Source organism: Protomyctophum parallelum (assembly GCF_964188405.1).
Source record: "Protomyctophum parallelum genome assembly, chromosome: 6".
NCBI lineage: Eukaryota > Metazoa > Chordata > Actinopteri > Myctophiformes > Myctophidae > Protomyctophum > Protomyctophum parallelum.
Genome location: NC_139701.1, coordinates 14,471,123 through 14,543,211, shown reverse-complemented (window position 1 = coordinate 14,543,211; position 72,089 = coordinate 14,471,123). Strand labels below are relative to the sequence as shown.

At 41.7% G+C, this 72,089-nt stretch overlaps 3 protein-coding genes across 6 annotated transcripts in view; 1 reads left to right on the top strand and 2 right to left on the bottom strand.

Moving 5' to 3' along the window:
- Nucleotides 1-20,483, bottom strand: part of LOC310859860 (uncharacterized protein) — a 42,206-nt gene extending 21,723 nt beyond the window's left edge. The window contains 43 exon segments of the mRNA XM_083766627.1: nt 1,997-2,008; nt 2,099-2,230; nt 3,668-3,764; nt 3,766-3,785; nt 3,787-3,811; nt 3,813-3,964; nt 4,329-4,499; nt 4,615-4,740; nt 4,841-5,044; nt 5,156-5,464; nt 5,629-5,753; nt 6,014-6,179; nt 6,267-6,450; nt 7,303-7,499; nt 7,597-7,715; nt 7,841-7,967; nt 8,832-9,221; nt 9,414-9,504; nt 9,594-9,739; nt 9,875-10,051; nt 10,371-10,613; nt 11,026-11,281; nt 11,381-11,517; nt 11,758-11,881; nt 12,138-12,255; nt 12,539-12,626; nt 12,770-12,834; nt 13,305-13,608; nt 14,002-14,172; nt 14,260-14,409; nt 14,547-14,665; nt 15,291-15,429; nt 15,764-15,867; nt 15,962-16,060; nt 16,557-16,620; nt 16,729-16,821; nt 17,035-17,149; nt 17,245-17,272; nt 17,381-17,537; nt 17,899-18,042; nt 18,892-19,110; nt 19,217-19,273; nt 20,430-20,483. Of these exon segments, the coding sequence (XP_083622753.1) occupies nt 1,997-2,008; nt 2,099-2,230; nt 3,668-3,764; nt 3,766-3,785; nt 3,787-3,811; nt 3,813-3,964; nt 4,329-4,499; nt 4,615-4,740; nt 4,841-5,044; nt 5,156-5,464; nt 5,629-5,753; nt 6,014-6,179; nt 6,267-6,450; nt 7,303-7,499; nt 7,597-7,715; nt 7,841-7,967; nt 8,832-9,221; nt 9,414-9,504; nt 9,594-9,739; nt 9,875-10,051; nt 10,371-10,613; nt 11,026-11,281; nt 11,381-11,517; nt 11,758-11,881; nt 12,138-12,255; nt 12,539-12,626; nt 12,770-12,834; nt 13,305-13,608; nt 14,002-14,172; nt 14,260-14,409; nt 14,547-14,665; nt 15,291-15,429; nt 15,764-15,867; nt 15,962-16,060; nt 16,557-16,620; nt 16,729-16,821; nt 17,035-17,149; nt 17,245-17,272; nt 17,381-17,537; nt 17,899-18,042; nt 18,892-19,098 (5,895 nt within the window). The 5' untranslated portion in view covers nt 19,099-19,110; nt 19,217-19,273; nt 20,430-20,483.
- Nucleotides 20,484-29,172: 8,689 nt separating this feature from the next.
- Nucleotides 29,173-31,230, bottom strand: LOC310859687 (thimet oligopeptidase-like; the record flags this gene model as incomplete). The annotated part of the gene is made up of 1 exon (XM_083766373.1): nt 29,173-31,230. One exon carries the CDS (start codon nt 31,228-31,230, stop codon nt 29,173-29,175), a length of 2,058 nt encoding a protein of 685 aa, XP_083622499.1.
- Nucleotides 31,231-42,236: 11,006 nt separating this feature from the next.
- On the top strand, nt 42,237-67,125 carry tbxa2r (thromboxane A2 receptor). 4 transcript variants are annotated; one of them, XM_083767200.1, is made up of 5 exons: nt 42,237-42,694; nt 51,328-51,745; nt 52,696-52,962; nt 53,679-53,891; nt 66,730-67,125. In XM_083767200.1, exons 2-5 carry the CDS (start codon nt 51,422-51,424, stop codon nt 67,045-67,047), a joined length of 1,122 nt encoding a protein of 373 aa, XP_083623326.1. In that variant the 5' UTR covers nt 42,237-42,694; nt 51,328-51,421; the 3' UTR covers nt 67,048-67,125. The 4 variants fall into 4 exon arrangements, with proteins under 4 accessions (XP_083623326.1, XP_083623325.1, XP_083623328.1 ...); XM_083767199.1 differs by having other exon boundaries at nt 53,676-53,891; XM_083767202.1 differs by lacking the exon at nt 66,730-67,125 and adding an exon at nt 64,967-65,198.
- The last annotated feature ends 4,964 nt before the right edge of the window (nt 67,126-72,089 follow it).

The window sequence follows — 72,089 nt, the reverse complement described above, 5'->3', positions numbered from 1 at the left end:
CATTTTATAAGATGTTCTGATTTTGAAGGTAAAGCTCTCTCATGCTGAAAATGCCATCTTTTGAATTTAACTCTAATGCAAGGCCATTTCGCTCTATTGTCGGCGGTTTGAGTTATATTGAACATTTAAAGGCTTAATTATGTAGTGTAGCTTGTACAACGTGAACATTTGTTATTTTTAATTTTCCCAGACACTTCCCAAGAGCTGCAGCCATGCAGCTACATATGACATTTTCTGGTGCGTTCATTATACCGAAAGGCAAATCTGTGATTAAAGAATCTTTCTCTCAGTGTTTTATAAACCTTGTCTAATTGGTACTTTCCTTATATGTGCTCGTTGTCACATGCCTCCAGAGTTCATGCACCTAATTTGGACTGATTCCAAAAATACTTCTGTCACGTTCATGGTAGTCCCCATGGGTCGAAGAGAAATTGCTTTCGGCTGTGCGGTTTCTTTTTTAGAGGCCCCTCCATATATGATTCAAATTTGGGGTCATTATGGGTGCATGATTTGAGACATATTTGTTCTTATTTGGAAAATAGGCTAATCGGTATAGAATTACAAACAAAATCTGTATGATACATTGCGTGACACATGTTACCATCACCACTGTTGTGTTGTTGCCTTGATGGCAATTGACATTGTTCATTTCCATTATCTTTATATTTACTATTTAAGACAATTAAAATACAAAGATACATTTTACTCCCAAAAGATATCTCAAATACTAGACTGCCCTCCTCAGAGGATGGCCACTATTGTTTTTCATGACCCAATGGCACCATAGTATTTGCGATTTCACTTGCACATAACATTTCTCATGGATTGATTGGTTGAATACTTTATTAGTCAAATATGTAATCAGCACGGAAGTACAGTAACAGTTGGTAACACATAAAAGCCCCTGGGACTGTTTCCATTATGGTCATATTAGCAATATGATAATATAATGGCGGGCTCGCTGCCATTAAACTCATTAATTCTCACCAGAGGATATAGCCCCAAGTCCCCAACCAATTTTGGCGACACAATGGCATTTGCTCTACCGCCACGCTTAGGCCAAAATGTCCAACTGCAGGCTAAAAATAAAATGGATTGACATGAAACTTAATGGGCTCAGCCAGGGTGAACCCTGTTGATTTCGGCGGTACCATGGACTTTCCTCTTGTGCCACCCTGCGGCCAAACTTTACCCTTGCACATAAAGCTGAATGCTCGTGATAAAAGGGTTGTACAATAATATTAGGTCTGTGTCTCATAGAAGGGTTGTGGTCTGTGGACACTACAGAAATCTGCCTACTAGTCACAACATTGTTAGGCAGTTTATTCTGCAACATTTCTAGTTGGGTTTAAAGGCACAGCCTCAGTCTAGGGGCTGTTAGTTTGGCTTTTTGTTGTCTACAGTATGGTGCCTATTGTCCATAGATGCTACGTATACAATACAGATGTGTGTATGTTGGTGTATGTTGGTCCACAAATGCATGTAAAAGTATGTTATTAATATACTGTTTAACCAGATGCTAGATTTGATGTTTAGGTTGTATTTTGCAGTCCATTTACTGTACACGATCATTTACCCTGTCATGTTGTGACAGGATAATATAGTAGGTGTATTATTCCACTGTCCTTTTGTACAATGTCAAGTCAAGAAGGATGATATGATGGCAGAAGATAGATCACGCTCTACTTATGTATGATACAATCTACTATAAACTATAGTAATGATATGATATTTTAAACCAGGTCTTGGCACTTGAAACGGTTCTTGTGATTTGCATTGAGTAATAAATATGAAATTATTTTCTACATATAGGCCTAATGGACAAATGGACAAGGAAAATGGACAAGGAAAAGTAAAGAAAACGACAAACAATACCTATTTTGCAACCTTTATTGAATACAATGTGTCATATTTTATGACTTTGTGGTAACTTACTAGAATACACAATGTCATATTTTATGACCCTTCATGGTGACTTGAATTGGAGAACTTATTCAGCGTCTTTCCCCTGCAAAACATGAATATGCTTTTAGACTTCTATTCATATAGATAAATATGATAACAAAGTGCATTCATCATATTGCATTGTGTATTTTACCTTGCCAACATCACGACTCTTGGCTCTCAGCTTGTTGACCTGGGATTCAGCGATGTCGGCACGTTCCTCTGCCTCCTCCAGCTCATGCTGAACCTTCCTGAACTTGGTCAGGTGAGAGTTTGCTTGCTCCTCCTGGAATATGATAGAGACGGTTTAACGCCATTTAGAACTGAGACCGGATTCTACAAAATGGCTTCTGAAAAACCTCATGTTTCTATGTCAGTGGTTCTATTTCATGTCCAGGAACCCCCAAAATGATATGTATTTGGCCGCAGACCCCCATCTCAAAATATGTTGTTCTAGTAGGGACCACCAGAAGCAAAACTCAAGCATTTGAGTTAAAAGTGTTGAAAGAATATACATTCAAAGATTTGCGCCACATTTTCACGATTTTTCAAAAATAGCAGATCTACAAGCTTGTACGAGCTTGCTACTTTTCAATATCTAAAGTTTATAATATTGGTTAAAAAAAGTGGTGACACAGATGTGTTCCCATCCTAAATGCGTTAAAGCCTGAATTATTAGAAAAGAGGATGCTGAGGAATCTCTCAGCATGGCAATCTAAAAACCTCCATACGTGTGTCACTTGCAGAAAAGCAGCAACATGGACAGTGTCAGTGACAATACTGCTCATGGCTATATTTACATCATATCAGCATTACAATCACAAATTGTAAGGTTGCCTATCACAACCATCGCAGTCTCTGTTGACCATAGATATATTATAAGTTATAATAATAATATCTTTATAATAGTAATAATAATAATAATACAAATCACACTCGTGTGAAGTGAGGGGCTTAAAGGAGAATTCCATGCTAGAATACTTTTTTACCTTTCTTAACTTTCTTTGTAGTCGTTACATCCCCACCAAAGTGGTCCAGGTGTTTTTTTGTGCAAAAACTCCTTATTGGTTATTTCCCCTACCATAAGCCCTAAATGAATTGCATTGGATTGAATGGGAATTGAATGGGGCTATGGGGTGTTGTGCTAATTCGCTTATTTCCATCAAAATAAGTAGTAAAGTGTGCCGCTTGGGATATTATTTACATTATGAAGAGAGGATATATACAAAAATGTAATAATTTTGAGCAATGGAAATAAGCGAATTAGCACAACACCCCATAGCCCCATTCAATTCCCATTAAATGCAATGCAATTAATTTAGGGCTTATGGTAGGGGAAATAGCCAATAAGGAGCTTTTGCACAAAATAACACCTGGACCTCTTTGGTGGGGACGTAACAACTACAAAGAAAGGTAAGAAAGCCTTTTAGTATGGAATTCTCCTTTAAAGACAGACATTAAAGGTCCATAGACTTGGCTGCCACATGATGTCATTTCTGAAAGCCAGCCTGCCTCCTCCCAGCAGCTGCTTCCGTTTCCTCTTTACAGTTGCGCACATTTGACCTATAGATATTTTAAAATATTGTTCCCTGAACGGAAATGAAGAACAGATGACAGCTTCCGTTCTTGGCTTTCACGAGGTGTAGTTCCAGACTTTATAGTATATACTCATTCGGAGATTGTGGACTAGTCTGGCTATACATGAGACCATCATTTTACTTACCGCCTCCTCTGACTGCCTCTTGTAGGCCTTCACCTTCAGCTGCAGTTTGTCTACCAGATCCTGAAGCCTGGCCAGATTCTTCTTGTCCTCTTCAGTCTAAAGTGACAGTTAAATTATGCAATTAGATGTATGTTCATGCAATCATATTATATTACTTTTGTCATGGTATGAAATGAACATGATATACGGTACCTGGTACGTGAGCTCCTTCACTCTCCTCTCATATTTGCGGACACCTTTAATAGCATCTGCTCCACGTCTCATTTCAGCGTCGACCTCTCCCTCCAGCTCGCGTACCTTCAGAATTGAATTATGCCTCTGATTTAATTTGTCTATGATGACTGTATATTATATATACCCACAAGTTGGTATTAAAGGTTTTCTAGGCTCAAACAAGTGCTCTGAATTGCCTGTGGACTGTGATGGAAGTTAACAGTCCACAAATCACATATATGACATAACAATTTGCCAGCAGGTGTCACTGTTGAGGGATTTTGCCGGTTTTCATTGCAGCTCAAAAGGCTTCAGAACACACATACAGAGAACCACAGACCACAGAAAATCCACTGAATGTTCAAAGTTCAGATTGTGTGGGTGTAATTCAGGTCATAAAACCTCGTAAAATAAATGAATGTCATGAAACCTTTAAACTTGATCTTACCCTCTGCTCCAGTTTCTGGAGCTGTTTCTTGCCTCCCTTCAGGGCCAGGTTCTCGGCCTCGTCCAGACGGTGCTGCAGGTCCTTCACTGTGACCTCCAGGTTCTTCTTCATCCTCTCCAGGTGAGAGCTGGTGTCCTGCTCCTTCTTCAGCTCCTCCGCCATCATAGCAGCCTGGAATGTCATATATATTTGTTATTGTATTTTCATATCAAGCAAGTAAGTAAGAATATCTATTTGTCTGGATAAAGAAGGGGTAATAAAGGGGGGTTGGTGGGGTCTAACTTACATCAGTGATGGCTTTCTTGGCCTTTTCCTCAGCATTCCTTGCCTCTTGTATAATGTCTTCCATTTCACCTTGGAGCTGGACCAGGTCTGCCTCTATTTTCTTCTTGGTGTTCATAAGGCTTGTGTTCTAAAATAAAGATGCCGTTTTAACAATTAAGTATTATTATCATTCAGAATATTTTATTCTGAATGAGTTGTGGAGAGTATTTTATTTTATTGTCTCTTACCTGAGAGTGCAACAGTCCAGCACGCTCGCTAACATCGAGCAGTTCTTGCTCGGCCACTTTGCGGCCTCTCTCCGTCTGTTCCAGAGCCATCCTCAGCTCCTCGATCTCAGCCATCATGAGGCTGTTCCTACGCTCCACCATGGCAGCTTGCTCCTTCAGATCTTCTTGGGCTCTGAGAGCTTCGTCAAGGTGCAGTTGAGCATCCTGTAATGAATACATTTTGAGGAGGTGCTCAGAGAATCATCAGAATGTGTCCACTTCATTCTTCAGAGCAGTTCCACAGTTTATATATTGTCTAACTGCTAAGTTGTGTACCTTAAGCTGTCCCTGGATGTTCCTCAGTTGCTTCTGGGCCTCGGCAGCCTGGCGGTTGGCGTGGCTCAGCTGAACCTCCATCTCGTTCAAGTCTCCCTCCATTTTCTTCTTGATTCTCAGGGCATCATTTCTGCTCCTGATCTCAGAGTCCAGGGTGCTCTGCATGGAGTCAATCACCCTCTGGCTGTTCCTCTTGATCTGCTCCATCTCCTCGTCCTTCTCTGCCAGCTTCCTGTCGACCTCACCCTTGATCTGGTTGAGCTCCAGCGTGATACGAAGAATCTTGGACTCCTCGTGCTCCAGAGTACCCTAGAATGTAATGGGATCAAATAGAAGTATGGACTTACAGTATGAGTGCAATATGGGATCAAATGGTAGTATGGACCTATGAGAGTAATACAGCTCCACTGTTTGAACATAAAACAAAAATATATTGACAATTGCATTCTTCGTCTGGAACCTATAGCTTTTACCTCTGCTTCCTCGAGGGCCGTCTGAATCTCTGCTTTCTCTGTCTCTACTTGCTTCTTGTTCTTTTCCAGTTCATGGATGGTCTTTCCACTCTCACCAATCTGTTCAGACAGGTCTGAGATCTCCTCTGCAGTTGATTGAGCATAATCAATGAGGAAACATCAGCCCAATCTGTTGTATTTGCTTTTGAATAAAGTGGAAGTAGCCTACTTCAAAATCAATCTTAAAGTTTTACATTATCAAATGTCTATATTTACTTTGAATTTACTTTTGAAACTGATCAAAACGTTTATGACCATTAACCCATTATTGGCTCAAAAAAAGTACAGAGGAAAAAAACTGATGCAAAATGAACGTTATTGAAAGCATTGTGTATTGACAACTCACGTTGTAGGTTCTTGTTCTCACGCTTCATGGTCTCCAGCTGGTCCAGAGACTCCTCATAGGAATTCTTCATCTTAAACAGCTCAGTGCTGAGAGAACGAGACTCTTTCAGAGATCCCTCTAGTTCTGACTGTGCCTCTTCATATTTCTGCTTCCATTCTGCCAAGATCTGCACAGCATTTGTAATAAAATGTGTAAAATATACAGTACCCCACTATAATTATTATAGTTAAAAAAAAGGTGAATGTCAAAGCACCTTATCAAAGTTCCTCTGTTTCTTGTCGAGGTTGGCAGCTAAAGCGTTGCCCCTCTCCACGTCGATCATGAGGTCTTCCACTTCACCCTGGAGTCTCACTTTGGTCTTCTCCAGAGAAGCACACTTGGAATTCACAGCCTCAATTTGCTCCTCAGCATCCTGAAGGCGCTGTGCGAGCTTCTTCCTGTTGATCAGTTTAGAATTACCGGTAAATCAAATTATTGTGGTGTTAAGATGCGAAATCGACATAATTGCTTATTTTAACCCTTGCGCAGCCCTCTTGTCTTTGTCTGATTGTCAATTGTATTTAGTATTTCTTCATCCACATATATTTGGTAATCTCTTTATGTACTGTATCACCATTGGAATCTCTTGTGAGCCTGGTCTTGTGATTCTTAGGATTACAATTGACCAGCATAAAGATAACTCTGTTCTCAACCATTTCCAAGTCATCTCTTCTGTCTTCCTTCCAGCCGGGTTTTCGTTAGATGCTGCAGACTTTGAACCGCAAACCCGTCCAGATCCTAACAGTACAATCGGACCAGAACCCGCTGTGAAGCCCCCCAACTTGAGAAGACTCCCTCTCAGGATAACCCTGCTAAACCTGAAGATGTTGAAAAGCAACGGAACGCAGATTCTCCAGTTCGGAGAGCATCATAAATTGAATCGTCAACTTGAGAACATGATCTTCCGCCTTGGTGGTACTACGGCCAAAACCCGAACCCACAGACCATTTCACTCACTTTGAGTACTCTATTTCCCGCCTACAAAGGTCTATGGCCGACATCTGGCGAAAGCCTGGGAGCAATTTTGAAAGACCCCCCCCCCCCACCCTAGGGGGAACCTTCAGCTGACCCATCCCTTCTTTCTTCAGCTCCCCCATGTCTCTCTCCATCTGCCTCTTCCCATCCTCCTTCAGCTACCCCTTCTATAACTTGTCCATGCATATTAACCCCCAGCCTTATGATGGCACGTTGGGGAAGTTTTCTTATTTATGTATAGTGATTCCTGATAGTTTAAAACACTATTGACTTACTTGGACTCCTCCAGCTCCTCAGTGCGTTGGATGGCATCGGTCTCATACTTGCTCCTCCACTGAGCCACCTCAGCGTTGGCCTTGGACATTCCGCGCTGCAGCTCTGATTTCGCCTCCTGCTCTTCCTCATACTGTTCCCTCAGAAGGTCACAGTCATGGCGAGATGATTGCACAGAATGTGCAAGGGCATTCTTTGCCTGTAAAGAGAAAATTTACCCAAATAATGTCAACTGAATACAATAACACACAAAAGTATCTACAGTAGGCCTATTTGTGCAGATATCGACTCCTCACCTTAACCTCCTCTTCAACGATCCTCTTCAACTCCTCAAGCTGTTGGGTGAAGGCCTGCTTGCCTCTGGTGAGCTGTGAGAGAAGAGCGTCTTTCTCCTCAAGCTGACGAGACATCTCACCTAGTTAGAAGTTTAAATGTTATTTTTAAAGTGTTAAATCATCTTTGTTGAACACATATTCCGAAAAGGCATTATGGAATTTGGTCAAGTGGCATTAACTATCCATGCTTGCAAAGAACATTTACCGTTTTCTGTCAAAAGTCTTGCTCTCTGAGATCCAATGTCATTTATCTGGCGAACGTTCTCATCACTCTTGGACTTGGTTTCACTAAGCTGGTCCTCAAGGGTGCGGCACATCTTCTCAAGATTTCCCTGTTCATTAGCATTGGACAGATTCAATAATAAAATGTACCTGCATGTATTAACTTTATTCTGCAAAATTCTTTCAATGGTCAATGGAAAAAACTCTGATTGGAATATGTACATGATAGATCACAGAAGTCACAGACTTTTCAATTTAAAATTCATAATAACAGAAATCTGACATCACTGCTACAGGCCGCTATCCCCCTGGGTCATAGAGTTACACTTTTTTGCCACGATTGTTTCGGTCTGTGTCCATTCATGTGCCAGGGTATTTGAGCCTTATGAAAAAATACCCCGGGGGTCGGGGCTTGACTGGAAGTTAGCTCATGGATAATCAATCCTATCACGGGAGGGTGGCGGAGCACCCATTGTTTTGGATGGGGAAGGATCAACATATGGAATGTCAGAACAGGTCAGCTCCGTATATGGAGATCTAAGGGTTTGAGGTCAGATGTAGAGTTGCTGGCCAATATTGATGACATCAGGGATCTCCATGGGCATTCCCATATGGGCTTAATATTGATGATATCAGGGATCTCCAACCCTGATGATGTCACGTGATGTCACGAGGCATGACCTGGGGTGACAGACTAACAAACTGATGAGAAATGCATGTTTTCATAGTAAATGCAACCTGTGGTCACATGCCTGATAGAATCACAGTGGTGATAGTTTATTTTTGGAACAAAGTTCTTATATGACGCAATCTAAGATTTACCTATGGGATTTTCAATAGCAGAAATACTTCCCTGACCCATGGGTAGCGGGAGTGACGTCAGGACTTCGGTACTCTAGCATTTGTTTAGAATTGTACCTTGTTGCATTGTGTCAACTTATAGAAAGCAACTACCAGGGGGCATTATGTCATACCTTTGCCTTAGCCACAGCTTCCATGTTGCTGGACAGGTCGTCGATCTCCATCTTATACTCGCTCTTCTCCTTCTCCAGTTTCTGCTTGACGCGCTGGAGGTTGTCGATCTGCTCGCCCAGCTCCGCCACGCTGTCGGCCTGCTTCTTGCGCAGGGCGGCGGAGGTGGCTTCATGATGCAGGGTGGACTCTTCGAGGTCACGACGCAGCTTCTGGAATTCAGACTCACGCTTCTTGTTCATCTCGATCTGAGCGCTGGTCGCTCCACCGGCCTCCTCCAGCCTCTCGCTGATCTCCTCCAGTTCCCTGGAGAGGTCGGATCTCTGCTTCTCCACCTTGGCCCGAGCGGCACGCTCCGCCTCGATCTCTTCTTCCAGTTCTTCAATACGCGCCTTTTCAAGTCAATATTGGATTAACGTATGACAATTATAATTCACTCACATTGTTATTAACGATTTTGACTTTAGACACTTGACTTGAGGTCTATTGACCCGAAATGTTGCCTAAAGTTGTCCTTATGGTGCAAGTGTAGAACGGTGTGCAGGTCATTTTATTGTATTCTAAATGTTAGACACTTAAAATACCTGGAGTTCTTTGATCTTCTTTTGTAGCTGAGCCGACATGGCTTGCTCATCCTCAATCTTATTCAGAAGCTGGCTTGTTTCAAAGTCCTTCCTATGGAATACAGTACATGGTATTTGTCAAATATTGTCAATCAGCAGGTAGATTATTTGCATTCTATTTCATAGTGTTGTTAACATTACTTCTTTAGCCTCTCGTCAGCCTGTTGCTTGTCATTCTCCAGATCCATGATGGATTCCTGGGCCAGTTTCAGATCCCCCTCAAACTTTCTCTTGGCTCTCTCCAGGTCCATGCGGAGCTTCTTCTCTTGTTCCAGAGAACCCTCCAGCTGCAAAATAACAAACTCTTAATCCAGAGCGATTTACCGTAAACAAGGAATAAATAGTAGATAAATGGGGGTGCCATGTGTTCATTGGATGTTTTGTATACTCTGTGCGGTCAGTAACAGGGATTTTGAACTCACATCGTCAACTTGCTGCTCCAGCTTGACCTTGGCCTTGGTCAGAGTGTTGACTTTGTCCTCCTCTGCCTGCAGGTCATCCAGGGTTTGCTGATGGGCCTCTTGGAGGGCTTTCTTCTCCTTGGACAGCTTAGCGACAGCCTCGTCCTGGGAGGCCATCTCTTCAGTCAGGTTCTTCACCTGAATATGCATGTGTTGTTATAAATGGAACATTCAAATGAAATCATATCCCTGCTTTTTACTAAATTAAAAAAATATATTATAATTACCATATATTAAAATTTAGATTAATTTTTTTATTACAAACTTTATAACAAACAAACAAAACTAAGAAATGCCATGAATAAAACAATAATATTCCATTAATAAAACAATAATATAATAATTAATACAAATAGCTGCTATTTTCACTAGTTTGGGTCCGGGCAAACGTCTAATTTCTCTTTTGGGTCTCGACCTGAGAGATTTAGGAACTAGACTAGAATGTGTGATCCTGAACCTTGTTTTCAGTGGCGTGCTTCTCCTTCTCCACTTTGGCCAGGGTGAGCTCCAGGTCATCAATGTCCTTCTTCAGCTCCGAGCATTCATCCTCCAGCTTCCTCTTCTTGGCGGTCAGCTCGGCGTTCATCTCCTCCTCGTCCTCCAGTCTCTCGGTCGTCTCTTTGATTTTCGCCTCCATCTGGATCTTACTTTTAATAAGACCCTCACATCTCTCCTCAGCATCAGACAGATTCTCCGCTTCCTGATTTTCAGTGGGAAAAGGTCAAACATATTGTATTCAATTCAAACTGTATTAGCAGACTCGGGTCCGTATACAAGGTACAAAGGAATAGACATAAATGAAACACAACATGCAATAGGCTATAAGATAATTAAAAATAAATAGTATATAATTTAACCCACACTACAGGCAGAACATACAGGGATTTTAACCAGTGCACCCTTATTCTGGATGTATAGCATGGACAGCTCATAGTGGGGCTTGACAGTGCCACAATTATACTGTTTTCAGATACTATACATGCAGCCGTTGCATTAACTTGAACATTACATTTCTTAAAACCACAATTCTTATATGACCCAACAACTTCCGTGACCCACGGGATGAGCGAGTGATGTCAGGACTCTGGTACTCCCCGTAGATGTGTACGTACTGATTGTGCTGCCATCGCCAGATCATTCTTCTCCTGCGCCAGAGCTATCAGCTTCTGCTCCAGCTCCTTCCTCTTGGTCAGTGCAGAGCTCAGGTCAGTCTTCATCTTCTCGTAGTTGCCCTTCATCTCAACCAACTCCTTCTCAGTCTCTGCACTCTTCAGAAGAGGCTTTATCTTGTAGTACAGCTTCATCCATGGCCAGTGTTTCACATTGACGAATGAGCGGACGTTGAACTGGATGCTGTAAATGGCTTCTCTGTGGGAAAAAAAATAAAAAATAACATTTGAAGTAATTAAAATGTTTATTAGAAATTTGACTAAGCATGAATTAAATAAATACTGTTATCAGACGTACCTCCTCTCTAACATCTTCTGATACTGCTTCCTCATGACGTAACCTCGGGCGAGAGCCTGGGTCAAGGTGACCAGAGTGGCCAGCTTCTCATCTCGCATCTCCTCGAGGACACCCAACAGACCGGCTTTGAAGAACACCTAAATGTGATATTATACAAACTCTGATGATTCAAGTTTCTTTGTTAGGAAAAAGACCCCTTGGGAAGTTGGGATGTACCATCTCGTTTTCGAGGGGCTCCCAAGTCCCAACACAGATACAAGTCACAATCATTATTGTACATGTAAACAACACAAAAAAATGTAAACTGTAATGATTCAACCTCAAAATCTATACCTTTAGTCCCCTCTTATAATGAACAAGATTGGCAGTGTGTTTACCTTGGTGTGCCCAAACTTGTACTCATCGTGAGGGACTTCAATGGACCCAAGCAGCTTCTCGGACGCCTTCTTGTTGTCCATGAACTGGCCCTCGGGACACGCGCTGGCGTTCAGTACTTTGTACCTGTTTTGTGAGAGTTAACAGTCATTGTGTTTTGCGCTCCTCCTGTGCCTGGTCACGCGTAAAGCAAACATTAAAAGCCCAAGAACTTGGCTGCCACATGACATCATGTCTGAAAGCCAGACGTTGGTTGGGCTAGTGCCCCTCAAAAAATATGTTGTATAGAGGGCAATTATAATGCATTAATGCATATAAGGCATATTAGCCAGGGATCCTTTCAATAGTTATGGACCTAATGCTGCTGGAAAAAGTAATTCACCTCTGCTTGAAGTCAGCATAGAGGATTCTGCTGGGGAAGCCCTTTCTGCAGATCCGGATCCCCTCCAGCACACCGTTACACCTCAGCTGGTGGATGACCAGGAAGTTCTCCATCAGGCCTGTGAAGAGGTTGTTCCGTGATTAATTACGACAAAATAATTACACACTTTACTACGAGTTTTTTGTTTCTGTCGCATCCATGAACCAATAATTTGATGCCCAGCGGAGTCTCCGGTAGGCCAGCCACGAGCCACCCCATCATCACATTATTGGCTTAGGAATGAGACAAAAAATTAAACCCATTAAGGGTGTGTAATTGATAGAAAATTATTTTTTTGTCAACTACTCCTTTAATTTAATTATCACCTGAATTATTTACAACTGTATTTTCTTCGAGTTTACCTGGAGTCTTTGACTCGTTTGGAATGAGGCAACGCACAAAGTGAGGATGAGTGCTCCTCAAATTGGTCATCAGCTTCCCCAAGTTCTCCTATAGAGATATCATAAAACCAAGTAGGCCTATTATTCGTGAAAACGTGACATACTTATTTTAATTCCAACATGAAATATTGGATATATGATTATATCTCAATAATTCTTCCGACAATAATGTTGACAATGCTTAATTCTTACCCTGAACGCTGCAGACACAGTCATCATGGAACCGCCCTTCTTCTTAGCTCCCTTCTTTGTGTTGTCTGTTTGTTTGTTAGAATCATAAGTTGATAGTAAACAATCAAATCACACCTGTGTGAAGTGATGGGCTCTTATCATCGTACATCATCCATTCTTTGCCAATGGGAGTTTAATCTTTGTGTATAGGACCAAAACTACACTGCAACTACAGGAAAATAATACTATATATATTAGAGAGAGAGATTGGCAGTCAAATCACTCTGATTGCATAACATAAAATAATGCAATAGAGGATCATTCCTTTCGGGGCTGTGTGGGGTGCTTAATGTCTGATTTAATTACTTGCTTGGTTTCTCCCAATAAATCAGGTTATGCGGGTATGTCCTTTTTAAAACTATTTGTTAATTGACACATTAGGCCAATCTCTCTGTCAACTAAAACATTGACAGTCAAATTAGACTCCTTTGATCGATTAGTCGACTATTCGACTAATCAAGGTTAGGCCTAAATCATATATGGTTAAACATATCACCTTCAGGCTCCGGTACCGGGTACAAAGTGCACAGCAGTTTGACTGAAGACTTCTGGTACAGCTGCACCACAGAGTCGTTCAAAGGATCCTTATTTTTCTCGAGCCAGCCTGTAATGCTGTAGTCCACGGTGCCGGCGTAGTGGACCAGGGAGAAGTGGGCCTCCGCCTTGCCTTTGGCAGGCTTGGGCTTCTCAAAGGCCTTGGTCTTCCCGAGGTGCTGGTCGTACAGTTTGTTCTTGAAGGTGGTGTCCGAAGCCTTGGGGAACATGCACTCCTCTTCGAGGATGGAGAAGATTCCCATGGGCTTTTGGGAAGAGAAGATAAAAGGAAAATAAAATCACCCAAAGAAATAAAATAAACCATAATGATGGAGCACCAATGTCTGACTTCCTATACGCATCCTACCTGGGTTACGTTTTTCACTCCCCATTGAATTCCCATATTAATATAACTAATGAGCATGTCGGTTTCACTCATATGGATTCATGGACTCATGAAACAGCAACGGATGGTGAGAAAACACGTTACCGCCGGCAAATGATTTAATTAATATTTGCCAGAAACCGACTCTTATCAAATATGAATAACTGACTATCCTAAACGATAGAGAAACGATAGATATTAGGACGTTAGGACTTACAGTAGGTAATACAAACTTTAACATGTTTCCATTTATGCATGACATGATGTATATTACCTTCTCAATGAGCTCAATGCAGGCAGCCAAGTCCATGCCAAAGTCAATGAGCTCCCAGGGGATGCCCTCTTTCTTGTACTCTTCTTGTTCCAGTACAAACATATGGTGGTTGAAGAACTGTTGCAGTTTCTCATTGGTGAAGTTGATGCACAGCTGCTCTAGGGTGTTGAACTGTGAGTGTACGGGAATATGATTAGCGTAAAGTGATTGTGATAAAAGGAATTAGTCTGCCACCTAAAACTAGTCCATGCCCCTTACGTCAAAGATTTCAAAACCAGCGATGTCCAGCACACCAATGTAGTGGTTTCTCGCTTGCTTGGTGTCCAGCATCTGGTTGATTCTAATGACCATCCACAAGAACATCTTCTCATAGATGGACTTAGCCAAGGCACCCACTGAGTTCATGACCTAAGGAAATGGAGTGTGAAATTCAGTATATTTTGGTTTTCTAAAATATTCACTACTCCTTTTCTAAATGCGGAAAAGAGATGTCCTGTCCAATATCAAATAAAACAAATTAAATAAAACTAAATAATGTATCTCACCTGTGGCACAGTCTGTGCCTTGGTTACATATTCGTTTCCCACTTTCACTCTGGGGTAGCAGTAAGCCTTCAGCATGTCTGCAGAGTTCAGGCCCAGCAGGTAGGCGATCTTGTCAGCCTCTGAAATAGAACATAAATGAACAAAACACAGAATTTACTATTGTGAAGTCATATTTTCTAACGCATTGGAATGTGGGCGTTTACAGATTACAGATGGAGAGCATCAGAAAGGGTTCACACATTCACGCGTTCACGAGCGACTTGCTCGCCTAAGCTTGCACACTGATGCCTCTCCTAGATATATAAAGGCCTCTTCTGGCTCTGTCTGGGGCGTGTGTTTTTGAGAGGGGGAAAAGCTTTCCAGAGACTCCTTGCCGAGCAGAGAGGAAGCATGAGCGGAAGCTTCAAGCTTCCGCGTGTGTCACAAGTCCCGGAATAGATGCACTGTGATTGGCCAGTAGTCACTTGAGTGGCAGCGTGGCGTAGCGTGCCTTCCACACTTCCGCTCCAGAGTGTAAATTGTTCTGCCCTCCCGTCAACACACATGGTTCCAAAGAAACTGCAGCGGCCAATGAGGCATCTATTTTTTAAATATCTATGATGCCTCCTGTTGCTCAAATAGGCTGTAAACAGGAAGTAGGTGTACAACGTAGTATTGTGTAATAAAATGAGTGTGAATAAGTCATGCCGTTTGGGGGTGAGGATGTCTTGTTTTAACAACCGTCGCTCGACTGAAGATGCTCACCCTCATTGCCATCTGGCTCTGCCTGTTCCTCACGCTGCTTCTGCTTGAACTTCATGACCCCATGATGCATCACTGCACCGGTGAACTTGAAGATCGCCATCTTCTCCTCGGAAACGAAGCCCAGAATGTCGATAGCGGACTGGATTTAAAAAGAAATGTTTAGATTAAACATTAGATGTTTTTCATGCCAAGGACCCCTAGCTGAGTCTGAGGGAGAGAGAGAGATGAAGCAGGGACCCCACTATATATTGGATTCATGTGTATTTTAAGACATTTAATGACTTAAAACCCTCAATACTTTGTAAACTTGACCTTTGGCTCCGGAATGCTAGGGTTCAAGTGGTTAATGTAAAACTTAAATAAAAGTCCCAATCACGCAAAGATTTGGCAGTACCGGTATCTCTCTCACTTCAGGCAATATAATTTTTGCAGGGCACACGGAATATTAGAAAGATCGAAATGCGTGTACTGACGTCAGTGGCTTCCAACTCCTCTTTGTCATTGATGCTGGGCACGGCGATCTGACCCATGCTGCACAACGGGAAGTCGTAGGGGTTGGTGGTGATCAGACACATTTCTGAAAAGGCATTAAAAAGAGAAAGGGGCGAAACATTAGTTTTTATGAATTCATTGGTGCAATCACTACATCAATAGTCCATTGTCAAACCTACCAACAATCTCAGGTTTGTGACCGGTCATCATCTGGTAGAAGATATGATATCCTCTCTCAGCAGGAAGCTGGAAGGTCACTCTGGACTTCTCCAGCAGATCTATAAGCATTAATGTACATCACTGTTAATATATAATATTACTCTATATGGGTTGTACATGACTCATAATGATAAAATCAGAATATATAATTTATCGTCTTTATTTATTTTATTTATACGTTTATTTGGGAGGGACATTAATGAACACAACACATACCTACTGTACAATGCTGTGTAAATACACCGGATTTAGCAGGAATGCTAGTTTCCCCGTACAGTCCCCAAACAGAAAACAAGCAACTCAAGAAAACGAATAAAACCTACATTTTAGCCTATTTACAAATGTTCACATTTGGACGATAGTCAATGATCCATCCTTTTAGTTGGACCTTAAAAGATGTAAAAGATGGACACTCTTATGTTAGTGGGTAGATTGTTCCAAATTGCGCTTCCTTGAACTGAACACTAAGGAATTTTGTGCAAATGCTGCACCTCACAATCCCCTCTGGGGACAGCACTTGTACTTGTACCTTGTGAACTTCATAATCATACTTACATGTCTCAATATCAGCACTGGCCAGTTTACCGGTTGCGCCGAAGTGGATTCTGATGAATTTACCCTGTGTATAATATAAGCAACATTTGTAGTTTATTGGTTTAGTAACACTTCTAGCATCCCTCTACATCCTACACGTTTTCTCATAATATGAAATTGTTTTTGCACTTACAAAGCGAGAGGAGTTGTCATTCCTCACAGTCTTGGCATTGCCATAGGCCTCCAGCAAGGGATTGGCTGCAATAATCTGGTCCTCCAGTGACCCCTATATATATCATCAAATATTACATTTGGTCTGTATTATTATTATTGTGTGTGTGTGTGTGTGTGTGTGTGTGTGTGTGTGTGTGTGTGTGTGTGTGTGTGTGTGTGTGTGTGTGTGTGTGTGTGTGTGTGTGTGTGTGTGTGTGTGTGTGTGTGTGTGTGTGTGTGTGTGTGTGTGTGTGTGTGTGTGTGTCGTAATTTCCTAAAGTTATACCTGCATTTTGCCGGAGGTGGCGACTTCTACCTTCTTGGTAGAAGCTGCTGCTGCTGTTGCAAAGTACTGAATGACACGCTTGGTGTTCACAGTCTTCCCAGCACCGGACTCACCGCTGGTTAGAAAAACATAGATTCAGAGAAATGCAATTTGTTATATTACAAATTCCATCTTTATATGCCCCAGTAGATGATGTCATGAGGAACTTACGTGATCAAGACAGACTGGTTCTCCCTATCTGTAAAAGGTACAAAGCAAACAAAGGTACTATTAGTAGAGCACAAAACCATTATGTACTGTTTAATATATTTTTATTTTATTTTACATTGTCCTGACTAGTACGTACCAGTAAGCATGAACTGATAGGCGTTGTCAGAGACAGAGAAGATGTGGGGTGGAGCCTCAATACGCTTCTTGCCTCTGTAGGCATTTACAACGTGCTGGTCGTACACTGGGAGCCACTTGTAGGGGTTCACAGTCACACAGAACAAGCCAGAGTAGGTCTGAAGGGGAGAAGAGAGAGAACGTTATAACAAAATGCATATTGCATACATAGCAGAGAGCACTCCACCTAACCGGGACAGCAGATCAGCTGGACCTGGGAATACAGTCGCAGGTTACAACTAACAAAATAATGAGCAAATTAACTTTGGCGCCATGATTTATTCCATTAGTTTTTTCTCTTGAGGAAGTAACTTATTTTTCTTTTGGTCCCATCGACAGGTCAGAGAATACTGTACCGTTAGCTATTAAATCTTACCATCCATGCTGCGTAACTACTGTACTGTACTGTACTGTACTGTACTGTACTGTACTGTACTGTACTGTACTGTACTGTACTGTACTGTACTGTACTGTACTTACATAGATCATCCATGCTGCGTAACGCTCTTTGAGGTTATACAGCACAGTGGCTTCACTGAGGTGGGTCATCATGGCCATGTCCTCAATCTTGTCATACTTTGGAGGGTTCATAGGGGAGACGTCTTCCTCCTTCACGGTCTTTTCCTAAAAGTTAAAAACACAGCTTTAGAATGATGTCTAGCATTTGCTGTAGTTGTACTATAAGGCTCTGACACGATGAAAGTGTCGGTTGCTCGCATTATCAAACGCATCCATTTATTTTTACAATGGCTGAGGCCACAGTGGATGTGTCATGTAGACATCAATGCCACTCAAAAGTCTGACCTTAATATTTTCCCTTTGAGAAACACGAGTAAATCTTTCATGAAAAAGACCACGGTCTGCTCAGATACCGAAAAATAATTAGTTATTAGTAAATAATACGTTTATCTTTGAAACTACAGTGTAGTAGACCCCTCTTCCTGTGCACATAGTTGGTGACGGCAGAGCCTTAAATGGCAAACATATGTATGTGGATGATGAATGATGTATAATGATGTACCCTGGTACAAGTTCAAGGGTCATGTTCAAGTAGCTCAGTAGCTTGCATTCAAAAAGGATAGACAGTAAAAGGAATGACAGATGTACATAACATCCAACATTCCGTGTGTGTGTGTGTGTGTGTGTGTGTGTGTGTGTGTGTGTGTGTGTGTGTGTGTGTGTGTGTGTGTGTGTGTGTGTGTGTGTGTGTGTGTGTGTGTGTGTGTGTGTGTGTCAGTGTGTGTGCGTGTGCGCGCGCCTGCATGCGTGTGTCTTTTGTTACATCCCCCGTTTCATTCGGTACGGTGCAGCCAAATATATCGAGACACTTTGATGCTTAAAATTCCGTCCGCCTTCAATGTCAACAAGGGGCCTACTTGACATCTGTCATTGACTCATTGACACTTGCCGTGTGTCACGTCCTTAAGTATATCAGTGTGTCACCGTTTGAATTTAGATCCATCCTTTGCCCACCTCCTTTGTGTCCTGCACTGTCACGGTGACTTTGACGCCGTCCCTCTTTAGAATCGTACATTTGAGATACAGCTCCTTCACGTCAGACACGTATGCTGCCGATTTGGCGTCAAAGGGTTTACTCTGAGCCTCGATTCTCTCCCTCTCTCCCTTGCGCAGGTACGGCGCAGCCAAGCCGTAAACGGCCATCTCCGCGTCGTTACTCATGATGCCGGCTTTCTGTAGAAATAAGACAAATGGAGGGTGTTGATACTGATAGGGTGCAGAGAACTGTATGACTATGTAGGACTATTAAATTGTTTCGTTTAAATAATGAACACTCAACTTTTTCCCGCTTTGCAGTAAGAGTGGAACCTTTCTATAATCTTCACAACTGCAACCTCTTGAGTGAGAAGATAAAAAATGTTGATGAATTAAACGTGAGTTTAATACTATTATTGACAGAGTACATGGATTATATTAGATTACATTAATCTAAATTAGCGACTTGAAAGTTCTCCATTTAGATTCTAAATGGAGAACTTTCAAGTCGCTAATGTCTTGTCATACCAGAAAGGTAAAGCCATGCGGTGTAAAGTCAGTGTTAGTTCTTAGATTCGACCTTTCGACCTACTGTAACAGGGTGACCAAAGGTCCAGCTGTAGACAAACTTGAGTAGGTGATACCTTGCTAATTATTGCTGAACACCACTCATTAGAAAAGAACAACTTGACTCCTCGATAGTGCCACGTCTGAGATTAGAGATCCTTTATCGTTATATTATTTCAGCTAATTCAGATGTTTTGTTGATTATTCTGAAAACGTACAACTTATTTAATTTTGGGGTATTATCTTTTTCTACTGAAGTGACTTTATTGATTTATTTGGTGACTTTATTGGAGTATTTCCATTTTAATACGTTTTTTTACATCTCAGAGGCCAATATTCTACTTTTACTCTGCTACAATTATTTGATTTTCTTTTTTACTTTGTAGATTTTGATTATTATTACAAAACATTTGAAAATATAATATAATAATGTGTCGCATCGCGACGCATTGAGAGCTACCCAGGATGTGACCACGGGTCACAGTGCTGACATTTTTACCACTGAGTTAATAAAGCCTGGCTGCTTGCTCTGGGGAGAAATATTTTTACAATTCAGGTGTCAAACCAGAAACAGGATTGTGTCCAACCTAGACAGAGATGCTGGATGTCTCAATAAAAGAGCAGGTAGACCAAATACAACCACGGCAACTGTATACATTTTCTATTAACATACTGTACCATACAGACTTGTTTTTTATTTTTAATAATAGACCTTTATGGTTATATTATTTGTTAAAGACGACTGAACAAAGTGTCAAGCAGCTAACATAAACTGTGTACCTTTCTTTCAATTGATTTTCGAAATAAAATGAAACAAATAGAAAATGTAGAAAATATTTGTTTCTAAAACCAAGTAATTTTTTTTTTATAATGACTCGTTTTCTAATTTATTTAAGTTTTCCTCTAATAGATTTACTTTGAGATGAATGACAAGTGAAGTCTCAACTCACCTCCAAGTGGCTCCCCAAACTCCTCTGCTGTGGCTCCATCCCATGGGGAGGAGGGACCCTTTATATTGAGTGCCCATCGCATTGTATCACAGAAACTATAAGTAGTACACGCCTTTAAAAGGTTCTTTCATTGTCGGTTGACGTTGCATTTAGCATCCATTTAGGTAGAAAACTATTTAAAATCTATAAATAATCCGTACCAAGGATTATAATTCCAACATTGCCACCATACTCGGTATAGTTCTTCTTGGCAAACTTCGGTTTTATATGTCTCTGACGTCTTGCCTGTGGCTTGATATAAAAATAATCGGGGGGGGTTGGCACTGGCATGGTGATGGTAAGCTTCATTAGGTGGTAGTGTTTTGTGTGGTTAATTTATTTGGGACACGTGACGTTATATCAAGGGGCATAAGGAAGGACACAGTCCTTGGAGAAGCTTAGTGGAGGCAGCCAATGAGATCCAAATGGACACGTGTACTTTGAATTATGTCCAGTTTTTAAATAAAAGCCTTCAGGAAAATAAAATGAGACCTGCAATTACACAGAGATTCCTGATCTTTTGTTTTCTGATTAGGAGCTGAGGGGGAGAATGGGGTAAGTTGAGGCCATTGGGTAAGGTCAAGGTCAAGGTTTGCAAGTGATACAAAAACAAAATAGAACGGCACCAATTATAGATTGATCTTATCATTACAGGCATGTGATGGTTTGGCTCATGGCGTGTAACAATAGCTCATTAGAGTATAAAGGACATTAAGGGGTCTTATTATTTATTTTGTCCTGCACAATGTAAGCTGTGTTGAGGGTGTATACTGCTGTGTATATTTCTGTTCATTATTGATGATGCTTCTTGTGTGATGTCTTGTCTTTACACTGCTGTATCTACACAGTACCTTGCTTCTTTTTCTTGCCCTGTAACTGTATATTGACTGCTGTGCTGTCTTTGGCAACTGAATGTCCCTCGCGGAGTCGCGGGATCAATAAAGGTCTCATGTCATCTTATCTGGTCTTATATTAGTATAACTTTAAGAGTGAACAAACTAGAGCCAACATTGTATTATTCCCCAATGCGAAGAGGTTTTATTGAGCTCCTGATATGATTCCCAGACAAAATGTTTGTTAGGTTAGGACCTTAACTATGTATTGCTTCATTACATTGAAAGCAAAAATAATTGTCCATGAACTGAAAAAGCATCTCATCTTTTATCCCCTGTTCTCCCCCATACATTGTTTTCTTTGTAGAACACAGCTGACTATGTCTCTCTCTGGCTGTTACAATGTGAGGCATTGTGCTGAGTTGACATTCTAGCAATGCTAAAGCTTGAGCAAAGAGTGACAGTGGATTTGGGTGCTAAGCTTTTTGACTTTATAGCTTTGCAAGTTACGTCTTGTGCTCTTCGACCACTCCCCACACAAACAAACAGAGGTCGGCACTCTCGGAAAGGACAAGGACAATGTGCTAAAAACAGTTCTATCAGACTCGTCTTATAGAATGAACCACGGACAAAACACTGGAGCACCGAGCACATGATTCACTTAATTTAGGGTACAGTGAGTGATATTTAGCTTTTTGATGTAAAAAAACCCCCTCTATATTCTGATTAGTCCGAATCATCGCTATAGACAATCTTCAGGTGGTTGCCAATTTCGGCCAATCAGAACAGAGTGTACCGATTTATCAGCTTCAATAGTGTTCCAGTTTGACTGCTCATGTCTTTGTCATCCCTTTCACTTGTTTATCCTGCATCCTGTATGAGTTCACTTCTCACTCCAGATTGGATAAGCTGGAGAGTTGGGGACAAACACTCTATAGCAATGATTGGTATCAGAATATAAAGACATCTAACACTTTTTTTGAAAGAGAGAATCGCATAGCTTACCTTTAAATTATCAGGTGCAAAGAAACAACACCCTGCATTTACTCTAAAGATGCAGTACGCATCAAAACATTAGTTTTACTTACTATGCATACATTATCGGTTCAAGGAGATCATTTATATCAAGGATTAGTAACAGGTGAGGAGGAATTAACGTGATATGACTTTTACAGCTAACTGTTGGAGCCTATTGTTGTTTATTGTAATGTCACATGGAGTATAACATTATAATGATGCAAAAGCATGAGGATTATTAGTAGATGGCATCATAGAGAGACTACTGTAACATGCAAAGGCTAAGAAGGGATGACTTGTGTGCAACACCTCAGTCACTACAACTGCATGGCAATCAACTACTATGTGGGTGCTGGTTTGTAGGTACAGTAGTATATTATTTTATAGTAGTAATGACAATGTAATGATTGGGATACTTATTAACCAATAATACATTAATCAATCTTCTATCTATTATTTCCTGGTCAGGATCTTCACCTTTGAATGTGTGCTGTGTAAAACAATACAAAAACATATCATTTATCATGATGATTATGTATGATGAAGTCATGGCGACACCCGCTTACGTCACACACATGACGTCAGGTCACGGATGGCACACAGAAAGCCATGCATTGGAGGTGCTGGCACCGCTCAAAAGGGCATTCTCACCTCGGCAGTATCCCTCCTGTTTTGTAACCAGCAACCTTCAATGGCTACTCTCACTTGAGGACAACAAATGTTTATTCCAGCGATCCTTGTTTTTTAACCCGTTGCATAATTAATGTGGTTGTCACGGTATAGAGGGTATGCGCATGCATAGTCAATGGAAAATCGAGTGGCAAAGTGAGTTTAACGTTGTTTAACGTCGTTTAAAGCAATCAGATGGGTCTTTTCTGTTGGGATGTTGGGCTGTCAAGGCCAGAAAGTAGTTTTTTGCTACTCAGTAGGCGTTTCCGCTTTACTTCCGGGTATGATGATGATATCACACGCATACCCTCTATAGCAAATGCAATATTTTGTGGTTAATTCCCATTGGCAACCACATTATAGTGAGATGCCACTTGATATGCAGTAAGACGTGGAACTACTATCGAGGAGTTATTTTCTAAGTGGTGTGGTGTTCAGCAATAATTAGCAAGGTATCACCTACTCAAGTTGGTCTACAGCTGGACCTTTGGTCACCCCGTTACAAATCTAAGAACTAACACTGACTTTACACCGCATGGCTTTACCTTTCTGGTATGACAAAACATTAGCGACTTGAAAGTTATTCATTTAGATCAGTGGTTCCCAAACTGTGGTGCGTGCACGCCTTCTAGGGGGTGCGCGACATGAAAAGGCTAATGGTGGTGCTATGGTTTTATTTTAAATATATTAACATATTATGCCAATATATGGCAAGTATATGCAGAATATAGCATAATTATGCTGCATATATATGACATATTCAGGTTAATATATGTGGATAAATAGGAAATACTTCTCTATAGCTTATGCAATTTATATTTCCATGTGGGGGGGGGGGGGGGGGGGGTGCGTCAGCTAGTTCGGGAGGTAACAGGGGGTGCATGGCCGAAAAGGTTTGGGAACCGCTGATTTAGATGTATATATATAATGCATACAGGACAATATTCCTGTGTTCCAATGTGTGTGTGTATGTGTGTGTGTGTGTGTGTGTGTCAATCCGCCTCATGGTGGTGCTATAACAGCCCATTTCACCTCTTGGCCTATATGTCATGAACCATTAGGTCATGATCAAAATCCATTTTCCCACCCTGCACCTTCTTACCATATTATGTGACGTGATGTGTTAATCGGAGGAATAATCTTGTCGTCATCCCATCGTGGATCTCTTCTAGAATGACAGCAGCCCTAGTGTATACAAGGCCTAGCTATAGCTACTTCAAACTCACACCCAAGTGTACTCCTAGGGTCGGGAACCATTTTTGAATCGTTGACCAATTTGTATGGATTTGCGAGTACATATATCCCATTTTCTTTATTTTCTATACATTTCAAAAATATAGATATTTCAAAATATACACTCCCCCCCCCCCCCCCCCCCACCACCAACCCCAAACCACCCCGCCACCTCAGTGCCAGTTGTCACCTTTCAGCCCCTTGTCTCATCAACCAAATCACATTGTGGAATTACAGCGAAGTTAGCACATGGGTGTTGACATGTACTGTATGTATGTGAAGTACAGTACATGTCACACATGATGAAAACGGGAGATGTGAAGGGTAAAATTGTTTCCACACATGAAAGATGACACCTTAATGTGGGTGTACAGTATCTCTCCAGCAGTTAGTGTGACAAGAGGAAGAGAAAAAAAATATTTTTAATTTGAACTTCAACTCGTGCATCTTCTGGAAATTACAGACCAATTTTTCTTCATGTTATTGTTCAGTTTTTCCTATTAGTTTCTTCTAACTTCGCTTCCTGTGTCTTTATTTGTTTGCGTTCTCATTAGAATTGTCTCAGTCTAAATACAATCACAACACCAAGGACCTTCATTAGATTATTGGCACATGCTGTAACCCCTGCCAATGCTCATACAGTATAATTGCGTTGGCCCCGTAATAGTAATTTATAAGAGGGTCAGGTCAGTTTAATTCCACGGACGTTGGAGCGTGATTAATGGACTTTAGCGCGACTCCGAGGTCCTTTTGGAATCACAGCAGTGTCATCATTGCATTATGAGAGTTCCAATTAAGCAGGCATTGTACTAATGTGACTCCAGTCATAACAATAAGGGTTACAGGGCTAATGGGGTTTGTCTGGAAGTTGTTTTGCTTTGGGAACTTGATCAGTATCTAGCTTTTGTTCATTATAGAAGAAGCAACTATTGCTTGTTGATGGTAAGCACTTTATTCACCATGTGATGCTCTATGAGCTTGTAGATCAGATATTTTTGTTGTTGTACACAAAGGGCTCCATCTTGCGCCACCCTTATCCCTAAACATATTTGCCATGCTTTACTATTTTGAAAAACATTTTAAAATAGTTCAACTAGCAGAACTACATCGAGACATTGTGAGCTTGTAGATCAGCTATTTGAACTATTTTAAAAGGTTTTTTTTAAATAGTAAAAAAATGGCAAATAAGTTTAGGGATAAGGGTTAAGGGATAGCACAAGATATAGCCCAAAGTATATAGGGCTTAAATGGATGCGTTTTTCATGTAAGCTGCCTGAGGCACAGTTTTATACAATATTATTGTGTCCTGTAGCTACTGAGCAACTCTACTGGTGTACTTTAGAGCATGTCTTGCTCAAAGGCACCACAACTCAACAGCAACTATGATGATGACGATGGGGATCATCTTAAACACATTCATATCCACTAACATCCAAGCCAATTCAGGTTGATAACAGGAAGCACTGCATGCAAAATGTGTGCCTATAACACATTTCACCCACTTTTTTGCACCTGTAACCCACTATGTTTTGTAAAAAAAATACACACCCGTCGCTCTTATCATTATACATGATTATCATCTCATTCCGGCCAATCACAATTTGCGTCCTCACTTTTCCGTCTTCACTGTTCTTTCCTCACATTTTGCTTCAATATGTACTTTGCTCAGCCAATCAAATCATCGCTATGGGGTGATCACAAGCCAATGTTTAGGAGGGGCTAGCACCCCTCAAAAAGGTTAAAGCACTATATTCCAATATATTCTGTAGTAACAAGAGTCTCCCCGCATCTCATCAGCTATTTAGTATGTAGAAAATACACGTTAAGGTCAGCATAATACATTTTATACACTCAGGAGAGAGAACCCCAAAAAAATAATTTATCCACTTCAATGTATAGTGTTAGTGTTCCACTTCTAACGTCTGCTAATTGTTTTTTTTTGTTTTATCACTTCCAATTTCACCTGGATATCTTATATCCTGTTGTTGAACAGACACTCTGCTACAGTATAGCAATGATTGCATGATCAGACTACAAAGCTATTTAATGCTTAATTTATTAAATCAGTTATGCCCTTTGCAGGTGCTGAAACTTAATGTCAGTGTACCTACGGTATGACTTATGTACAGCACTAGTGTACTGTATTTATGCCTTTCACTTTCAGTAATTGGCTGCTCTGCTTCTGTTTGAACCTGCCTCTCATTTGACGGCTGCATGGGAACAAACCCGAGAGTCCACCCACATCTCAAGGAGCTTCTTTTTAATTTGTTTCTTAAATTGCGTTCTGCTGCCGGCAGAAGAACGCAGCACAGAAATAATTATCTTCGCCTTTGTCAGGTGTTTCCTCGCCGCCGATGTGTTTGACGGCATGCGTGCTCTTGAACCTCTTACTACGACAACAACACACAATCTGTCGTGTCCTGTCGGGCAGACGCCCCTGAGCGGCTTACCACAGGTATGACCTTACGGGAGAGGTCACGCCAGGTTCACAGAACCGGTTCTCCCAAGGCACCTTGGGGCTCTTTCTATAGTCAGCGCTTCTAACATTCGTGTTAGACTATGAGCCAGCAGTGGCTCGGGAGGTAGAGCCACTACCAATCAGAAGGTTCCCAGTTGGATTCCGAGCTCTCCCAGAGTTGGTGTTGAAGTGTCAGCAAGACACTGAACACCTACAGTAATTGCTCCCGATGAGCAGGTTAGTGCCTTGCATGGTTTCATGACATAGCAAGTGTCATAAGGGACACATTGCCTGCCTTCTGATTGGTCCATGTGACTCCCTGACCGACCATCCAGCAAGTTCTGTCTACTACAGAGCAGCGGTTGGTTAGTTTTCTAAACATGAGAAAAATCAACTCGCCTAAAAATTAGGGGAAAAAGATAACATGTACTTCAATGGACGCGGCCGTCATGTTACTTTGAATGGTTCTCGATACTGCCAGGGTAGCCACCCATGAGCTGTGTCAGTCATGGGGTGCAGCTGTCAGCGGTCAGGACAGAGTTTCACAGGTCGGCTTGTAACTCCTGAACCATGGTTATAGTGTCTCCCCCTGGATTAACATGCACACAGACATATGCATGGACACATGAACACACAGGAAGGAATTTGCTCCCGGTGACTCTGAACCAAAACATATTCTAACCTTTGACCCGACAAATGAGTGTGATTCAGAAGCCATGCCTCTTCAACTGGCTGAGAGGTCGTGGTGATGTGTCAGAGTGTGGGCTGTAGGCGTTGGTATCTCTGGCAAGAAATTGTGTGTGTGTGTGACGTGTGTGTGTGTGTGTGTGTGTGTGTGTGTGTGTGTGTGTGTGTGTGTGTGTGTGTGCGTGTGCGCGCGCATGTTGCTTTTATCATACTTTAAACGTGCAATCCTGGACTATAATTCTTACGAACAAAACATATGTTTAACCAATCTGTATGGTAGAGGTAGAGTATAGACCTATGTTAATATATAACTAATACATCTGCAGTGGTTGGAGGTGTTCTAATCTTCCATTGAGAAAGTTAAACCATGGTGCCAGCCTGCCAGGTAGGAAACGGTCTGTAGCTCATAAAACAAGCCTAATTATCTATAGTGAGCAATCCCTCTTTGGCTGAGCGGTAGATTTGGTTTGGTTTCCCACCCAGGGGACCTACTGTAGGTTCAGATTTGGGGTGTTACAGTTACCTCTCTCCATCTGGAAAGGACATCAAACCCATAGGGATTGCAGGGAAGGTCTTAAATCCTCAGCACACGCCGTCTGTCGGCAAAGTCAAATTCTCTTGTAGCACTTGCCCCACTTCATGTTACACACACTTTCACAACTGGGAGCAGTCCAGACACATGTGTACTGCTGGCCACTGAGCAGCTCCAGTGGCAGCGTTGGGGATGGCATAAGTGCTTTGCTCAACGGCACTTTAACAGTGGTTGTAGAGTGTAGTGTCCCGATTTTCTTTTGGGGGGGGGTCATAACCACACCCTTTGTACAACAAAAACCTGATCTACAAGCTCAGCAAAGGTCGTCATGAACGGGACTCAAACACACGAGGCCAGTGGGCCCCCGGAAAGAAATGTCTTACATTTTAAGTATCATAGGACCATTATCAAACACATGAAACAATATGAAACATCAGAAAGTCTATATTTCCCGAAATAAAATTAATTTAATTCAGTCTGAGCAGAAACATAAAAATGTAAAAAACACTAGGGGGATATCAAAAGCGGGGCCATGCCCCCTAGCTTATCAAAATGCGGGGAGAGCAAAGTGATTTGCTCAAGGACACTGCTTGTTGAGGGAAAGCGCATTACTCATTCACTTTCCCAAATATACCATTTACAATCCCCTTAATCCCTTTTCAAATGATGAAAGGTTAATTTACTCATTTACTTTCCAGATCACAACTTCTGGCAAATAGCCCGAAAGAGGTACTGAACACTTTTGTTTAATCTCTGAACTTGAAGAATTCAAAGGCACTTGTATAGGCCATATACTATGAAGAGGATTGAAACACAAAACATTACGAGCTGCGAACAGCCGCTTTAGTGGAACATATAATGGAAGTTTAATTTACTGTCATTTGTATTCACAAACATGTAATTTTATCCTCAAAGGCAGGTTGTAACGTCGGGCCGAGATCACATTCACAAATTACCCACACAGCACACCATGCACATTGCATGGAAGCGTCTGCTATACGATGGGTACGAGACGTGGGGGGGTTACCCTGCTAGCTGTGTGAACTCTTACAATAAGGCTCACTGGCGTAATTGGCCAACCTCAACCCTCCTTGTTACATCTCTCCTCTTTGAGTTGTACTGTGCAAGTGCAAAAAGTTAGACGTGGATCATTCTGATATTTTTCTTTTATTTTTTAAGCTTATCAGTTCTAGAAAGTGCCAGTCTTGCCAACCGTCTCAGTGTCGTGGGTCGCTGGGATCGTGTGCAAACCTGCTGACCTGATTGGTAAATTGGTCAACAGGGGAACGGCGTTGAAGCCTCTAGCTCCACCGTTAGTCCTTTGCTCAGGAGGAACGCTTCCTGGTTGGGTTCACGACCCAGGAAGTTCTTCAGCATCTCATAGCCGTCCTCAGAACCACCGGGCTTCAGGATGCAGTTCTTATAGGCCAAACCCACCTTAGGGTTCATGATGCCTTCCTGTTTGAATCGGGTGTAGAACATGTCCATGGAGAACACCTCGCTCCACAGGTAGCCATAGTACTGGGCATCGTAGCCGCCTGCCAGGTGGCCAAAGGTAGCTGGCATGTTGGTCCCTTGAGAAGCAGGGACTCCCAGGAGCTCCTTTCTGAGCCTGTCATATTCCTCGGCCGGGTCCAAACCAGTCCGAGTGTGTAGAGACTGGTCCATTTTAGCCAGGACTATCTGCCTCAGGTTGAACATACTGGTGTTGGCGAGGCGAGACTTGATGAGTTTGTCCAGCAGGTCGACAGGAATCGGAGCTCCTGTCTTGTAGTGTTTTGACATTTTCTGCAGCGATTCCTTCTCCCAAACCCAGTTCTCCAGCATCTGGGACGGAGCCTCCACAAAGTCTGTCTCCACGTTGGTTCCACTGAACATGGCATAGTCGGTCTGAGCACAGAGCTGGTGCATGACATGGCCAAACTCGTGGAAGTACGTCGCCACCTCATCGTGCTGCAGGAGGGAGGGAGCGTTGGCTGTGGGCTTGCTGAAGTTGGCTACCATGGCGGCAACAGACATCAGTCTGCTCCCATCAGACAGCAGACAGCCAGGCTGCAGGCCAAAGCAAGCTGCATGGCCATACTTCCCCTCTCTGGGGAACAGGTCGAGGTAGAACTGTCCAACTGTTTGTCCAGAGGAGCGGTCAGTGACGCTGTACAGTGTGACATCAGGATGCCACACAGGGGCGCTATCCACCAGGCTGAACGACAGACCCAGCAGGTCCTGGTAGATGTCCAGCAGACCCTGGGTCACAACCTCCATGGGGAAATACTCCTTCAACTTATTGTGATCCACCGCATAGTGGGTCTCTTCCACCTGGTTCATAAAGTATTGAGTGTCCCATGCAAACAGGTCTCCATTGAATGGCAGCCCTCTCTTCTGACACTCCTTCTTCTTCAGTTTTAGGAGGATTGCTCTCTCCTCGTCTCCCAGTGGTTTCAGCTTACGGGCCAACTCCTCCAGAAAGATGGAGACATTCTTTCCAGAATTTGCCATGTTCATCTCCAGGACAAAGTCAGCGTGATTGTTGAATCCCAGCAGAGCGCACCTCTGAGCACGTAGCTCCACCAACTCCTTCAAGATGGCAGAGTTATCATCTTTACAGCGCGAGTTAAAAGCTTTTTCCAGTTTTCTGCGTGTTTCAGGGACAAAGCATTTCTTCATGGTGGGGAAATAGTGGGGATACTTCAAAGTGACCTTCAGCTTGTCTCCATCTGCCTCCAGGGAACTCAGGAAGTCCTCAGGAAGACCACCCAGTTCATCTCTGCTGAAGGTCAAACTGGTGGTGTCTTCATTCAGGTGTTTGTTGAAGTCAATACATAGATTACTTAACTTTTTATTAATAAGCTTTATCTTGTCTTGATTCTCTTTGGGGAGATGCAGTCCATTCCTTCTGCCCAGTTTCACCAGTCTCTCCATGTATCTCTTAGCCTCTGTAGTCAGACTGTCTGCATCCACCGTCTTCTCCAGAGATACAATCCTCTGGTAGACATCCTCTCTCATGCTCTTCTCCACGTCAAATTCAGACAGCTTCTTATCTGCATCTGTGCTGGCGGTCCTCACCTCCTTACTGGAAGACACGTGCTGGGGGAAGTCCAAGGTGTTCCTCTGGACAGTGTACTCCACCTCCATGTCAGCCAGAGTCTTCAGGGTGTTGTCAAAGGTCACACTGTCCAGGTCCAGGGAACCAACAGCATCGTACACTGTCTTGGTCCTGGCGATGATCTCATCACACACCTGCTGGATCTGTTCAGGGCTCATATCCCAGTGTAAGCGGTTCTCACTGCAAACACGAGTAGGGCTACCGAAAACCACTTCTCCTAACGATTCCATTTTAATGAAAAGCTATTTTTTTTATTTAGCTCTGAGAGTTTTGATCAATGGGCTTACAATGCACAGGTGATATTGTAGACGTTTCAGGGTTCTTTTTCTGATAGCCCTATCTTGATTCCTCTCCTATTATTTTAGTGAAGAGCTTCTTTTAGTACAGTGCTGCTTTGAGCAGAATATTATGATGTTGATATGACCATTGGTAGAGAGACAATATGCAATACTCTATATAATTTGAAACAGCCGTATCTGCAGTCTTCCTATTCCTTTTATTATTGTCCTATGACGTGGTTGTGATGTAGCCTATATATGACGTTGGTTGTCGTGATGTATGTTCTATTTGTGTTCTCCTATTTAACTTTGATTTGTTTAAAATCCGGCTTATGGTTGTTATGGTGTAGAATACATAACAATGTGAGGTCATGGTTATTAGAGCAGATCCCAAAGGTAGTGATGGTGGTATTGCTATTTATGTCTTACTGTAGGTTAAATGCATGTGTCTGTATTACATTCAATTCCATGACAATTTGAGTTGCTGATACTGCAAATCATGGTTGCCGTATTTGCAACTACTGTACTACCATAGGTTGCCATAGGCCAGTTTAACTGAGGTTCTAGCTGATCTGTGTGAATATGTAATGAGCATAATAGTCTAGTCAGTCTGTGTGCATCCACTGTCTTCTCCAGAGCTACAATCCTCTGGGACTGGTAGACATCCTCTCTCATGTTCTTCTCCACATCAATTTACCAGGTACATCGGATATTACATAACTGGGTGGGGCATACATTTCCAAAATTGCATTGTCCCAACTTACATCATACCTGACCTACCTTCTCCAAAACCGATCATTTCCATCTTTTGGCAGTGCAGCGGAGGACAGGACATCCATATTTTGAAAGTTCAGAAACGTGTCTTAATGCTTTTTAACCTTTTTTGTGGGGACAAAGATGCATTGGCCACATATTAGATATGAGAGAGAGAGAGAGAGAGAGAGAGAGAGAGAGAGAGAGAGAGAGAGAGAGAGAGAGAGAGAGAGAGAGAGAGAGAGAGAGAGAGAGAGAGAGAGAGAGAGAGAGAGAGAGAGAGAGAGAGAGAGAGAGAGAGAGAGAGAGAGAGAGAGAGAGAGAGAGAGGAGAGAGAGAGAGAGAGAGAGAGAGAGAGAGAGAGAGAGAGAGAGCGCGCGCTTAAATAAGGTAGCAGCATGTGCCAGCCAATTACACTTACCAACTGTCCCAGCTCTGTGGAAAATGAATAGACCACCCAGTAGACAGTGTGAACAAGAACATAACAAACAAAAGACAGTCGACCAAACATTTCACCCAACACAGATGTGCACTGCTCACCGAGCCAGCTGTGCCAGCATGTCTGAAACAGTAGATACGGTTGGTATAAGAGCACTGGAACAGTTCCATTTAACTTTAACCACATGATGAACAATAGCATCCCTATTCTGGGGCCGAACATTCAGTGAAAGTTCTGTGTGGAAGACTACAACTGCGACTGAACATTAACGGCTAAGGAAACATATCTTCCAAAAGAAACCAACTGGTAAAAATATGATTTTCATTGCTGTTGGGAGGAAACCATCTAACTCAAATTTTGAGGTTTTTGAACCAATGAAAAGCAGTAAAAAGCGCTTCGGATGAAACCTCTTAACTCCATTGGACCCTCAAAATGTCTGCTAAACTAAAGCAACTAACTCCACCACCTCTCCCCCACCTCCCCCCTCTCATGGAAGTAACTGTCACAACACCAACATTGATGAGGCAGTATTGCTTTGTTTTCAAAATATGTTTTTTTTTCATTTCTTGATAAATGTATATTTTTAATTTCCAGAACATTGTGGAGTTATGTGGTTTCTCCCCAACAGCAGAGATGTATAATTGTGCCCACTGGATAGCATATACAGCAGACATCTGCCTTTGTGGGACCACCTGTGGCCCCTTCAAGGCCAGGGAACAAATGGCATGAATGGAATAATACAGTTGTCTCGCTGGTCAGCTAAATATAACATGTTCTGTCCTTCTGATCCTGATCCACTGTCTGCTTGGCCGAGTTATTCTGAGTAACCTCCAGACAGTGGCCTTGTGGTTAGAGTGTCCGCCCTGAAACTGGGAGGTCGGGGTTCGATCCCCGGCGGGGTCATGCCAAAGACTGTAAAAATGGGACCAAATGCCTCCCTGCTTGACACTCAGCATCAAAGGGTTGTATTTGGGAGTCAAATCTACTAATCAAATGATTCCAGAGCGCGGCACGGCTGCAGCTCACCACTCCTTGGCTGCGGCTCACTGCTCCAAGAGATGTGTCAAATGTCCAAAATCGAAAGGGAAAAAAATAAAGATAATACATGTTCCTGTTCTTCTAATCTAATGTAGTTCTTTAATCACAAGCTCAAAGTTCTAAAACCCCTTTTACCCAACATTTCTATTTTTTTTTCTCCAATATAGGCGAAAAGTTAAAAATAATAAAAAATTAAATAAGTTAATACTTTTTCAAATAGGGAAAATTGCAGATGTACAAGCTCACAACACATTGTGATGCAAAGTTGCTGTCGGGAGGAAACCTCATAACTCCATTTCTGAGGTTTTTGTGTTGTGTGTTGTTTCGAAAATATTGAACCAATAGAAAGTAGTAAAAAGTGCTTTGGACAAAACCTCTTAACACCACCTCTCCCCCTCTCATGGAAGTAATTGACAATATATAAAGTGACAACACCAACTTTGATAAGGCTGTATTGCTTCGTTTTAAAAATATAAGGTTTTCTTAATTTCCTGAAAATGTTATATTTTTCATTTCCTGAAAAATTTACATTTCCTCCCGACAGCAGAGATATAAAGTATAAAATTAGGGCATACATTTAATTAAGAAAAACACTAAAAGGTGAAATATGGACATATTAGGTTTCTGCCAGATAATAGAACAATATAATAAAGCAATAAGCCACAAGAGGTCTCAGGTTACCGTGTATTTTATAATGGCTGAGAGGCGTGGTGAGACACTGTTAGGTATTTTTCTTTTGTAGATCTGTGATTTTGGTGGATGACGGTTTTCATGTGAACTATGACCCGGTGTCCCCTATGGTCTTGCAGAATCATGGATTATAATAATGCCCTGTGACTGACATTTGATGTCAGGCTGTCCCACTGACTTTAAAATAGTATGGTTCTGAGTTTAGATAGTAAAACTTCTCCCCTAGCCAGCGTTGTTAGATAAGAATAGTTTTGTTTCCGTTGGCCATAACACCCAGCCTCTGTGTTTTTGCCCTTGAAGTTAGCATTCGCTCTAACAGACTGGTAAACTGCACTCAATGACGTTATGCCCTGTCGCCCGGTTCCACTAACTGATATTGCAGGTCCGGACTATCTGATGGGTATTTTTCCACCATATACTTTAAAGACTATAAAAACAAGGACCAAGGACTGTATTCAAATAGTTACTATAAATAGCTTCGACAGCAGAGCTATTAACAAATCATTAACAACCTGTTTGTTTACATTTGTAAATGATTACTAAAACCTTTTAAACTAATTTACAAATCATTTATAAGGTATTAGTAAGTAGTAAAACTATTCATTAATAAGCCATGTATAATACATCTGTAAATGATTATTAAATAATTTGTAACTGATGTTATATAATACAAGCTATTTGTATATTAGGGAAATGTGTTTGTTCATGTTTAACATATACTTTGTAAAACATTCCTAAAATATCTATAAATCCTTAGTACATGTTATTAAGTGCCCTATAGTAAAGTGACGACAGTTCATCATTTACAACTGTCTGTTAATGTGTTTGTTCATGTTTAACATATGCTTTGTAAAACATTCCTAAAATATCTATAAATCCTTAGTACATGTTATTAAGTGCCCTATAGTAAAGTGACGACAGTTCATCATTTACAACTGTCTGTTAATGTGTTTGTTCATTTTTAACATATGATTTGTAAAACATTCCTAAAATATCTATAAATCCTTAGTACATGTTATTAAGTGCCCTATAGTAAAGTGACGACAGTTCATCATTTACAACTGTCTGTTAATGTGTTTGTTCACGTTTAACCCTACATCATTTTATGTTGAAGATGTTGTGTTGCATTGTGGGTAATCCTCAGTACAGAGGAACTCCATACTGATGGTAAGATGGTCTCCTGTTTGCTCAGGCACAAACAAATTAATTACAAACATCTAAGCTTCATATAAGTGGCCAAATATGCACTGGCCACTTACAGTATATGAAGCTTTACAGCTTTACATAGTGTTATTCAGTAACATTCGTTTTTGTATGACATGGTATCATAAAGACATTGTTTATTTAATGGTTTGAAAAACGGTTAGCATGTTAGCTAGCTGTTAGCTGTGCTGTGTAGCCTGTGTTACATGAGAATTCACTGACATGGAGTATGACACAACATACTCCATGTCAGTGAATTATCATGTAACACAGGCTACACAGCTAACATGCTATCCGTTTTTCAAACAATTAAATAAACAATGTCATATGATACCATGTCATACAAAAACGAATGTTACTGAATAACACTATGTAAACATGAGTGCATATCTGGCCACTTATATGAAGCTTAGATGTTTGTAATTAATTTGTTTGTGCCTGAGCAAACAGGAGACCATCTTACCCTCAGTATGGAGTTCCTCTGTACTGAGGATTACCCACAATGCAACACATCTTCAACATAAAATTAAATGTGAACAAACACATTAACAGACAGTTGTAAATGATGAACTGTCGTCACTTTACTATAGGGCACTTAATAACATGTAGGCCTACTAAGGATTTATAGATATTTTAGGAATGTTTTACAAAGCATACGTTAAACATGAACAAACACATTAACAGACAGTTGTAAATAATGAACTGTCGTCACTTTACTATAGGGCACTTAATAACATGTACTAAGGATTTATAGATATTTTAGGAATGTTTTACAAAGTATATGTTAAACATGAACACACACATTTCCCAAATATACAAATAGCTTGTATATATTATATAACATCAGTTACAAATGATTTAATAATAATTTACAGATGTATTATACATGGCTTATTCATGAATAGTTTTACTACTTACTAATTAATACCTTATAAATGATTTGTATATTTGTTATAAAGGTTTTAGTAATGTAATAATACAAAGGTTGTTAATGATTTGTTAATAGTCTACAAACTGCTTATAAACGTTTATAAATGCTTTATAATGGGGTCATTACAAATGATTTTAATAATCATTTACAGATGTATATAAATGGCTTATTAATGAATAGTTTACTACTTACTAATACCTTATAAATGATTTGTAACCATAATTATAACGGTTTTAGTATTCATTTACGAATGTCAACAAACAGGTTGTTAATGATTTGTTAATAGTCTACAAACTGTTTATAAACGTTTATAAATTCTTTATAACGGGTCATTATTGTAAAGTGCTACCGAGTAGGTAATGGTACTTAGATTACTAAAGTAAAAGTATTTATTCTGTTCCGGTGTTCCGGAGCTCTCTCTAGCTCCAAAGCTATCTGTTATCGAAGCTTTTCCTTATTTATCATAGTCTTTATTTGAATACAGTCCTTTAAAGTATTATGGTAGAAAAATACCCATCAGACACGACCCGCAGCAGAGCTGCTCCAGAACTACTCTACCGGGACTGCGAGGTATAGATCAATCTGGCCTGTAGAAGGACTATAGGCTCTGTGGGTTGACTCCTGTCCGGGCCCCTCCTACGTCTCACCAGGTCCACTCCTGCTCTCACCAGGTCCAGGACCTTACTCCCAGCACCAGGCACTTCACTTCATTCCGGAGTGGTGGATTATTGACCGCGATGGTCCTGCAGGCTCCACCTGGGCAATTATGTGAAGACTTGAGTTACTATAGTTGCTTTGTAGATTTTGATTATTATAACAAAACACACTAACCAGCCTATTTGAAAATAGGATCTACAAACTCAAACTTGTAGATCAGCTATTTTCAAAATATTTTGGTATGCATTTTGAACTTGTGAAATGGGACATTCTGCACAATAGTTTACTTTTGGTACATTTTTTTGATACAAATACTTTTGTACTTTTTTTTGTACATTTCAAATTCCGGACTTTTACATTTCCACAATACAGAATTGATACTTAGTAAGTATCACTTCAGTTCTTCATAGTGGCTCCCTGTCAGTCAAATAATTTATTTAAAATACTAATTGATTTGTAAAGCATTGAATGGTTTAGGGCCAAAATATACAGTATTTCTGATGTTGTGCTATATATACTTTAATGTACCTCTGAGGTAGACTGGAACAGCTCTGCTTCATGTCCCTATGATGAAAACAAAAATGATGTGGAGAAGCAGTATTCAGGTTTTTTATGCACCATAAATCACCACACCACAAACTCCCAGAAAACTGCAGGCTTGATAAAACTCTTCTCCGAAAACTGCAGGCTTGATAAAACTCTTCTTTTAAATCTACTGCGACTATTGAGGTTGTTTTAATCATTCTTCTGCACTGTAGTTTTGTTTTTATGTTTTATATTCAAATATCCTTGTGTTTATTTTGTTCTGTGCCTTGCTTAATGTTTTGTGTAAAATGCTCACTGTTGAAATGTGCTATACAAATAGCACTTGCCTTCCTTTGCCTATGAAATATCAATGTATTGTACAGGTCTGTCGTTTTTACACAGTGCATTTTGTTTGTTAGGGAACAAGGGGTCAACAGCTTAGAGATACTCTAAGATACTCTCTGGGGGGGGGGGGGGGGGGGTACTACTTGTGAGTGGGGAGTGTTGGCTGATAAATGAATATCAACATCCTAATACATCCTAATACTGGGGGGTCAAATTATGACAGGCAATTCCTGCTGTCAAAATATGACCCCCCCAGATCACCCGCAGCAAATCACCCATGCTGCAGGTTACAAATCACCCGTGCTGAGGGTTACAAATCACACGTGTTGCAGGTTACAAATCCCCCGTGCCACAGGTTACAGATCACCATGGCTTCCTGTAATGTTGGTTAGGTTAGGGTTTGGGAATGTGAATGCCATGCTACCAAATCATATAGTGAAACAATAGTGTCAGTCACACATACAGGCTAGTGATTCTCAAAGTGGTTCTACAGCCCCTCAAGGACCCCGGTCCCCAGCTAAATTACTGATAATTTGGAACTACTTTGTCTCTTAAAGACTGTAACCGAGTGTACTATAGCCTAAATTACATTTTCTTAATTGCAGGCAGATCGTGTGAACGCATACTGATTTCGGTTTCTCTAAAGTTGGCTTTTGCCTTCTTAATTGCCTGTTCAAACGTATACTTTGCAATTTTGTGTTGGTCTACATCCCCAATGACTATAAAATGCTTTCTTTCTCCATTGTTTGTTGTTTGTTTGTTGTCTAAGACCTGTTTTCAACACTGCCCGTCTTCCCGACCGTCCATCCATGCAGTGTCTGTCTGTGAGCAGCTAAGCGGGGTGCATACGTTGGTTAGACATACTAACAGTCCGACAGGCATTAGTTCGACAACACCGTTGTTACAACTCACCCGTGGCTTCCTGTGTCCGGTTTTGGGTAGGATGTCGGACTCATGTCTACTAAGGAAAGGGGTGATAGTTCCATGACAGGATCATCTAGGTCTAGATTCTAGACCTATTTTGAGTGATTAATCAATAATAGGATTGAAACCACATTGGGATGTCAAAGGGCACCTGTTTTTTGCTGATTTGCCAGCCACTGTTAGGCTATACTTAACATGTCCTAATATATTTATTTGTATTTAGACAATATAATAGTAAAACTTTTGTCTACTTGCTGTGACATTCAAAACCAGCCAAATAAGGTGCGTGGCATCAAAATGAATCCCAGCTGTTTTACATTCCATCTGGGATTCTGCTGGGCTGATCTACCAGTAAATCATTAGGATTCTCACTGTTTTCTATCTGGCCATTCCACTCTCTCAAACCCACTGTGCTTCTAAAAGCCTATAATGACAAGCCTAAAGCATTTTGGGACTTTGGTTGGGATTTTGGTTACATACACGCACGATACCAGTCAGATAGTTCGAGCTCTGTCCTTCATAGTGAGTGCATCTGTAAGAAGTGTTCCATCTTCCTATTACCTTGTGGAAATTGAGCATTCCTGTAATTTGGGGGTGTTGGTGTTAAAAATGACCGCTGTGTCATGTTGCCATGAGTCATGAGTGGGTTTACTGTCACTGATTGCTGTAATTGACTTCCCTCTCTGCCCCCAAAAATGGAAGAAGCTCCTTACAGTAATTTTCACATTACTTGGGCGTGTGTGTGTACAACAGAACTGTGTTGGGTATCTTATCCGAGAGTATGGACAAAACCAATGCTATTTTGTTATTCTCCTCAATCCCTTGAAGGGAGAAATCAAATTTTAGGGAGAGTTATACATCAGATGACTGACAGAGATAAGTGGAGGAGATGAAATTGTAAATAAGACTGAATAACATACCGAATAAAAGACTCAATAGACAATGACAGTCACTTGTTGACAGTTCAAGTGCCTTCATTTTCTAGATGAACACCTATCTACAGAGGTGAAAAGGTTTGCAACTGCATTAACTGTTAACCAATACAGATCCTTTCAGTTCTGCTCTCCCCAGTAGTATATGTAGGTTTATTGGGCTCATAATGTGAGACATTTGCAAGGACGTTATGCAGAAAAGAAAATATTCAATGCTCACGCTTTTATATTGATTCTGTTTTCTGTCTTCTTTAATAATATCTTTTTTGTGGGTTCACTGACTTGGAACTCTCCCAAGTGAGCTGTTTTGCATCCACACTCAAGTCTTCCCGTCCCTACAAGACCCTTCCCCTTGTCTTCCGGGCAGAGATGATGAATAGTGCAGGGGCGGACCAATATTCTTTTCAGTTAAAGAGAACTATCCATACAGAAAATTAATAGAAAGATACATACGGCCATGGTCATGATCTCTGAAATGTAACACATCTTAAACTATTAATTTGTTCATTCAATTTCACACTCATGACTAATCTACAATACAACTAGAAAAAGTGCCCCTCTGGGGACAGGTCTTCACCAGGATGTTCACCAGGTGTTTTCAATTAATGGCTGGCCGCTGGCATACGGTACATGACAGATCCGGCTTGATTGCACTATACGACTGTAAAGATGAATTTACTTTTTTATTTTAAGATTGACACATTTTGAAAGCTTGTTAAATCATGAGACATTAGCCTACTGTAGGCCTATTCTGCATAATGAATAGCCTAGCTATTTACTGAACTGGTAGGCCTACTTTAAGTAGGCCTATTAATGCAAATACGTTTGTAGGCTTTGTAATGAAAGTAAATTGTTGAATGCATGACTTTTACTTGGCCTAGTCGGGGGGCTAGCCCTATAGGCAGTGTTGGGTATATTACTATTATTTGGAATATATTTCTTATACTTATTACCTTACTTTTAAAGTAATATATTGTATTACATATTACTGTCTGAGCAAGAGTAGGCTACTATATTAATATTAGGCCTACTATTACATATAACTTTTTTTTTAAAGCTCAAATTGAACAATTAAATATTTAGTATAATTATATATTGCAGATTTGTGAACATTTTTTTCTTTGACATTTAAGAACCACACACGTGTAACACAGAAAATGTGGTGAATAGGCCTACATGTGAAGTGGAATACATCTCTTTGAACGGACGTAATTTGTGTTTAACTGGACACTGTGGCGGTTGACATCAGTTGAGCAAGATTCAGCTCGTCAACTAGAAAAAGTGCCCTTCTGGGCACAGGTCTCCACCAGGATTCTTCCTCAGCCTAGTGGGAATATGCGTGCACAGTTTCATCGCAATGGGACGCTGCGTTGAGGAGTTGTGGCGATTTGTACAAAGCGGGCTACTCCTGAAAACTGTAGGAGCCAATCGTGGCCAATCAGGATGGAATATGAGAAATCAAACAAACCTGTCTTGATCACATGACTATGGAGATCATGTGTACCGATTTGCGTGAAACTTGGATAAAATCTGAAGGAGTAATAATAGAAAATGTGTTTTACATATGTCGGCCTCCTGGTGGCGCTATAAAGAGCAGATGTGAAAAATTCCAGACAAAGGTTTTTCCTTGGCCTCTAGGGAGTTGGCATACAAAGTTATCCACAGATCCGTGCAGTTAGAGGTAAAAACACTTTTCGGCCAGTTATAGCACCACCTTGAGGCTGAGTTGAAATTGTTCATGTGGCATTTCGTCCTCGGCCTAGTGGGAATGTGGGTGCACAATTTCAGGGAAATGTGTTCATGATTTGCAGCATTTTGTTTGAAACTGAGCACTCCTGTGAACTTTGGAAGCCAATGTTAACCAATCAGGATGGAGTGTGAGAAATCTGAAAGACCCGTTTCGTTGAATGGCTCTAGAGAGACTGTGTACCAATTTGCGTGATGTTTGGACAAAATCTGTAGGTGTACTGTGCAAAAACTTGTTTTGCACAAAGCGGCCTCCTGGTGGCGCTATAACAGGCCGTTCTGGAAAGTTTGGGGCAGAGGTTCATCGTTGGCATCCAGGGAGTGTGTGTGCAAAATTTGGCATCGACCGGGTTAACAGTGGCCGAGATTAGCTGCTCACGGACACACGGACGGACGGACGGACGGACACACGGACGGACGGAGTGCAAAACATACTCTCCCCCCATGCCTTCGGCCTGGTGGAGACAATAATAGGCTACTGAACTATGGTTTGTTTATTCTGTTTCAACAATCAATTTGGCGGGCCTATCATCTGTTTATTTGTGTCGTAAAAGTAAAGATCGAGTCTGATTTAATATACTCTTCTAAGGATTGAATCACTCAGACTCACTCATCCATTGTTGTCCTTGTCCCACTCATCATGATTTGAACGCCTGCTGCACGCACGCATAAAATGATAGAGACAGAGTCCTCCTCATAGACTGTAAAAAGGTCCTCCTGCAGACTCACGTGCAGACTACAGTAGCCATGACTACAGACAGCGGCCAAACAGCGGTGCGGCCAGACGTGCAGTATGCTTGAGTCGAAATATTGAGAGCCGATTCATGAATCATATCCGATTCATGAGCGCTCACGCTCATTCTCATATAAGCCTGCACGTTCGACAACAGATTCGTTCGTTCATGTTGTAGAGGAGGGGAAAAGCTAATCAGTGACTTTTTGCGGTGGGAAAGTGGTAGTTGTTGTAGACAGACAGTGTTGTTGCTCATATGGACATATGCAGGCTGCAGTGCTTGCTTGCTTGCTTGTCACCATCACTCTGTCCGTCTGACTTCTGCGTGAGTGCGTCCACTGATGTGACGTTGCGTCACCGCACTGACCGAAGAGGACACTTCTGGAAATGGATTTGAGCTAATTATTAAGTGTCGTATACTGCGCCGTCGCGCATATTTGCACAACAAACGGTCAAACTTCATCATTGTTTTGTGGAGGAACACTTGAGCGACGGTGAAGGTGAGCAATGTAGCCTAAATAGATTACATAAAAATAATAGTAGGCTAGATATTTAGTGTGTAAATGTGTGCATGAACTATAGGCAAGTATCCTCCAACTCCAAGTGTCCAAAAAGTTGGATACAGAACAGGTTTATCATAATATGTTCTTTTAAATAATTGTAATGTTTGTTTGTTAATGTAGCCTATGTATTTTTTTCATTAGCTCTCATCAACCACATCACATGCAACTTTAGCAATTAGCATAGTTCATTTCTTTATAGTTCAGGCAATGAACGGACACCTGTTATTGATTAGCACCAGCTGTTATGTCAGGTGAGGTGAGAATGAATGAGAGTGAGATGTAAACACATTCTACAGGCTAGCAGACACAAAATGACACATACTCCCAACTGTCACCATAAAAAGGCAGTAATTGCAGGAGCGGTTTCAAGTTTTTTCCAAACATTTTCATCATGTTAGGCCTAGGCCTATACACTAAGCTACCCCAAATTGATATGCAGCAGCAGCAGCCTATTTGGCCATCTGAAAATGTTTCGTGCCAGGTCTGTATATAAGAAGATTCTGTTACTTTTTTCAAAAATGTCCAATCTACTACAGACTCACAATGTGTTGCCGTTTGTGAGCTTGTAGATCTTCTATTTTTGTACAACATGTACCACATTTCACCACATCAGAATGAAATGTGGTCCTCTACTCTAATGAGGCTGGCAGGCAGGTCACTGTCAGGCACCTAGAATTAGAGGCAGGCAAACTGACACTATGGCAGGAAAGGCAAGAGGTGCACCACCACCTGTACATGAATACAAGACCCAGATGTTGGGTAGGAGAGAGTGGGCAGGGCAATGATTCAGGATTAGCAAGTTGGCATCAAGTTCCCTCTACGCTGGAATTGTCATAATGATAGAATAATTGTGGTCATTTCCAGTCTGAAAACAAAGTAAAGTAATCTTTATATCGTCCAGTAGTTAAGAAGTTAAGTGTAGTGGACACTGGACAAGCACTTTTGTGGGAAGTTCTGCTCTTTTGTTTGAACTGTGATAATGGTTAACATCAGGCAGATGACCAGGCTCTGCCTGGGTTCCCTGGAATGTTAACAATGAAATCATGTTGGCTATAAACATTTCAACAGCTGATTCAAATTAATTCCTAACACGAATGTGTATATTCAAGCGTAACAAGTGATGGTTGTCCTGTGTAGCCCATGGATAGTGGCCTCAAAGGTGCATTAAAGTCCAGTGCAAATGTTTGTTCAGTAACAGGGGTCCCCGTCTCACCAGCTCTCATAGTAAACAGATAATACCGTACATTTTCAGGTCAGGATAACAGTTTCATCCAATCAATAGAGAGAGAGAGAGAGAGAGAGAGAGAGAGAGTATACAGGACACCTATATGGACCAGTAAACACATGAAATAGGAAGTGATGAAACACAGAAATGGGAAGACAAATTTGGAATTGGACCACAAGCTGTTAAATTACCTTAGTATAAATATATATAAAAAATAAATTTGACACATTTGTTCCATTCCTTTTATAACTAAAGTGGGTAGATTATTAAAAAAGGATGCTTGAACTTCTATCAAGTTTCTGTTAAAACTTCCTTTTGATTTCCATTCAAACTAATTTACAGGGTAAACCAAATATTAAAAGTAACAGCATTCGGGCCCAGGCCGTAGCGTAACGGTCTGGGCACCGGACTGGTAATCCAGTCGCAGTGTGCCGCGGGTTCGACTCCCGGACCCGACACGGCCTTTACTGCATGTCATCCCCCCATCTCTCTCCCGTTTCCTGTCAGCCTACTGTCTGTCCCTTCAAAAATCAATAAAAGGCGTAAGCCGCAAAAAAATATCTTAAAAAAAAAAAAAAAAGTAACAGCATTCAAAAAGAATACTTATATTATACTCCATTGGACAAGGGTGTCGTTCGCCAAATTGCCAGAGCTACAGTACAAGCTCACAAAGGCTCCTTTCCACCAGGGTTGAACTGGTTCGGTCCTTGGTTCCCACCTGATATTGAACCAGTTCAGAGTGTTTCCACTGAAAGTCAATTGGTTCAGAACCATAAAAGGTGGTTTGGAACTGGAACCAAGAAACGGTTCTGCGAAAGAACCACGGTTCCAATAATCTATAATGGAACCAGTTCTAGAAGAACCAAAGTTATTTTGGTGGAAAATGGGCCAAAGTAGTACAATGAAATATAAATCAGGCTTAATGACAGCTCTCAGCAAATGGAGCATGCCATTATAACCTACTCCTAAGCTCTCTTCCACTCCTCTCAATTAAGTCCTGTGGTTCCCCATTAGTTTGAATAAGAAACCATATGATCACGGTCGAGTACAGTAGGACAGGCTTGCAGATGATGATGGACATTGACGTATTGATTTGAGCTGATAACTGGGTGCTTCAGCCTAATGGCATACTCACAGGGTCACACGGGGGGCACGTGGCGGCTGGCGCCGGCACTCTAGTCTGTCTCATTTCCGCGCTCTCTCTCTCATGGGGGCGGTTCAGTCACATAACCTGATAACTGGCAGGAGGAGGAGGATGTGAGAGGAGGAGGATGCTCCGTTTAAACTCCACTTAAACCTGGATACAAGAAGCAAGAAAAACGTATACCAGATCATATCAGACCAGAATGTAGCCTTAATCTTCTTGTTTATGACCAAAATGACTGGAAATACAGGTTTTGTAACAATATTAGAAATATTAGACCTTAATTGTCAAATGTTCAAGCATGTTATAATCATCTTTTAATATAAATTTTTTGTTAACATTTTGGATCAAATTTGAGACAAGTTTTCATTGAAGGTGCCCACTCTTACTTGTAGTGCCCACTCTTCCTTAGTGCCTACTCTTGCTGTTACCCTTAAACCCTATATACTGTACACTTTGTTGACAGAGGTCCCCCTACAGTACATGATGATGATCTATAATTTTTCCACATTTTTGCACATTCAAATATCTGTATCTAGGCCTACAGTTAGGCTAATGACAAATTAAGATGCAAATTATAAAATAAAAATAAATTATATGGTAGGCTATTTCCTATAATATCAGAACAGCTTATATGAACATTGCAACACCGCAGTGATCTAACTCTTGTAACTTCAATGGGGTACATAGAGAGAGAGAGAGCGAGAGTGAGAGTTAGAGAGAGAGAGAGAGAGCTTGTTCGTTGCATAAAAGGTAGATCTGCTAGCAACATGGGGCTGCTGTGACCGCAGACAGCAGCCCCATGTTGCTAGCAGATCTTTCTAATAAAGTTGTCCTTTTGTTGTTTCCCCCCCTGGCCCCCACACATGTAAAGCGTCTTTGAGTGTTATGAAAAGCACTATAGAAGTCCCAGATATTATTATTATTATTATAGATCTGCCTTTTATGCATAAAAGGCTATTAGTCTACTAGTAATAAGTAACTTTGTCATGTTTTACACGACCTGTTTTTCCTCGCGGAATTATCACCCGTTACGGACGCTCCGCGACCTGTTTTTCCTCCCGGATTTTATTGATATTTGCTGGCAGCATATCGATTATTTATCGCGGGAGGAAGTATCGATATATATCGCAATATCAGCAGATTCAGCACACCCCTAATAAATATATATATATGCAGTGGTGTAATGTAACTAAGTACATTTACTCAAGTACTGTATTTGTAAGGTATTTGTACATTACTTGAGTATTTCCAATTTCCAATACTTTTACTTCTACTCCACTACAATTACTTGAAAACTTTAGTTACTAGTTACTTTGTAGATTTTAATTTTGATTAGAAAAGATACATTAACCACTTTCAACCCTATACGTCTTGGCCATTTGAAAATATTTTGTACACATTTTAAACTTGTGAAATTCTGCAATATGAGTTATTTTACTTTTAGTACTTTAAATCCATTTTGATGCAGATCCTTTTGTACTCGAGTACATTTTGAATACAGGATTTCTACAGTATTGGTATCATATCGGGTCATATCGGTATCGGTGAATATGCCAGTCTAAGTTGCCCAAACTTGAGCGAGGAGTCTGCTATAAACAACTCAAGATATACAGCTAGATAGCTATAAACACAACACAAGATATCTGTCTCTAAACAAACACCTCCGCTCTGCTCCGTCCATGGCTCCGAGTTGGCTTTGTCTCCCCTTCTCTCTCCCTCTCTCCACACACAGTATAACACAGCGCACACACACATACACGCACACACACACATGCACGTGTGCGTGCGTGCAACACACACACACACACACACACACACACACACACACACACACACACACACACACACTACTTACTCTACACACTTACTCTACTACGATAAGAAAACAACTGCAGACTTTTGTCGCATGTTCCGCGCGGTTCCCTACTAGTCCAACATGCAACACAACTGAACGGTCAAAGCTTAGCATAGAATAATGTGTCAAGTTAGACGAATGTCAACCCTTGACTTCTGGTCTGTGGAAATTGTGGTATCTGATTCTGAACCGAATCACGAACGGAAAAAAGGGACATCCCTACTTGCAGTATTTATACTTTTACTTATGTAAAACACTTGTACTTTTTGTGCGTGTGTGCGTGTCACAATGCTTATGGAGCTTGTAGAGATTGTAGGTTATTGTCACTATTTGTACGTTGAAGTCTATTAGACTAGTGGTTTTAATTCATCAAATGTATTTATCTAGAGTCATAGCCATAGAGGTGTAGAACTATAATGGTACTCTATCAGCACGTAATCATTGTGAAACAAGTTATCTGCTTAAACACAGCCAAGGACACCATTGTCCCTGTGACTGACATTATACTGATGACTGAGGAACAGAGGCATGCCAGCAAGATGGATAATTCAAATGAAATATCCATCCACTATTTATCAAGACCTGACACTTTACACTTTAGCGTGTCATTTGTCTTTCTTTCTTTTTGAGTGGTGCAACCACTCTTACAACCAGCAATGTCCGTGTACCTGTGTACCTGTGTACCTGTATGAGCACGAGTATGTGACTTATTAATACCAGTAGGGGGCGCCAGAAACAGAGAGAGGGGTAGTGCTGTGTCTAATGTGAGAGAGAGAGAGAGAGAGAGAGAAAAAGAGGGGGGGGGGGGGGGGGGGGGATTGCACCACTAGGTTCACACGTGTGTGATTTTTTTTTAACTTTGAACATGAGACATTTTAAACTACTTGCCTTGACTTCCTGTGTCAGGACTGTTGAACAAACTCCATTTCCTGACTAGATAGGATGCCCCTCTCTCTCTCTCTCTCTCTCTCTCTCTCTCTCTCTCTATGTCTGTATCTCTCCTCTCTCCCCACTATTTGAATGAGCGTGCTAATATTAGCATACTGATCATTGTCCCACGTGTGATTGCTATGGTAACTAAACTGACTACTTACTTACATTACTTTCAACTATAATTGATTGCGTTTAAAGCTGCACTATATAACTTTCCTGTTCTACGCCGGATTGCTGGCTCAGGGGATAAATTGAATCTTGACCCTCATGTCAACATCCGTGTCAGAGCCTGTGTCTATAGGTGAGACATGACCTTTGACACGATCTAAATGTCTCAATGGAAGAGCAGGGAGACAAAATACAACCACAGTTGGATAAGTTGTCAGAATTCTGTCAGAATTTTATTGAGAGGATGGTCCCTTGAGATGCAGCATCTCGTTTTAGAGGGGGTCCTATACATTACAACATTACAGCAGTGCAAGTACACATAGGTGCAACATAACATAACATAACATAACATACTGTACAAATACACAGGACATACACATACATGTTACATTGTAACATACTCTACCAACTACCATACAGATTGGACCAAATTAAAATTCATTCATAAGATAAGTTATATAAGTTTTTATTTTATTCATTTAACACAGTTTTTCAACCACAGGAGATTGTATTTAATCCCCAAATGTAATATTCAACAGGGCATGTTTGCTAGTATTGAATACATGTGAAGTCACAAAGTTGTCATTGTCTGATGTGCCATAATAAGCTTGTTTAATAACTTATAACAGACTCTACATCATGAGTCCCTGTTCCGCAGCATAATGCTGTTTCCTTTTAGTGTTCCAGTTTAATTTATCTTGTGCCGTGTGTTTAGCTGGTCCAACAACAATATACCTCTAGGCCTTGTACAGATTGCAGGCTAATCCTTTCTCTAATCTGTGATGACAGAGTAATGTGACTAATGCTTAACTTGTGCTCTGTTGTAAGACAATGTTGCTGAAAATAGATTATTGGTCTTCAGTTTCCGAGTGCCCAGACAAGGTTTAAGGGTCAAATTTATGTAGTGCCCCCGAAGGGCAAATAGTTTTGCAGCGGCATAGACATCAGTACATCAGAACAATACAATAAGAACAGTACACATGGCAGATGCCAAGAAGGTACGATAAAGTGCACGTTGACCATAGAGTGCAAATCGTTAAAGTTAGACGTTAGAAATCTGAACCTAGTGTAGAATATTGGCGCCCAGACATAGGCATATACAGTAGGCATATATATATATATAGATAAATAGATCTGGGGACAGATCTGGGGATGGTCTGACGGCAGGATCACTTCACAAACCACACCACCCCTCCCCCTTCATGGAGAGTACAAAGCTTTGACTATGTCTTAAAAGTGAGCCTATTCTTAAGATATGGTATGAGCATTGAGTGATACTAAGGGGAGAGCTAAGGAATGCAACCCTGTCCAGGCCTGGGTCATACAGGTCAGGGGGCCAGGAGAGCTCAGGACAAAGGCCTGATCGATCAGTAACATCTGGGTGATATTAGGGTTTGAGATACACACACACATTTCTAAGCACACACACATCCGGACACCAGGGCTCCAGACTAACTTTTTTCACCACCGTCCCGGAACCGTCCCAAAATACAATTTGAACCGTCCCAAAGTGAATGTATACCGTCCCGGGAAAAAAAGTTAAAAAAGGACCACTCAGATTGCGAAATGAATAACTGTATTCCTATTGTATAATAGAAATACAATACATGCAGTACATTATTTGTTTGGCTTCATGTTTCTTCAGTAGATAGAGAAAATACACTGATTTAGTCAAAATGCTCCCAGATGAAAAATAGGGCTGGGTTAAAAATGTTAATCGAATTAGAGGCTTTGTAATTAATTAATCTAAATTAATCACATTTTAACCGCATATCAATATTCAACCTGAGAACAGTGATATTTATTTTCAAATGGATTTTGTTATTTTGGTGAATCAATGAATAGTGACTACAGTAGCTATACAACTTTGGTGGTAGGCTGCTTGATCAAGACCAAAAGATAAACGTGCAGTAATGCAGGTAGTCTATGAATACTCAAATGATTTACATGGGTGGCATGAGAAAACAAATTAAAAAAAAACTTTTTTAGGGGGAACACTAAGATGAAGAAATAAAATCAATAAAAACTGTGGAATGAGAGCGTTTTGAGGAGTGCATTCTACAGTGTTGGGGCTGCGGGGCAGCAATTCCAGAACAATCTGTTGCTTCAGAGGATACCAACATATTATTCAATGTGCCGTAACCATTTCATCTGGTCAGCTGTGGGTTGGACCGACGTGGATCCAACTCCTACTTGGATTTGACTTGGACTAACATTAGCCCCATATGGAACCCGTTATAATGTAGCTCTATCAGAGGGAGAGGTTCCATGCGACACATGTTAAAGCAGCTAGCAAGCCTAGCCCCATATGTGCCCTCTCCCTACGCTCATCTGAGCTACAGAATGAGCGTAGGGAGAGGGCACATATGGGGCTACTAGCAAGCCTAGCATGGAAGCTAACGTTGGTGTAGTGTAGCGGTAGCCCCGTGTCCATATGAAACTTTTCCCTCCGCTATACACACAAGACACAACCATGGTTAAACCACGCTTCCAACCGATAGTTTTTCAATGTAAATGTCCCATCCACGGGGCAGAAGTAATATAAGCGGCTTCCTTTGGATGAATGGTGGTGTGTTCATGTTGTCAACTTGTCTGACTGACGGCACTGCAGATAGTGCAAAAAGTGTCAGCAGCGCTGATAGTCTCATGCTGCTCAGCGCTGCACGCGATATACGCATTTTCAATGCAAAAACTCCTCTCGTCCCGGAACCGGCCCGAATGAGATACATTTACGTCCCAAATAGATATTTTATAGTCCCCGGGACGTCGGGACGCCGTTAATCTCGAGCCCTGCCGGACACACACTCAATCATACACACACACACACACACACACACACACACACACACACACACATGCACGCACATGCACAGGATTTAGTACATGTATGTAGACACTATCAGTATATAAAGTGCCTCGTGTTGGAATAGGACTTTACTTTCAGGAAACCATTCCTCCTGTCTGTCATGATGATTTTGGCTGATCTGAAATAAACGATATTGGAAAGAAAGGGATGCGCCTGGACTTCACTTTGTTCTCTTGAACCTGCATGTTATATTCTCCACCATTATCAACATTAATATACTACACTAGGAATGTGTTTCAGATCTGATTTGTTATAATCTGTTTTTTTGTTTTTGTTTTTCTGGTTGGATAAAAAACATTATGATTCCAATCTGGAATTCTGGAAAATGTAGGCTGCCAGTCTGAACATAGACTAAATCTCATTGTTCTTTCCCCAGGGAGAAACGACTACCAGACAAGAGGAAGGCCTCGCGGTGGTCAACTTCGTCCAACTCCCCCAACCCGCTTCCTGAAGTCAGTCGGTCGCTCACCATGAACGCCTCTGGCCCCGCTCCGCTGGCCAACGAGACCACTCCGCACTGCTTCTCCATCAACAGCCCCCCGTTCCGCTACAACCACACCGTGGCCTCGGCCTACTTCTCGTCCGTCTTCACCACACTGGGCCTCAGCTCCAACCTGGTGGCCTTCGTGGTCCTCGTCAAGTCGTACCAGCGCACACACAGCCGCTCGCGCTCCTCCTTCCTCATCTTCCTCTGCGGCCTGGTGCTGACCGACTTCATGGGCCTGCTGGTGACGGGCTCCATCGTGGTGTCCTTCCACGTCACGCACTTCAACTGGCGCCAGCTGGACCCCCAGGTTACAATAGTTTCCATTTCATTTTAGTTTAGTTTTAGTTCATTTAGATTTTTTACCAGCTGCTGTGAAAGCACAGCTGGTCAATGTTCTCTTGCTGGTGCTTTCACGCCTAGAGAGACGCCTGTAGAGAGACCTGATTGGATGCCTCATCTCTAGGCAACCACACACTTCTCTAGCCGACCTCTAAGCCAATGGGAGACTGTGCGCACACACACACACACACACACACACACACACACACACACACATGCTCCGAGACTAAACGGCATGACACGGTGTGCGCGCATTACACACACACACACACACACACACACACACACACACACACACACGTCACCTGGACAGATCCTGTTGTTTCCACACACAAATAGATATTTTAATTAGTTAGTTCTGTTAACACAAAATACAGTTTCAGTTAGTTATCACTCATCACCACTCATTTTCAACATTGAGCTATATATACCTTGATGACATTTTCTTTTTTAAGAGCCCCCCTTCTGTGTTGGAGGTCTAGAGGTCTAGAACTTGTCATGTGATCAGTGACATAGGGATTGATTGATTGATTGATTGATTGATTGAAAATTGTATCACAGTTTGTAGAATGGTTACAGTTCAACGAAAGTACCGGTCAATACAAAATCTACTGCCAGGATAAAACCAGAAAAAGCACTAAGACCTGTTTACATTAGGGTCCTCCATTTTCAATTAATCAGAAGTTAGAACATTTAAAGATTTAATACACTTCTATGCAAAAAGGGAAGGTGTACTCTGCCGGCCAGAATGGGGGAACCTTTTTATTATTTCCATACAACTCTAAGGTATGTCAATGACATAGTTCAATGTTGAAAATGAGTGGTATACCCGTTAACTAAAATGTTTTTATTTTATAATTTTCCAATTTTAGTATTCGTTATTTCTCGTTAACTCTAATAACCTTGTGTCACCGCCAGTGCCACTTCTGCAACTTCATGGGCATGTCCATGGTCTTCTACGGCCTGTCGCCGCTGCTGCTGGGCGCCGCCATGGCTGTGGAGCGCTTCGTGGGCATCAACTGCCCCTTCGCCCTCTCCGCCGCCCCCAAGCACCGCGCCGTCTCCATGGTGCTGACGGTGTGGGCGCTGGCCGCCTGCGTGGCGCTGCTGCCCCCGGTCACCGGCGTGGGCAGCTACCACATGCAGCTGCCCGGGTCCTGGTGCTTCCTGAACATCAGCGCCCAGGTAGGGATGGTTGAACGTTTGTTCATTTTGTTGACTAAGACTAAAAGACTTAAGGTTTTGATATTTAGTCCAAGGCCTAAACAATTTCAGACGACTACATGGGACTAAAACCAAACAGTGCTTTCAAAAGCACTGTTTGGACTAAATCAGAATTTTCTTTTAAAATTAAGACTAAAAGACAAATATTTTGATATTTAGTCGACTAAGACTAGACTAAGACTAAACCATTTCAGATTACTAAAATAGGACTACAAGTAAAGGGTGTGTTATTCAAAGGACGAAGACTAAATAAGAAATTTGCTGTCAAAATTAACACTGGATGGGACGACATGAACATTCATTGTGATTAACGATAGGCCTAGCATCGCGATAATCAAGCATGGTTAAAACTTAAAATGCCACTTTAATGCCGTTAAGGGAAAGTTCGGCAAAAAAAGTTGTCAGATCTACAAGTTCTGTGAGCTCGTCGATCTGCTATTTTTTTGGGGGTCCCTGGCATGTATTTTCTAATGCGGGTCCGCGGACTAATGAGTGTCCTTGACATGAAAACGTTTGGGAACCACTCGTTTAGGTGGTGCTGAATTTGCTCAACAATAATCAATCCCAGTGTGTGACAATTTCACGATCCATTTAAATCTCCGCGATACGAATGTTTTGTATCACGATATAAACGACAATAACGACTTATCGTCCCATGATCCCTCTCTGCCCAGCAGGGCGGTGACAAGGCCTTCTCTCTGCTGTTCTCTCTGGTGGGCCTGCTGTCCATCGGCGTGTCGTTCGTGCTCAACACGGTCAGCGTGGTCACGCTGGTGCGCGTGTGCTGCGGCCAGGACGGAGGCCAGCGGCGGAGAGACTACGAGGTGGAGATGATGGTGCAGCTCATCCTCATCATGGTGATCGCCTCCATCTGCTGGTGCCCCCTGCTGGTCAGTCCGTGTGGTGTATTTAGTTTCCGTTTATATACTGTGTGTGTTGCTAGTCTGATGCCATGAGGTCATATAGATCAGTGGTTTTCAACCGATGGTCCGGGGAGGAGTCCTTGAGGTGGTTCCAGGTGGTCCCCATCTAAATGATGGAGAGTTTGTAACCAAATGGACCTTTATTAGTGGACCGTTATTAGTTCTTTAACTTAGTTCTTTAACTACTTTAGCGTAAAAAAAACTTAAGGGGGCCATTTGGTCTCATTTTACGCTCTCTAGAGTTAAATCAATGTGCTTTTCTTAATTTACAAGAAGTCTACATAATTAGAGAATGGAATTGTGGACAAAATCCTATCCATCGATAACTACATTCCAGACAGAAGGTTTTGGGTCAACAAGTAAAAAATCTCATCAAATGGTGGTCCGTGGATGAAATGCTGAATAAATAATGGGTCTTGAAATGAAAAGGGTTGAAAATCACTGGTATAGATGAGAGAGTTACGACAACTCTGTTGACTTCATGGGGCCAGTCCAATGGCGGCTCTTCTACATAGTCTGTGGGTTCGCGTGAGTGACAAACGAGTTACATGAACCACGTGACCGGGCTGTTTTCTGCCCCCTCATTGGCATAACACTCCTTTCAATGGCTCTGATATACATTATGCACTCTACGTTCTTCTGCATTATGCACTAGTTCATTGTCTAGATCACTGGTTCCCAAAACAAACTGGTTTAAAACAAACAAATCTAAGAAATTCCATTGGATAGATGGATAGATGGATAGATATTTTCACAAGTTTCGGTCGCGGGCAAACGTAAAATTTCTCTTTTGGGTCTCAACCTGAAACGTTTGGGAACCACTGGTCTAGATATGTGTAGACTAGAGTCTGTAGACGGTATTGTGTATGAGCAAGCATATGAATGAGTCAAAACCACTGGTCTAGATATGTATAGAGTCTGTAGACGGTATTGTGTATGAGCAATAGAGCAAGCATATGAATGAGTCAAAACCACTGGTCTAGATATGTGTAGAGTCTGTAGACTGTATTGTGTATGAGCAATAGAGCAAGCATATGAATGAGTCAAAACCACTGGTCTAGATATGTGTACAGTCTGTAGACTGTATTGTGTAGAAAGCATATGAATGAGTCAAACGGATGTGTAGAGTCTGTAGACTGTATTGTGTATGAACAAACATATGAATGAGTCAAAACCACTGGTCTAGACATGTGTAGAGTCTGTAGACTGTATTGTGTATGAGCAAGCATATGAATGAGTCAAACAGGGTTAAATTCAAAGTCAGTACTAAATGAAATATGACTGCCCGCTGCCAGGATCAGCAGCACAATAGCTGTTGTGTTGATTGACAGGAAACCCAATGCCAGGGGCTTAAGCTGCCACAAGCTAGCACTGTCCAGGAAGCATCGTCTTGTTTCAGCGTGCGTGCGTGTGTGCCGTGCATGCATTTGTAGTTGTTTGTATAGCAATTATTGCACTTGCATGTTTGTGGGACTTGTGTGTGTGTGTGTGTGCTTTAGGAGTACATTTGCTTGTACAGCATGCAATTTATTTATGCTTGCATTATGTGCGTGATCTCAGATATGTGCGACTGTGACCTCGTGAGCACTGTGTGTGTGTGTGTGTGTGTGTGTGTGTGTGTGTGTGTGTGTGTGTGTGTGTGTGTGTGTGTGTGTGTGTGTGTGTGTGTGTGTGTGTGTGTGTGTGTGTGTGTGTGTGTGTGTGTGTGTGTGTGTGTGTGTGTGTGTGTGTGTGTGTGTGTGTGTGTGTGAGAGAGATAAGGCCTCTGGGAGAGCAGACCGGCTGCAGGCAGGCAGCGGAGGGATATCCGCTCTCCCTCTGCTTCACCCTGCTCCATCTCTCTGATCACTCTTTCTCTTTCTCCCTTATGGGTCTTTATGCTGCTGTATGGACTTTGATTCAATATTAAAACGGCACAATACGGTAATGCAATAATGGTCTTTTGATCTAATCAAACCCCCCAAATAAACAATGTTAATGTTAACAACAGGAGGAAAACTTTGTTATGTTAACAACAGTAAAGGATTGTAAGAATGATATGTGTGCACAACTATTACACACTTTGGGTACATATTTCCACCACATAACTCGAAAATGAAAGTGCTGATGTTGATTCAATATTTCAATAGGTCAAACACGTTATGTCTGATAAGGCTAAAATCTGTCCCTCAAGATATAGAAAATATTTAAGATATTTAAAATATGTACTGTATCTGTCCAAAGTATTGTACATTACTATATACAGTTCTTATAGTTATTTCCATATCTGGTTAACCACTTAAGACCCTATATACTGACCGCTGTCCCCCAGGGGTCTGTACTTGGTCCCCTCATTTTTCCCCCTCTACACCAAATCTTTGTTGAACATTGCCGATCTGCAAGTGCATTATTGCGTGCTCTTGTAGATCAGCTATTTTCGGGGAATGTTCACCTATTATTGGCACGTTTGTCTGTTATGACATGTCCAGAACAGGGATGCTAGTGTGCATGTGGTTAAATAAAGGAAAAATAAATAAATAAAATAGACATCGTTGTATTCATAGCCTTTTATGAGCAAATAAACACGCCCTTTTACATTGAAGTGGCTTCCCAGCCACTTCATGTGACTTGGGTTTTCTACTTATTGTTTGTCTAGTAGTGGGTGCTTAAATCTGTCACTGAAAATGACAGATGACAAACTAAATGGTGGCCTTTGACCGGCTGAATTATGCGGTAGTGCAGTAGCCGGTTCCCCCTAAAGCAGTGGTTCTTAAACCTTATAGATCTTTAACTCTTGAGAGCCTAAAATTAAACCAAATGGACCCTTATACTGTAGGTGTGTAGCTCTTGAGAGTAAATTATTGTTAAACGTCTTCATTACTTAATTTAGAATGTAGAGTTGTTATTTTTACCAGATTTGCCTGTTATCTCTCCCATCAGTTACCACAAAAAAAGTGTCGGGTCTGAGAGTCTACATCTCATCGAATGGTGGTCCATGGCTCAAAGGACGAAAAAGGGTTGAAAACCACTGCTCTAAATGGTCGGCTCAAATCATCACTTCCGTACTAACATGTGTCATATCTCCTTAGAAATGCAGTCTCCAGTTTAGCTTGACACAGATCGCACTAGTGCACATGCAGTACGCAAGACAACTAAAGTCTGTAATGTTTGAAAGTAGCATTTTATAACCCACAGCTTTGTTTGTTGTGTGCTGTGTTGCTGTCCCCCCGACCAGATACATATTCTGACGAGCGCTGTAACCAGCACAGAGCCCGTAAAAGCCCATCTCGTTTTGTTCTACCTAAGAATGGCCACCGTCAATCAGATATTTGACCCCTGGATTTACATCATGTATCAGGAGTCTCGACTCAGGCGAGTAGAGGGGGAAAGAACCTAACGATCATTAGGGCTGTCACAATTACAAGTTGAAGTTGACGAGTAATTACAATAATTTGTTATTCTGTTTGCCTTTTAGACTTCGTAATCACGGAATTGCACAGGGCAGATATGACAAATAACTTAAATATACAAAGGAATAACAGACACATTTAATATTATTTTATATAATTTTGTCTTAAAAAAAAAAAGAAATAGCACAAAGAGTTGATCTACTGTACAAGCTTACAACACGTCACAAAATGACACGTAAGCTGCTGTTTTATGTTTTTTCTTTAATGTATGGACATTTTTCAACATGAAAATGATTGACGATTATACAAAATATAATTGCAATTATCTCAAATAATTGCAATTAGTTATGTATGTAATTGTGACAGGCCTGACAATCATGACAGCATCCAGCTGACGTCACCGGCAACAAACTCCTCATAGCTTTGGGCTGTGATTGGCTGGCTTTACACTTACCTAAAAATGGACCTTTCTGTTCATCAAATAACTCCCAGCTTTCAAACTACTACTATTTCCCATGAGCATGCCTCATCACCGACGAAATTAACACAATCGTCGCAACCAACGGCCTTCACCTGTTCCATTTGAATGTAAATAGCCTCAGCCCTAAACTGGCTGAAATCAGGCATCTCTTTCAAAACGGTAAGGCAAATATCCTGTGTTTCTCTGAGACAAAGCTGGACCAATCCACCAAGGATCCAGAGATAGAAATAGAACACTATACTATCATTAGGAACGACAGAAACAGGCATGGTGGTGGCGTGTGCATGTATATTCACAAAGACACTGAATATGTTACTCGTACTGACTTACAGCATGATGAAATTGAAACTGTGTGGGTTGAATTAATTTTCAAAAATGCTAAATCAGTATTAGTTGGCACCGTCTATAGACCGCCCGATCAGAATGGATTCTATGATATACTTGAGGGGTGCTTGGCTGGGGAGGATTGTGTAGAGAAAATCCTGATTGGCGACTACAATACGGATATGCTTCGTAAGGAAGCACCTGTGTTTAAGTCATTTAGTCGTTTTTGTGATCTGCACGGTGTCAGTCAGCTAATTACCCAACCCACAAGAGTGTGTGATTCTACTCAAACTGTCATTGATCTCATTCTGACCTCGGACAAATCCAGAATCTCCAAGAAAGGGGTTATTGTATGTGGGCTCAGTGATCATTTTATGATTTTCTGTACCCGCAAAATACAAAAACTAAAGTATGACTGTCACAAAACAGTCATATCTAGGGACCTCAAAACCTACTCTAGTGAGGCCTTTAACCTTGAACTGGAGAGTCTGGATTGGTCCGATGTGCTCAGGAGCTCACTAGTCGAAGAAGCATGGCTTGGCTTTAAAACCAAATTTACATCAGTACTAAACATCATGGCTCCTTTGAGAACCATCAGGGTCAAAACCCGCTCGGAGCCATGGATGAATTCGGACATACTGACTGCAATGAAAGCCAGAGACAACAAATGCTCTGAACTTCTTAAATGCAAGTCCATGCTAGCCAAGCGCTTCGACAGTAATCTCCAAACCAAACTGTGCAACCTAAAAACCCAGTGTAACAAGCTAAGAAACGGTGTAATTGCCATGACCAAATCTGCCAAATGTAACTTTATCAATGATAAAGCCGAGGAAATCAAAAACAATCCTCGGGAACTCTGGAAGTTACTAAACAACCAACTAGGCTGTGGTCAGAAACTAAAAACCAGGTTTACTAACATAAACATCAAATCGAATAACACCCTCATCACTGACAAGCTTGATGTAGCCAACCACCTGAACATCTTCTTTACAAACATTGCAACAAAGCTGGTTAGCAAACTGCCCTCCCACTCTGGGCGTTTTGGTGTAGAGCACATCAAAGCCTTCTACAAAAACCTTGGTGTTTGTAAAGATGATTTCAAAATGGCAATGGTAACAACCGAGGAGGTACTTAAAAAACTGAGTGCCCTCCAACCCCACAAGGCCACTGGCCATGACAATATCCCCTCCAAATTTCTCAGAGACTCAGCCTTTTCCATAGCTCCAGTCATCACCCACATAGTTAACCTCTCCATCAAACAGGGACAGGTCCCCCAAGATTTTAAACTGGCCAAAGTAACCCCCTTGTACAAAAAAGGGAGTAAATTAGAACCCGGCAACTACCGACCTATTTCTATTCTAAGCTCCATCTCGAAAGTGATGGAAAAAATAGTCTATGAACAGGTTGAAAAGTATCTTGCCACTAATAAATTGCTGTACGAGTTCCAATCTGGTTTCAGAACATCCCACTCCACTGACACATGCCTCCTCTATTTGAGCGACCACATCAAACACGAGGTGGACGCTGGAAAATACTGCGGCATGGTCATGCTGGACCTCCAAAAGGCTTTTGACACCGTGAACCACTCCATACTGGTTAACAAGCTTAAAGCTATTGGTTTTGATAGCACATCAGTGAGCTGGATGCAATCCTACCTGGAGGGGAGAGAACAGATGGTGGAGGTGAACGGAACACTGTCCCCTCCCCTCCCAGTGAGCTGTGGCGTCCCACAAGGAAGCATACTAGGGCCTTTACTGTTCCTAATATATGTTAATGACATGACTTCAGCTTGTGACTGCAACTTGTTCCTGTTCGCAGATGACTCAGCACTGCTGGTCTCGGACAGGAACAAACTGCAGGTTGAAAAGACCCTCAGCTCTGAACTCGGTAGAATCTGCACCTGGCTCGCTGATAACAAACTATCCTTACACCTGGGAAAAACTGAATCCATCCTCTTCGGATCAAATAGTAATCTCAGCAAGGCAGATGGCTTCTTGGTTAGAGTGGGTGACAATATTATCACACGAAAAGATCAAATTACCTACCTAGGTTCCATCCTGGAGGCCAATCTTTCCGGTGATAAGATGGCCACCAACGTAATCAAAAAAGTCAATCAAAGAACAAGATTCCTTTACAGGATCTCCTCACTGGTCAGCAAAAACACCTTGAAGACCTTAACAGGAGCCCTCGTACAAGGTTTCTTTGACTATGCATCCACCTCTTGGTACCACAGCACCTCAAAGGCCCTTAAAACAAGGCTCCAGACCTCCCAAAACAAACTGGTCAGGCTCCTACTTGGCCTCACCCCCCGAACCCACCTCACCCCTGCCCACTTTGACAGGCTGGGATGGCTTAGGGTCGTCGACAGAGTACAGCATCTTGCAATGGGTCTGGTCCACAAGATTCGATACACCACCAAGATACCCATGTACCTGTCTAAATACTTCCTTAATGTAAACGAAGTCCACACCCACAACACCAGAGGGAGTGCAACAAACCATGTACAACCCAGATTCGGCACAAACAAGGGACTAAATTCTTTTCGCTCCTATGCCACCAAAATGTGGAACGCCCTACCAACAGTCATTAAGACATGTGAATCCCTTGACTCCTTCAAAACCGCTCTCAAAGGGCACCTACGGATGGCTGCAATTCGAAACTGGCCTCTGTAAAATCTGAATCCCCCCCACCCCCCCCACCCCATTTTCCCTCACTGTATATTGTATCTTTTCCCTTTTTTGCTTCCCATATGATGAATTTAGCTACATAGAAATGTCTATTTGTATGTCTCTAAATGTTTGTATGTCTTTAAATGTTTTGATGAATTGAACAATGTGGACCCTGTTGTAAACAAGTGTAATGCTTAATTGGGTCGTCCACTCACAGTTGACAGTCTTTGTATTGAGTTTGTGCTTAAAATGTACTGTAAATTCTACAAACTGTTAATAAATATTTCAATCAATCAATCAATGCTGTGAATAGATAGTCCATTCCCAAGCTAATAATCCATCCACTTTGTGTGGTTTCATCTTTTTCTTTTCTTTTTTTTTTTTTTTACCAATAATTTATGATGCCTTGTTATGTCTGCCTTCATAAGCTGCCTCACTAACACGGCTGCTCATCAAATGTAATGTCTTGAATGCATGCATAATAAAGTCTCGTAATGTCGAGCTGAAATGGCATTCTAACATAATTTCTCATGAAACATTATAATATTGGTTGGGAATCATTGGATTTGACAGTAAAAACTATCAAACTAGGCAGTATCAATAAAGGAGATTGTTTCTAATCTGGCCATGGCATGTTGGTTACAGCAGATCACTGCGGTAACTGTGTACATCACTGCCCTCTGTTGTCTATAGCATAGTGCATCTTTGCTCTGTGTGGAAGATTGATTGCAGATAGAATCGTCTCACTAAAGCCTGATTCATGCTTTGTAAGTCAGGGATTTCCAAAAGAAACGACAATGGATTTTATTTATTATTATTATTTATTATTTATAACGAAGGCACTTTACATTCATGAAAATCGAAAATCTGTGCTACAATAAGCAAATGCGTAAAATAAAAAGAAGAATCGTCACGCCTGCATGAATTTACATTTTAGAAATGGGAACAAAACATTTAAAACATGAGGGCACTGTGGTGCTCTCAGGTGGGGGGGGGGGGGGCGTTCCACAGTTTTGGGGTGACTGTGGTGCTCTCAGGTGGGGGGGAAGGCGTTCCACAGTTTGGGGGTGACTGTGGTGCTCTCAGGTGGGGGGGGGGGGGGGGGCGTTCCACAGTTTGGGGGTGACTGTGGTGCTCTCAGGTGGGGGGGAAGGCGTTCCACAGTTTGGGGGTGACTGTGGTGCTCTCAGGTGTGGGGGGGGGGGGCGTTCCACAGTTTGGGGGTGACTGTGGTGCTCTCAGGTGGGTGGGGAAGGCGTTCCACAGTTTGGGGTGACTGTGGTGCTCTCAGGTGGGGGGGAGGCGTTCCACAGTTTGGGGTGACTGTGGTGCTCTCAGGTGGGGGGGGAAGGCGTTCCACAGTTTGTGGGTGACTGTGGTGCTCTCAGGTGGGGGGGAGGCGTTCCACAGTTTGTGGGTGACTGTGGTGCTCTCAGGTGGGGGGGAGGCGTTCCACAGTTTGTGGGTGACTGTGGTGCTCTCAGGTGGGGGGGGAAGGCGTTCCACAGTTTGGGGGTGACTGTGGTGCTCTCAGGTGGGGGGGGAAGGCGTTCCACAGTTTTGGGGTGACTGTGGTGCTCTCAGGTGGGGGGGGAAGGCGTTCCACAGTTTGGGGGTGACTGTGGTGCTCTCAGGTGGGGGGGGGGGGAAGGCGTTCCACCGTTTGGGGGTGACTGTGGTGCTCTCAGGTGGGGGGGGGAAGGCGTTCCACAGTTTGGGGGTGACTGTGGTGCTCTTAGGTGGGTGGGGGAAGGCGTTCCACAGTTCGGGGGTGACTGAGTAGAAGGCCTGGTCGCCCATTGTGCGCAGGTTGGTCTTGGTGGGTTTGAGCAGGTTAATGTTTGAAGAGCGGAGGTTACACTCTTTTGGATCTGTTCAACTGAAGACCCGAAAGAGAAAACATACAAAAATACAAGCTGTTCTACACGGTTCACAACAAGCATATGTATACCTACAGTATAAACCTATACCTATAAAAAGGGTTCTTCGACTTAAAATGTCACGACCCTGTGTTTGCGGAATCACTGGTGTGAGACCCTCTGAGACAGAGGCTCATCTTTTGGTCATTTAGAACATGTCACACATTGTGAGACACTTGCATCATCACACCTCCCTGAAATGTCTTAGCCGCTCACTGCCACACATCATTGTCTCTCACATTTGATTGGATGTCTATAAATGCCCAGACTCATGAGCGATGAGCCATAAGCTTTATACAGTATGAGCTAGGCTAGAGTTTTTCAGTCTGGTCCGGGTAACCCCCCCCCCCTCCTCCCCCAGGGGTGTTTCAGGATGTCCCCGCCCACCCAGCCATGTGAAGAAGTTTAATGTCACTATAATTTAATTCACTTTAAATGATTATATGCTAAACTCTTATGATTCTCGCAACATGTTCCAATATTGCCACTTTGAATAATTATATTATATTTTGCCTAGTTATGAACAATTAGAATAGAGGTGCATAAAGTGAATGGCAAATCGAGTGGCAAAGTGAGTTTAATGTCGCTTAACATCGTTTAATGCAATCATATTGGACTTTTCTGTTTGGATGTATGAGCTGTATGTATTTTGGCACTCAGTAGGCGTTCCCGCATAACTTCCTGGTTTGATGATGATGTCACGTGCATACCCAGTCTATAGACAATAGAGGCTATGCGCGTGACATTATCGTAAACACCTAGTGAGTGGCAGAAGAACAACTTCCTGGCCTTGACAGAGTTTAATGTCGTTTAATACAATCCGTTTGGACTTTTCTGTTTTGATGCATGGGCTAACATTGCAGGTACACATATACGGAACGTTTCATTTATATTGCGAAGTATATTTTTATTATATATAAAATGTTTTTTGAGTGGTGCAACCACTCCTACAACTAGGAATGTCCGTGTGTATCATGTATCAGTCATGAGCACGAGTGGTGTGCGCATGCGTGAAACCAGCAATGGCCAGCAATGTCCGTGTGGGGTAATGCTGCGTGCATTTATTAATACCAGTAGGGGGTGCCAGAAACAGAGAGAAGGGTAGTGCTGAGAGAGAGAGAGAGAGAGAGAGAGAGAGAGAGAGAGAGAGAGAGAGAGAGAGAGAGAGAGAGAGAGAGAGAGAGAGAGAGAGAGAGAGAGAGAGAGAGAGAGAGAGAGAGAGAGAGAGAGAGAGAGAGGGGAATTGCACCACTCGGTTCACACAGGGGTGATTTTTATATATGCGCAGGACCGCTTCCGCTTCCAAACTCCAATTCTCCATGCTGCTCAATATTTTCATATTTCCACTCAGTCTAGATGAGGGGGACGTGTCCCGGTGGAAAAATAATGCATGTGCATTATTTCTAACACAATTTAATCTTAAATTAAATATTTCTAACAATATGAAATATATTTATATTATATATATATATATATATTATTTTTTTTGGGTTTAGTGATTAAAAACCCTGTTTTTGGAGTGCTACGCTGCTTCTGTAGGACCCCATGTCTTCTATGCCAGTGGTTCCAAAGTGAGGTTGGGGACCCCTAGGGGTCCTTGAGGGAGTTCCAAGGGGTCCCCAGCTAAATGATAGTTAGGAACCAAATGTACCCTTATGGGTCTGTAACTCAGAGAGTGTACACATTTGTACACTCTCAGAGTTAAATTAAGTTTGATTTTACAATATACATTGGGGTCCCAGAGATAGAAATGCCATTAAATAGGTGGCCGTAGCCTAGTTCAGGTCAAACCAGGGGCCCTAGAGCCCTACAAATCTTCTCTTATGGAGGTCCTTGGCATATATTTTCAAATGGGGGTCCGCAGGCTAATGAGTATCATTTTGGGGGTCCTTGACATGAAGAAGTTTGGGAACCACTGTTCTATGCCATACAGTATGTCTCTCTTTGAGCCGTCCTATTGCTGAAAAACAACACCTAAGGGTGCTGTATAAATGATGACTCATTATGTTAGATACAAAGAAACAGGGTGGCATTGGCAAATGTTTGAAAGTAGAATTTTATAACCCACCGCTTTGTTTGTTGTGCTGCTGTCCCCCCCCCGACCAGATACATATTCTGATGTTTGTCGTTTGTTGTGCTGCTGTCCCCCCCCGACCAGATACATATTCTGATGTTTGTCGTTTGTTGTGCTGCTGTCCCCCCCGACCAGATACATATTCTGATGTTTGTCGTTTGTTGTGCTGCTGTCCCCCCCGACCAGATACATATTCTGACGAGAGCTGTAACCACAGAGCCCGTAAAAGCCCATCGCGTTTTGTTCTACCTAAGAATGGCCACCGTCAATCAGATATTTGACCCCTGGATTTACATCATGTGTCAGGAGTCCCGACTCAGGCGAGTAGAGGGGGGAAAGAACCTAACGATCATTAGGGCTGTCACGATTACAAGTTGAAGTTGACGAGTAATATTGTCACAAATAATTGTGATCAAGGATTTAATTGGGGTTTTTTCTGTTTGTTTGCCTTTTAGGCTTCATAATCACAAATTGCACAACTTAAATATACAAAGAAATAACTGACACATTTAACATTTTTAATCTTTTTTTTCCAGTTATTAGTTTTTTACAAAATAACAGAAAAAGTTGATCTACAAGCTTTTAACTACAAGTTTATCTGCTATTCCTGCTATTTTTGAAAGAAAAAAAAAGAAAATGTATAGACATTTTTTCAACATGGAAACTATTGACGATTATGCAAAAATAATTGCAATTATCTCAAATAATTGCAATTAGTCATTGTGACAGGCCTGACAATCATGACAGCATCCAGCTGACGTCACCGGCAACGTCATCCTCATAGCTTTGGGCTGTGATTGGCTGGCTTTACCCTTTGCCCACCAAAAAAGAAAAACGCTCATCTGCTCATCAAAGAACTCCCAGCTTCCAAACTACATTTCCCATGAGCATGCCTCAGGGTGCATCCGCTGCTGTGAATAGATTGTCCATTCCATTCCCAAGCGAATAATCCATCCACTTTGTGTGGTTTCATCTTTTTTTTTTTTTTTTTTTTACCAATAATTAATTAATAATGAATGATGCCCTGTTATGTCTGCTTTCATAATCTGCCTCACTAACACATCAAACCATAATCACCTCATCTCACAAGGAATGTCTTGAATGCATGTGTGCATGCACACACACACACTTCTTTGAGGCATGCCTCGCTTCACATTTGGCCAAAAGCAGTAGCCACAGCACAGGGAAGAATTGTGTTGCAAGCTTGGGCCACCATCTCTTAGAGATTGCAGCAGCTGTCCCGACCCTGAGGGGACCACAACAACCATGTGGCGTGTGTATTATGATGATCTTGTCATTGTTATGTATTTATTTTGTCATTTTCCTGTCCTCTCCCTGTTCCCACCCTGTACCCTTCTTCTGTTTTCTTTCTCATCCTCTCTCTGGAATTATCATTCATGTCCTGAACCACTTCCTCCGACCACCTCTTTCTCCCAATCCCTCCATCCATCCTCTGTCCCCGTCTTCATCCCCTAATCTGTCCATCCTAATATTGCTCTTTCTCTCTCTCCCCGTCTCTGCTTTATTCCCTGCACTACATACCACCATCACTCACTCCTTTAATGCTTGCCTTCCTCTCTCACACTCTTGCATCTCTCTCTGCCTACCTCTCTGTCTCCCATCACTCCTTCCACATTCGTCTCTCCTAAACTCCTTTCCTTCCAACCATCCATCCCTCCCCCTTCAATTAATCTCCCTCTCTTTCTCTTATCTTTTACCAATCTTCCTTTCTTCCCCACACTCCATCTCTCTGTCCTCTCCTCCCTCCACAACACTTTCCTTTCCTTCTCTCCATGACTCCCACCATTCCTCTCACCTCCTTCCATCGCTCCCTCTTTGCTCTACTTCTCCCTCCCTCCCTTCCTCCTCTCTTTTTTCCTCATCCCCCGCCCATCCTTTTACCCTTCCCCACCCTCCATCTATGCGCCCCCGTCACCATCACCACGCAGGTGTTTATTGCACAGACTGTGTTGTCTGGGGGCCGACTCCGCGTCATGTACCTGCTGCTCTGGTTGCGCTTCGCCACCTGGAACCAGATCCTGGACCCCTGGGTATACATCCTGTTCCGCCGGGCAGTGCTCAAACGGATCTACCCCCGCGTCGACTGGTCCCGGGGCTCCATCATGACCCTGTACCCCTCCATGAGGGACACCGTGCGCCGGCTCACGCGCTCCTCGCTGCCGGAGACCATCGGGCCGGAAGGCGAGGTGGCCAAAACGGACCTAACGACCTCGAAGCTCACTCGGACTCCTCCTCCCACACCGTGATCCCCCCCCCCCCCCCACACACACACACACTATAGGTAACCATTACAACGTCACTGGAGTTTTGTACGTCTGTCTGATTGCGATCGATATGGGCTCTTTGTGCCAGTGACATTTACCTGATGTGACCACAGTGACAGAGGACTGCTGGACAGCGTGCTTGTACCCGGTAGATATTACCATGACACATTTTTTCCATCCACAGTGAGCTGTGTGGAGCGAACGGGGCCTCGTATGCCCTAGGAAACTTTTTACAGGATACCGTGGCTGTTGAGTGTTGACTGGCTATACTACAGGTATTTAACCTGTGATGTGTCTGTTACACAGGACATCCTCTGCAACAGATTGACCCGCCTTGCCAGTTGCCTGTACATGCTATTTTAGTCCCAAGCTATCCGTTTGTTCTCTCCAGACAGTGGCTCAGTTTACCTTCACAGTCGGCACTTTCTGAATCAAAGCGCGTCCAACTTGCTGGTATTGTGCGCTGAGGTCAAGGGAGCTTATTAAGTGAGCTGAAATCGGAGATGTAAGCATTAAGCAGCGCTTTGACAGCAGCATCTGGAGTATGTCAGGCCTTTCCTTTCTCTTTTTCCAGCCGCGTGTGTGTGTGTGTGTGTGTCATCACTGATCCAGCGACAAACCTCACTCCAAGATTGGGCCGTGCTGTCATAGACTCAATAACTTACCAGCCCCAAGTCGGCTATCATATTCCAAGTATGGTGTGTGCAGCTGTTCTGGAAGACAGTGTAGCGTCAGTAGCTATCCAAAACATTTTAACGACGACAGAGACAGGGAAAAAAAACAAAACAATGGCTATTATGAATTGTATCGTATTTTCTTCCAGCTGTCTTGATGTGATATTTCACTGTGGTTGAACTTCTTTTTAACTTTTCTGTGCTTAAGGGCTAAATTCAACCCTTCTTACATGCATATTATTGTCTCTATGTCGGGTGGAAACCTCATATGTCAAACTGTTTCAGGATTCAAATTTAAAAGTAGTAAAGCTCAAAACGCCTCACTTTGGGTTGTGTTTTGAACTTGTAGATCTGCTACTTTTGATGCTTTTGTGTGACGCTGTAGTATGATCGTGTGTGTGTGTGTGTGTGTGTGTGTGTGTGTGTGTATAATGTATATATATATGCATTCAGGGCCGGAACCCCTTTTGGTGTTTTAACCCATCTGGACGGGAAGCCATTTTGGGGTTCTGTTCTATTCAAAAAAATCAATTTTTTTATGCTGCTATATTTTACGTTTTTCAGAAGGTGTTTTTTTGAATCGGCCTCGGTCCTAAATGGGTTAATTTACAAAAACAGCGATATACAAACATTCAAAGAACATTCAGAAAATTGTAATCTACTTTGTGTTCGGGGTCTGGAGGTACATGGTCCCTAAAGCAGCTCATTCCTATATGCTCCCACCACGTTCCTATGTTCCCCAGATATGACACATAATAGCAACATATCAACGGGTCCTACAGTATGTTCCCTGGAGTCCTACTGTACAGTATGTCCCCAAACCAGGGTCCAATGTTTACAGGTTCCTTCCTATGTTCACTTGGAACTTATCAAATTGCCATGGAATCACCATGAACAAGTTAATCATTTAATGATTCCTTAGGTGAAAATTATACTACATGTTTTAGACTCTTAACTCACACTTCTCTTCTGTCTTCTGATATTAATAATGTCATTATTTGACATAATGGTATATTTAAAAAGTTAAAAAGTATATTTACTTTTCTCCATTTTGTATTACGCTCAAAGTTGTTGTTTTCTTCTTCATGTATCTATAGTTGATTGGAAATTTAACTTAGGATGACACCTGTTGTGTGTCAAATTGTGTCAATTGAACAAAGAATTTAGAGTGTATGTTTATTTCACGTAATTTTAAGTTAGCATTTGTCTTTTTCATGAATAGATTTTAGTTTTTATGCCGAGCTTCAAATACAAATCATAATGATTAGATCCTGTACAGTACATATACTGTAGATTGTTGTTCTTCCCCAGTGGAGTGGAGCCTAGGCTTTGATTCAGATGTGTTGGCATGTGAATCTACCGTAATTGGAATCAAATTATGCACAAATGATGTTGCACATGGGGCTGTAGGAAAAGGAGTCTCTGACACCATTAAACCTTTTGAAAAGTGTGAGACCCTAATGACTCACTGTAGCATGCTGAGAAGAACGTAAATCCTACAGCGATTTCAAACAGCAGATGCATCTGCCACAGTGAAATATCCTATACCAAATGTTTTAAATTGGATTTGCACATTTTCGTCAGTGTTCAGGTGATGCATGTTTGGTAGTAGAAGGTATACATAAATGTGTTATTGCATATTAATGTGGAAATGAAATAATGTGGTGCAATTTACAAGATTTCAATCTCCAAAACCTGGAAAACTGAAATTTTGAGGTTGACATACTCTTTCCAGATATTCCAAACTTGAGAATTCAACTTTATTTGCACTTTACTGTCTTGACAATGTGGGTTTCACATAACAAGACATGACACAATGTAATAGGGGGGGGGGGGGGGGGGGGTGTTAGGACCAAATCATATCATAGAAGGTTTGATGCACTCTTTAGATTATCAGTGTTACAAAATGTTGGAGGAAATACTCAAGATCAGTGCAATACTCATTTCCATTCTTAAATCCAAAGATAAATACCTTAAGTGTAATAAAAGCAGTATTTATGCAAATATTATTCTGCATGAAAGATTACAATATATGAAGACTTTAGAAATATTACCTAGTGTTTGCAATTGGTCAACCAAAGACTGCACTATGTACCTTTCCTCTTCTACCCCGGATAAAACGTATTGTTTTCTTGTTATTATTCCAGTCATTAATGTGAGAGTATCAGCTTTCTCAAACATGCGTTTAATCATGTTTGGAACAAACCTCACACAAAACACAAAACACAAAACAGCTTTTCAAATTGTTGCTATAAACATGTTTGTGCATTGTTTTATTGATGTGTACCTGACATAACATATCAACCTTTTATCTAGCTGATATTAAATGTAAAAATGTTGGAACATCTCTTGATTAACATGGCATGCAATGTTATGTAGAAATAAATACTATAGGATAAAACAAACAAGAATGAGGACCCTACTGGATGTGTATTTCTCGTGTTTCTGAGGCATGGAAGAACTTGACAAACGCACGTGTCTACAACCATTTTTATTAACAATTGATACATGTGAAATATGCCCTACATCTTCAGGTCTCCACAAAAAGCAGTGCTGTAATATTAATGTACACAAAGCATCGATTTTAAAACACAAACACCTGTTGTAATAGCAGGGAACAGCGGCGCAATACATGACTGACAGATAAACGAGACTTAGAAACCAAATTTTATACATTAATCATTCAAACCTGGTCCGTGAGTTTTTTTTTTTTACTTCACACCGAATGTTGAACAATAATTATTTACATTCACCTTTTAATCAACAGCCAAAGCTATGAGAATATAGAAGAGTGTCATTGTGATGACAGATAAGATAGTGAGAATATGATGGATTAAGTGAAGACATGAAGACCTTCATTTTTCAGGCAAAGAAGATGATGGAGTTAAGGAGGATGAATGGCTATGTATTTATTTGAGATCTTGTATTTGCTCTTAGTTGAGTGGTTCCTTCGGTGTCTCTGTTCACCCCTGATATAGCCTACGCACAACAACATTCCTGGTTGAAAAACATGCCTGAATTCCTCATCACACTGACATTTTCTTTTTTTTCTTCTTTTTTTTCACTGTGGGTGTGGGAACATTGAGGGGTTGTGATTCCCTGATGACAGCAGTAATTGCTTTGGGAGATGCTGGAATGTATGTTATGGCTGTAGGCACGGCTTTATAGACTTCCTACATGCTACTTTTGCACTCACAGCTGCAATGCCGGTGTTTGATTCAGGCATTTCTCCCATAGAGGGTTCACTCCTATGGGTCTAATTATAACGGGTGGGCCTTCAGTCAAATGAAAAGATCCACCGTGACAGGTGGTTCTATCAAGCATTGTGTCGTAAAAACAAAGTGAAAATATAGGTTGGGATTAATGTTGCTTCGACTCCAGATCAAATTGTTTCTTGAATACAGCGAGGCAAGGCAGTTGTATTTCTATAGCACATTTCAACAACGAGGCAATTCACTGTGCTTTCATTGCGTGTTTATTAAGTGTTTAAAGATACTGATTATTTTGAGACCTGTGAACTGCGGTCCTGTCATGTGGCTAAAGAAATGGAAGAATTCACAGATATATAGTAGTTGGTGGGCTGACTTGTAGCATACACTGACACGAAACAAGACAGGAACGCCCAAAAACGTCACATCCGGTTCTTTACCCTGGGCAGAATTTTCTATGGCTGCCAATGCAACTTTTTCCAATCCTTAATCACATACGGACAAACATCTATGCCGATAATATCTAACTTGCGGAGGTAACGTGCCTTGTCCACGGGCAACAGATCTGTCAAAATATGGCATTGCAAATACGTTTGATAATCGCTACTCTGCGCAATATTGTTTTGGAAATGCCGCAAATTGCATTGCAGTGAACGAGAGCAAATCACAATTTACCCTGGGGGTGCATGGTGACTCCGCCCTGAATACGCGTTTTCGTGTCAGTGTATGAATGAACCCTCATTCCTCCACTCAAGCTTTTGGGAAAAGCACAACATTATCTAACTTCCTGCTTCTCTAGATCAGCTGATACTTTTCCTCTGAAGTTCTGCGTCGATGTTTCTCTGCATGTTCTGCCCACCAATTTACATGACGGATGAGTGTGTATTTGCGTGGGAGAATGCCCTCCAGGATTTCATGTGGGAATGTGGTTGTTAGTACAACCACAGCTCTTTGATCTTGTGTACTCTTTATAAAAAAATGCACTGCAGTTCTTTTTTAATTCTATCATAGATTTATGAGCAAATATGATTCAGTATGAAAATTATAGTACCCTTATGTTTTTACGGAATCATTAAAGATTTTCTTTAGAAAATTGTTTGAATTTAGAGGACATTTTTTTTAATGTATTGTCTAAGTAAAG

What these genes read in the sequence shown, in the direction of transcription:
- tbxa2r (XM_083767199.1), top strand. Translation starts at nt 51,422, where the DNA reads ATGAACGCCTCTGGCCCCGCTCCGCTGGCCAACGAGACCACTCCGCAC. An exon ending in GGCGCCAGCTGGACCCCCAG is followed by an intron (nt 51,746 to 52,695) that starts GTTACAATAGTT and finishes TGTCACCGCCAG; the next exon opens with TGCCACTTCTGCAACTTCAT. An exon ending in TCCTGAACATCAGCGCCCAG is followed by an intron (nt 52,963 to 53,675) that starts GTAGGGATGGTT and finishes CTCTCTGCCCAG; the next exon opens with CAGGGCGGTGACAAGGCCTT.